The 72,089-nt window shown below is 38.5% G+C and overlaps 3 protein-coding genes across 3 annotated transcripts in view; 2 read left to right on the forward strand and 1 right to left on the reverse strand.

Moving 5' to 3' along the window:
• The first annotated feature begins 36,646 nt into the window (after positions 1–36,646).
• On the forward strand, positions 36,647–37,618 carry LOC116913705 (olfactory receptor 4K5). Its single transcript, XM_032918000.1, has one exon. It carries the CDS (start codon positions 36,647–36,649, stop codon positions 37,616–37,618), a length of 972 nt encoding a protein of 323 aa, XP_032773891.1.
• Positions 37,619–56,023: 18,405 nt separating this feature from the next.
• LOC116913748 (olfactory receptor 4K1-like) lies at positions 56,024–56,960 on the forward strand. Its single transcript, XM_032918056.1, is given in 2 exon segments — positions 56,024–56,929; positions 56,931–56,960. Coding segments are annotated over 2 exon segments (936 nt in total).
• Positions 56,961–71,765: 14,805 nt separating this feature from the next.
• Positions 71,766–72,089, reverse strand: part of LOC116913589 (olfactory receptor 4K15) — a 984-nt gene continuing 660 nt past the window's right edge. Inside the window, exon 1 of the mRNA XM_032917818.1 lies at positions 71,766–72,089. This exon is cut by the window's right edge and continues 660 nt beyond it. Within this exon, the coding sequence (XP_032773709.1) occupies positions 71,766–72,089 (324 nt within the window).

Consider the following 72,089-nt stretch of genomic DNA (forward strand, 5'->3'; position numbering starts at 1 on the left):
GTCCATGTGTAGTCTTTGGGTAGTGATTTAATCCCTGGAAACTGGCTGGTTGGTATTGCTATACTTATGTGTTTGCAAGTCCCTTCAGCTCCATCAATCCTTTCTATATTTCCTCCAATAGGGACTGCATAATCAGGTCAATGGTTTACTGCTAGCATTCATCTCTAGATTTGACATGCTCTGACTGAACCTCTTAGGAGACAGATATATCAGGCTCTTGTCAGCATTTACTTCTTGGCTTAATCAATATTGTCTAGTTTTGGTGGCTGCATATATATGGGCTATATACCCAGGTGGGACAGGCTCTGAATGGCCATTCCTTCAAGTTCTGCTCCAGACTTTGTCTCCATATGCCCACTTATGAATATTTTTGTTCCCCCCTTTAAGAAGGACTGAAGCATCTGCACTTTGGTCTTTCTTCTTCTTGAGCTTCCTGTGGTCTATGGATTGTATCTTAGATAATTATGGCTTTAGGCAAATATCCACTTATCAGTGAGTGCATAACATGTATTTTTTTTTATTTAGTTACCTCGCTTAGGATGATATTTCTAGTTCAATCCATTTGCCTATGAATTTCATGAAGTCATTGTTTTTGATATCTGAGTAGTACTCCATTATATAGATGTACCATATTTTCTGTATCCATTCCTCTGTTGAAGGGCATCTGGATTCTTTCCAGCTTCTGGCTTTTATAAATAAGACTGCTATGAACATAGTGGAGCATGTATCTTTGTTGTATGTTGGAGCATCATTTGGGTATATGTCCAGGAAAGGTATAGCTGGGTCCTCAGCTAGTGGAATGTTCAATTTTCTAAAGAACCTCCAGACTGATTGTACCAGTTTGCAATCCCAGCAACAATAGAGAAGTGTTCCTTTTTCTCCACATTCTCACCAGCATTTGTTTTCACATAAGTTTTTATCTTAGCCATTCTGACTGGTGTGAGGTGGAATCTCAGGGTATTTTTGATTTGCATATCCCTGATGACTAAGGTTGTTGAACCTTTCTTTAGCTACTTCTCAGCCATTTGATATTCCTCAGCTGAGAATTCTGTGTTTAGTTATGTATCCCATTTTTTTTTTACTAGGGTGATTTGGCTCTTCGGAGACTAACTTCTTGAGCTTGTACATATTGGATATTAACCCTCTATCAGATGTAGGATTGGTAAAAGTCTTTTCCCAATCTGTCGGTTGCTGTTTTGTCCTAATGACAGTGTCCTTTCCCTTACAGAAGTTTTGTAGTTTTATGAGGTTCCATTTGTCAATTCTTGATCTTAGAGCATAAGCCATAGGTGTTTTGTTCTGGAAATTTTCCCCAGTGCCCATGTGTTCGAGGCTCTTGCCCACTTTTTCGTCTATTAGTTTGAGTGTATCTGGTTTTATGGGGAGGTTCTGGATCCACTTGAACTTAAGCTTTGTACTGGGATATAAGAATGGATTGATTTCCATTCTAGTACTTGCTGACCTCCAGTAAAACCAGTACCATTTGTTGAAAATGCTATCTTTTTTCCACTGGAAGGTTTTAGCTCCTTTGCCAAAGACCAAGTGACCATAGATGTGTGGGTTCATTTCTGGGGCTTCAATTCTATCCCATTAATCAACCTGCTTTCTCTTTACCAGTACCATGCAGATTTTATCACTATTGCTCTGTAATGTAGCTTGAGGTGAGGGATGGTGATTCCCCCAGAAGTTCTTTTATTATTGAGGATGTATTTTGCTATCCTGGATTATTTGCTCTTCCGAATGAATTTGAAAATTGCTCTTTCTAACCTTATGAAGAATTGGGTTGGAATTTTGATGAGGATTACATTGAGTCTGTAGATTGCTTTTGTCAAAATGGCCATTCTTACTATATTAATCCTGCCAATCCATGAGCATGGGCAATCTTCTGAGATCTTCAATGTCTTTCTTCAGAGACATAGTTCTTGTCACACAGTTCTTTCACTTGCTTGGTTAGAGTCACACTGAACTGTTTTATGTTATTTGTGACTATTGTAAAGGGTGTCATTTCCTTAATTTCTTTCTCAGCCTGTTTATCCTTTGAGCAGAGGAAGGCTACTGATTTGTTTGAATTAATTTTATACCCAACCACTTTGCTGAAGTTGTTTATCAGGTTAAGTAGTTCTCTGATGGAACTTTTGGGGTCTCTTAATTATACTATCATATCATCTGAAAATAGTGATATTTTGACTTCTACTTTTCTAATTTGTATCCCTCTGACTTCCTTTTGTTGTCCGAATGCTTTGGCTAGGACTTCAAGTACTATATTGAGTAAGTAGGGAGAGAGTGAGCAGACTTTTCTAGTCCCTCATTTTAGTGGGGGTTCTTCAAGTTTCTCTCCATTTAGTTTGATGTTTGTTACTGGTTTGCTATATATTGCGTTTACTATGTTTAGATATGGGCATTGAATTCCTGATCTTTCCAGGACTTTTATCATGAAGGGGTTTTGAATTTTGTCCAATGCTTTCTCAGAATCTGATGAAATGATCATGGGTTTTTTCCTTTGAGTTAGTGTATATAGTTGATAACATTGACAGATTTTCATATATTAAATCATCCCTGCATCCCTGGGATGAAGCCTACTTGATTATGATGGATGATCATTTTGATATGTTCTTAGATTCAGTTTGTGAGAATTTTATGGAGTATTTTTGTGTTGATATTCACAGGGAAATCGGTCTGAAATTCTTTTTCTTTGTTGGGTCTTTTTGTGGTTTAGGTATAAGCATAATTGTGGCTTCATAGAAGGAATTGGGTAGTGCTCCCTCTCTTTGCATTTTGTGGAATAGTTTGGACAGTATTGCTATTAGGTCTTCTATGAAGATCTGATAGAATTCTGCACTAAACCTTTCTGGTCCTGGGTTCTTATTTGTTGGGAGACTTTCAATAACTGCTTTTATTTCTTTAGGAGTTATGAGATTGTTTAGATGGTTTATCTGTTCCTGATTTAACTTTGGTACCTGGTATCTGTCTAGAAAGTTGTCCATTTCACCCAGATTATCCAATTTTATTGAATAGAGTCTTTTGTAGCAGGATATAATGTTTTTTGAATTTCCTCAGATTCTGTCTCCCTTGTCATTTCTGATTTTCTTTTAATTTGGATACATTATCTGTGCCCCCTGGTTAGTCTGGCTAAGCATGTATTTATCTTGTTGATTTTCTCAGAGAACCACTTCCTGGTTTAGTTGATTCTTTTTTTTTTTTTAACTTGAATATTTCTTATATACATTTCAAGTGTTATTCCCTTTCCCGGTTTCCGGGCAAACATCCCCCTCCCCCCTCCCCTTCCTTATGGGTGTTCCCCTCCCCAACCTCCCCCCATTGCCGCCCTTCCCCCAACAGTCTAGTTCACTGGGGGTTCAGTCTTAGCAGGACTCAGGGCTTCCCCTTCCACTGGTGCTCTTACTAGGATATTCATTGCTACCTATGAGGTCAGAGACCAGGGTCAGTCCATGTATAGTCTTCAGGTAGTGGCTTAGTCCCTGGAAGCTCTGGTTGCTTGGCATTGTTGTACATATGGGTTCTCGAGCCCCTTCAAGCTCTTCCAGTTCTTTCTCTGATTCCTTCAACGGGGTCCTATTCTCAGTTCAGTGGTTTGCTGCTGGCATTCGCCTCTGTATTTGCTGTATTCTGGCTGTGTCTCTCAGGATCGATCTACATCCGGCTCCTGTCGGTCTGCACTTCTTTTGCTTCATCCATCTTGTCTAATTGGGTGGCTGTATATGTATGGGCACATGTGGGGCAGGCTCTGAATGGGTGTTCCTTCAGTCTCTGTTTTATCTTTGCCTCTCTCTTCCCTGCCAAGGGTATTCTTGTTCCCCTTTTAAAGAAGGAGTGAAGCATTCACATTTTGATCATCCGTCTTGAGTTTCATTTGTTCTAGGCATCTAGGGTAATTCAAGCACTTGGGCTAATAGCCACTTATCAATGAGTGCATACCATGTATGTCTTTCTGTGATTGGGTTAGCTCACTCAGGATGATATTTTCCAGTTCCAACCATTTGCCTCAGAAATTTCATAAAAGTCGTTGTTTTGATAGCTGAGTAATATTCCATTGTGTAGATGTACCACATTTTCTGTATCCATTCCTCTGTTGAAGGGCATCTGGGTTCTTTCCAGCTTCTGGCTATTATAAATAAGGCTGCGATGAACATAGTGGAGCACGTGTCTTTTTTTATATGTTGGGGCATCTTTTGGGTATATGCCCAAGAGAGGTATAGCTGGATCCTCAGGCAGTTCAATGTCCAATTTTCTGAGGAACCTCCAGACTGATTTCCAGAATGGTTGTACCAGTCTGCAACCCCACCAACAATGGAGGAGTGTTCCTCTTTCTCCATCCTCGCCAGCATTTGCTGTCACCTGAGTTTTTGATCTTAGCCATTCTCACTGGTGTGAGGTGAAATCTCAGTGTTGTTTTGATTTGCATTTCCTTATGACTAAAGATGTTGAACATTTCTTTTTAGGTGTTTCTCAGCCATTCGGCATTCCTCAGCTGTGAATTCTTTTGTTTAGCTCTGAACCCCATTTTTTTAATAGAGTTATTTGTCTCCTGTGGTCTAACTTTTTTTTTTGAGTTCTTTGTATATTTTGGATATAAGGCCTCTATCTGTTGTAGGATTGGTAAAGATCTTTTCTCAATCTGTTGGTTGCCGTTTTGTCCTAACCACAGTGTCCTTTGCCTTACAGAAGCTTTGTAGTTTTATGAGATCCCATTTGTCGATTCTTGATCTTAGAGCATAAGCCATTGGTGTTTTGTTCAGGAAATTTTCTCCAGTGCCCATGTGTTCCAGATGCTTCCCTAGTTTTTTTTCTATTAGTTTGAGTGTATCTGGTTTGATGTGGAGGTCCTTGATCCACTTGGACTTAAGCTTTTGTACAGGGGATAAGCATGGATCGATCTGCATTCTTCTACATGTTGACCTCCAGTTGAACCAGCACCATTTGCTGAAAATGCTATCTTTTTTCCATTGGATGGTTTTTTGGCTTCTTTGTCAAAAATCAAGTGACCATAGGTGTGGGTTCATTTCTGGGTCTTCAATTCTGTTCCATTGGTCTATCTGTCTGTCTCTGTACCAATACCATGCAGTTTTTATCACTATTGCTCTGTAATACTGCTTGAGTTCAGGGATAGTGATTCCCCTGAAGTCCTTTTTTTGTTGAGGATAGTTTTAGCTATCCTAGGTTTTTTGTTATTCCAGATGAATTTGCAAATTGTTCTGTCTAACTCTTTGAAGAATTGGATGGGTATTTTGATGGGGATTGCATTGAATCTGTAGATCGCTTTTTGTAAAATGGCCATTTTTACTATATTAATCCTGCCAATCCATGAGCATGGGAGATCTTTCCATCTTCTGAGGTCTTCTTCAATTTCTTTCTTCAGTGTCTTGAAGTTCTTATTGTACAGATCTTTTACTTGCTTGGTTAAAGTCACACCGAGGTACTTTATATTATTTGGGTCTATTATGAAGGGTGTCATTTCCCTAATTTCTTTCTCGGCTTGTTTCTCTTTTGTGTAGAGGAAGGCTACTGATTTATTTGAGTTAATTTTATACCCAGCCACTTTGCTGAAGTTGTTTATCAGCTTTAGTAGTTCTCTGGTGGAACTTTTGGGATCACTTAAATATACTATCATATCATCTGCAAATAGTGATATTTTGACTTCTTCTTTTCCGATCTGTATCCCCTTGACCTCCTTTTGTTGTCTGATTGCTCTGGCTAGAACTTCAAGAACTATATTGAATAAGTAGGGAGAGAGTGGGCAGCCTTGTCTAGTCCCTGATTTTAGTGGGATTGCTTCAAGTTTCTCTCCATTTAGTTTAATGTTAGCAACTGGCTTGCTGTATATGGCTTTTTACTATGTTTAGGTATGGGCCTTGAATTCCTATTCTTTCCAGGACTTTTATCATGAAGGGTGTTGAATTTTGTCAAATGCTTTCTCAGCATCTAATGAAATGATCATGTGGTTTTGTTCTTTCAGTTTGTTTATATAATGGATCACGTTGATGGTTTTCCAGATATTAAACCATCCCTGCATGCCTGGGATGAAGCCTACTTGATCATGGTGGATGATTGTTTTGATGTGCTCTTGGATTCGCCCGCCAGAATTTTGTTGAGTATTTTTGTGTCGATATTCATAAGGGAAATTGGTCTGAAGTTCTCTTTCTTTGTTGGATCTTTGTGTGGTTTAGGTATAAGAGTAATTGTGGCTTCATAGAAGGAAGTCAGTAGTGCTCCATCTGTTTCAATTTTGTGGAATAGTTTGGATAATATTGGTATGAGGTCTTCTATGAAGGTCTGATAGAATTCTGCACTAAACCCGTCTGGACCTGGGCTCTTTTTTGTTGGGAGACCTTTAATGACTGCCTCTATTTCCTTAGGAGTTATGGGGTTGTTTAACTGGTTTATCTGTTCCTGATTTATCTTCGGTACCTGGTATCTGTCTAGGAAATTGTCCATTTCCTGTAGATTTTCAAGTTTTGTTGAATATAGGCTTTTATAGTAAGATCTGATGATTTTTTGAATTTCCTCTGAATCTGTAGTTATGTCTCCCTTTTCATTTCTGATTTTGTTAATTTGGACACACTCTCTGTGTCCTCTCGTTAGTCTGGCTAGGGGTTTATCTATCTTGTTGATTTTCTCAAAGAACCAACTTTTGGTTCTGTTGATTCTTTCTATGGTCCTTTTTGTTTCTACTTGGTTGATTTCAGCTCTGAGTTTGATTATTTCCTGCCTTCTACTCCTCCTGGGTGTATTTACTTCTTTTTGTTCTAGAGCTTTTAGGTGTGATGTCAAGCTGCTGACATATGCTCTTTCCTGTTTCTTTTTGCAGGCACTCAGCACTATGAGTTTTCCTATTAGCACAGCTTTCATTGTGTCCCATAAGTTGGGGTATGTTGTACCTTCATTTTCATTAAATTCTAAAAAGTTTTTAATTTCTTTCTTTATTTCTTCCTTGACCAGGTTATCATTGAGTAGAGCATTGTTCAATTTCCACGTATATGTGGGCATTCTTCCCTTATTGTTATTGAAGACCAGCTTTAGGCCGTGGTGATCCGATAGCACGCATGGTATTATTTCTATCTTTCTGTACCTGTTGAGGCCCGTTTTTTGACCAATTATATGGTCAATTTTGGAGAAAGTACCATGAGGAGCTGAGAAGAAGGTATATCCTTTTGCTTTAGGGTAGAACGTTCTATAAATATCTGTTAAGTCCATTTGGCTCATGACTTCTCTTAGTCTGTCTACGTCTCTGTTTAATTTCTGTTTCCATGATCTGTCCATTGATGAGAGTGGGGTGTTGAAATCTCCTACTATTATTGTGTGAGGTGCAATGTGTTTTGAGCTTTAGTAAGGTTTCTTTTTTATGTATGTAGGTGCCCTTGTATTTGGGGCATAGATATTTAGGATTGAGAGTTCATCTTGGTGGATTTTTCCTTTGATGAATATGAAGTGTCCTTCCTTATCATTTTTGATGACTTTTAGTTGAAAATTGATTTTATTTGATATTAGAATGGCTCCTCCAGCTTGCTTCTTCTGACCATTTGCTTGGAAAGTTGTTTCCCAGCCTTTCACTCTGAGGTAGTGTCTGTCTTTGTCTCTTAGGTGTGTTTCCTGTAGGCAGCAGAATGCAGGGTCCTCGTTGCGTATCCAGTTTGTTAATCTATGTCTTTTTATTGGGGTGTTGAGGCCATTGATGTTGAGAGATATTAAGGAATAGTGATTATTGCTTCCTGTTATATTCATATTTGGATGTGAGGTTATGTTTGTGTGCTTTTCTTCTCTTTGTTTTGTTGCCAAGATGATTAGTTTCTTGCTTCTTCTAGTGTATAGCTTGCCTCCTTATGTTGGGCTTTACCATTTATTATCCTTTGTAGTGCTGGATTTGTAGAAAGATATTGTGTAAATTTGGTTTTGTCATGGAATATCTTGGTTTCTCCATCTATGTTAATTGAGTGTTTTGCAGGGTACAGTAGCCTGGGCTGGCATTTGTGTTCTCTTAGGGTCTGTATGACATCAGTCCAGGATCTTCTGGCCTTCATAGTTTCTGTAAAAGTCTGGTGTGATTCTGATAGGGTCTGCCTTTTATATGTTACTTGACCTTTTTTCCCTTACTGCTTTTAATATTCTTTCTTTATTTTGTGCGTTTGGTGTTTTGACTATTATGTGACGGGGAGGTGTTTCTTTTCTGGTCCAATCTATTTGGAGTTCTGTAGGCTTTTGTATGCCTATGGGTTTCTCTTTTTTTAGGTTAGGGAAGTTTTCTTCTATGATTTTGTTGAAGATATTTACTGGTCCTTTGAGTTGGGAGTCTTCACTCTCTTCTATACCTATTATCCTTAGGTTTGATCTTCTCATTGAGTCCTGGATTTCCTGTATGTTTTGGACCAGTAGCTTTTTCTGCTTTACATTATCTTTGACAGTTGAGTCAATGATTTCTATGGAATCTTCTGCTCCTGAGATTCTCTCTTCCATCTCTTGTATTCTGTTGGTGAAGCTTGTATCTATAGCTCCTTGTCTCTTCTTTTGGTTTTCTATATCCAGGGTTGTTTCCATGTGTTCTTTCTTGATTGCTTCTATTTCCATTTTTAATTCCTTTAACTGTTTGATTGTGTTTTCCTGGAATTCTTTCAGGGATTTTTGTGTCTCCTCTCTATGGGCTTCTACCTGTTTATTTATGTTTTCCTGGAATTCTTTCCAGGCATTTTTTATTCCTCTCTGTAGGCTTTACTTGTTCTCTAAGGAGTTCTTCACGTCTTTCTTGAAGTCCTCCAGCATCATGATCAAATATGATTTTGAAACTAGATCTTGCTTTTTCTGGTGTGTTTGGATATTCCATGTTTGTTTTGATGGGAGAATTGCGCTCCGATAGTGCCATGTAGTCTTGGTTTCTGTTTCTTGGGTTCCTGTGCTTGCCTCTCGCCAACAGATTATCTCTAGTGTTACTTTGTTCTGCTATTTCTGACAGTGGCTAGACTGTCCTATAAGCCTGTGTGTCAGGAGTGCTGTAGATCTGTTTTACTGTTTTCTTTCAGCCAGTTATGGGGACAGAGTGTTCTGCTTTCGGGCGTGTAGTTTTTCCTTTCTACAGGTCTTCAGCTGTTCCTGTGGACCTGTGTCTTGAGTTCACCAGGCAGGTCACTTGCAGCAGAAAAGTTGGTCTTACCTGTGGTCCCGAGGCTCAAGTTTGCTCTCGGGGTGCTGCCCACGGGCTCTCTGGGGCGGCAGCAACCAGGAAGATCTTCGCCGCCCTTTCCGGGAGCTTCAGTGCACCAGGGTTCCAGATGGCGTTTGATGTTTTCCTCTGGAATCAGTAATGTGTGCAGAGTGCAGTCTCTTCTGGTTTCCCAGGCTTGTCTGCCTTTCTGAAGGTTTAGCTCTCCCTCCCACGGGATTTGGGTGCAGAGAACTGTTTATCCGGTCTGTTTCCTTCAGGTTTCGGCGGTGTCTCAGGCAGGGGTCCTGCCGCTCCTGGGCCCTCCCCCACGGGAACCCAGAGGCCTTATACAGTTTCCTCTTGGGCCAGGGATGTGGGCAGGGGTGGGCAGTGTTGGTGGTCTCTTCTGCTCTGCAGCCTCAGGAGTGCCCACCTGACCAGGAGGTGAGGTCTCTCTCCCACGGGGTCTGGGAGCAGAGAGCTGCTGCAGGTCAGGATCCGCGGGTGTGGGACTCCCGGTAAACAAAGGAAGTGCCTGGTCCTAGAGGAATTCTGCCTCTGTGTGTCCCGATTTCACCAGGCAGGTCACTTGCAGCAGATAAGTTGGTCTTACCTGTGGTCCCGAGGCTCAAGTTCGCTCTCGGGGTGCTGCCCACGGGCTCTCTGGGGCGGCAGCAACCAGGAAGATCTGCGCCGCCCTTTCTGGGAGCTTCAATGCACCAGGGTTCCAGATGGCGTTTGGTGTTTTCCTCTGGAATCAGTAATGTGTGCAGAGTGCAGTCTCTTCTGGTTTCCCAGGCATGTCTGCCTCTCTCGTTTAGTTGATTCTTTGTATAGTTCTTTTAGTTTCTACTTGTATGATTTCAATCCTGAGTTTGATTATTTCCACCATCTAGTCCTCTTGTGTGCATTTACTTCTTTTTGGTCTAGACCTCTTAGGTATACTATCAAGCTGCTAGTGTATGCTCTCTCCAGTTTCTTTTTGTTAGCAATCAAAGTTAAGAATTTTCCTCTTAGCACTGCTTTTACTCTGAGGTAGTGTCTGTCTTTGTCTCTGAGGTGTGTTTCCTCTATGCATTAAAATTCTGTGTCCTCTTATGTATCCAGTCTGTTAGTCTATGTCCTTTTATTGGGAGAATTGAGTCCATTGCTGCTAAGAGATATTAAGGATTGCTGTTTCGTGTTATTGTTGTTGTTGTTGTTGTTGTTGTTGTTGTTGTTAGAGGTGGAATTATGTTTGTGTGTCTCCCTTCTTTGGGTTTTGTTGTAAGCAGATTACTTTTTTCCTTTTTTTCTGAAGGCCACTAGGAGAAAACTGCCTTCCAGTCAGCTAAGTTGAGGGTTTTAAAGCCCATACTCACACTGACACACTTCCTTCAGCAAGACCACACCAACTCCATCAAGGCCAAGCATTCAAATTACCACAGGGCTTCTGTTTGACTGTTTTCTTTTTTTTTAAGGAAAGTTTTATATCCTCTTTAAAGGCCTCCATTATCTTCATGAGATAGGATTTAAGGTGAGAATCTTAGTCTACAAGTATTTTAAGAAAAAGAGCTAAGTTCTGATGGTTTCATGTAACATTGGCTTCTTTTGGTTATGTTCTTGACTTACCTTTGGTTTTCTGTTTGTCTCTGGTGTTAGCTGTTCTAGGTGTTCAAGATTGGAACAGGTCTTCAAGAAGGCCAATAGAGCTTTGTGTCCTGGGTTCAAGCAAGCCTCCTGTGCCCTGGTTTGAACAGGGCTACTGAGAGACAGCAGGTCTGTGGGGTTGGGGGATAGTGAGCCAACCTGCAGTAAATGCAAATAGAGATACTGACAGGAAGGTAGGTGGGGTTCTGACAGACTGTGACAGAGTCCATATCTGCTGGGCACTGTGGGGTCCCAGCTGGCATGGGGATTGTGATGTGTGTGTCACCTATGTCCTTGTATAGAGCAGTCCTCCTGGCACATAGGCAGGGCTGTGGGGTGGAAGTGCTGGTACACTGATCTACCCTGAGGAAAAGTCTCATCCAAGTTTAATTGCAATTTGATAACAGTCATGCATATAGCCAAGAGATCATGGGAGGTGGTCTTCTATATACTATTTCATATGGGGTGAACATATGATTTGCAAAGGACGCCACAAAATATATAAGGCAAGTGGTCAGCCCTGTTACCACGAGTCTTAAGAGTATATTTCATTTAAAATCGTCTTTAAAGTTTTCTTTCTCTTCACCTTTACTGAGTTATGAGGATGATACATACAATGAATTTTCTAATTTATTTTAGGAGGTTTAAACAACTCCTAAATATTGAGATAACTTGGCTATGAAGGGTGGACAATTGTCACACCCCAGAGATATGGAGATGCCAAATCTAGGAATAACTTTCCTTATTACATTCTTAACTACAACATAGAACAGTTCTGTTCAGGAAACAAAGGTCCCTCTGTACCTTGTTTCAGATATTTGTAGCCAAATAGCCCTGGCTTGATGTCAGTAAAGTCCAGTTCCCAAAATTTACCTGGTATAGTGCCTTGACTCTGTTGTCCTAAGGGAAACAAGTCCTTGGGCACAAGTCAGGCATAGGTCTGAAATTCTCTGAAGTTTTCTCCATTTCTAATTTGTTAGATATAAGGGGAGATGAGTTCTTAGATGCTCTGTGTAACAAGTACACAGAGTAGGGCAATGTGGTGAGAAAATTATGACCCAGTACCTTTGGCAAAAAGATTCATTCATCCATCAAGATCTACCACTCATTGTGGCTCTCCTAAACTCCCAAGTTAGCCCCTTAGACCTAATTCCTTGTGAACCACACTCAGGGACATCATTTTCAAAACAAAGTGGGATCCCAGGAACATAAAAGATAGTTCTAGGATGATCTGGGGTTTGGGTTCTCAAGAGCACCTCTTTGACAACTTAGCCTGCATAGTTATACTTTGAGCTTGAGCACTTTTGTCGTGTGTGTGTGTGTGTGTGTGTGTGTGTGTGTGTGTGTGTGTGTGTCTCCTGACCAGTGTATTATGGTCAGTTCACCTGGCATCCAGATGGCATCCAGTAACTGTACAATTTCAAGTCTATGTTTAATATTCTTTCCTCCTCAGATATCTGTGTAGATATTTCCCCTTTTTTTCCCTCTAGTCCATCTTAAAGACAATATCAGAGCATATTTCAGCACTCTTAGGCAGATGTTCCCTGGGCAAAGCTTGTGTCTAAATGACATTCTTTTGGTCAAGGACCACCCCCACATGCCCATTTCTTTCTTGAATGAAGCTACTGTCATTTGTGTAGAGATCTGAATCTCTGGTGGTGAGATGAATAGCTGTAGGTCAGGTTATGTACTTTGGAGGATGACTCACATCTCTAGGCAGTTATGAGTAGACTTATCATGGCCATCTTCTTTCAGCAAGGTGGCAGGATTGATAGTCAAGGATCTATGAAAGGTCAGTCTGTTCCCAACTTCATAGTGAGTTGAATAGGTACTTTGATATCCATCAGTTGGTATTATCTCATCAGAGTTTCTACTGTGTTTAGAGCTGTTACAACTAAAGTCTGTCCCAAAGTGGGCTAGTCACCTCATTTCACAGGAATTGTGCTGGCTGTGATGGATGTAAATCAAGGGGACATCCCAAAACTACTTGACACAGTTTTTTTGAGATGTAAGCTATCAACATTTTCCAGGGTCCCAGGGTCTGAATCAGGACTCACTTTGCAATGACATTGGTTTTATGGATGTAAAGATAAAAGGCTGTGTAGATATCAGGGAGAATTAAAGTAGGGACTTTACACAAGGGTCTCTTTTAAGTTATTAAAGGCCCTGTTCATATTCCCCAGTTCATTCCAAAGAGGTGTTACCCTAGCCATAAAAAAGAACAAGGAGTTGACAATTTTAGAAAACCCGGATACTTAAAGATGTCAATATCCAACAGCTCCCCAAAACTACCTAACTTGTTTCTTGGTGGCCACATCAAGGATTTCCATTATAAGCACCATGTAGCCACCATGTAGCAGTCTTTTTCCATCTCAGTTCACATCCCAAATAGATAACCAGGAGTAAGCCAAAAAATGAGGCAAAACAAACAAACAAACAAACAAACAAAAAAGAAAAAACAATCACAAACAAACGAAAAATCCAAGCCTTAAGAACTTCATAACCTAACTGGGCTAGAGTTTCTAAAAGGCCACAGTGGAGCTCAAACTGTCCTGATATTTAGCAGTCTATAATAAAACATTCACATATTGAAGCAAGGTTACTTACTTTGGGATATTGCTATGAAAGATACTTAAATCCTGGTTGAGTGTTTCACTGAAAAATCTTGAACCCTTGAGAAAGTCTGGTCCAGGTAAGGTGTTCTGATAACCCCAGTTCAGAATGTATCCATTCAAATGTGAGGATCCGTTGACTTAATTTTGACAGAGGAATGGAGAAAATGCATCTTCTAAGTCTTAGTGTAATGCAATGTAAAGTTTATATTTTGGTGATGATAGAATGTTGACCATGGTTTTGAATTCAGGTCTTTTGGAAGGCAATAAGTGGTGTTCCAGACTGACTTGCAAGAAGGTAGAATGCCTAGTTTAAGGATGCCAATGATGTGAATCTTAATCCCTTTCCTGGCTTCTGAGTTTACAGGGCATTACTTAATTCAAATGGACATAGTTCCAGATGCTAGTTGGACTACGGTGTGTGGAACATTTTCAACCAAGTCAGGAGTTCTATACTCTGCCTAAGCTGTAGGAATTTCCTGGATCAACAACTTTTTCATTCCCCTTTGGGAGTTGGGTTGGATTTTGTAGGTGCAGACAGATATTTCTCACTTATTTCCCAATAAGTTTAACAGGTTATAGTTTAGTAGGGCTTCCTAATTGTAAACCAGGAGTCTCTCCTGAGAATATTGTTGCCTAGAGCTTGTCTAAAGGTCCCATACTAGTAAACAGTAAGGACATTCAGGAATAATGACTTTTAGAAAAAAGTAGTCATAGTTTCTTGTCCTAGACCAACAGTCTGGTCAGTGGTCCATGTATATTTTTAAATACTTCCTGTTGTTTCCTGTATTTCCATTGTTTGATAAGTAAAGGGTACTAGGGGATCTGATAATACTAAATAAGTGGGCCTTGTGTCCACCAGAAAATGTACATGTTGTCCTCTTCTGGTGATGATTACCATAAGCTCCTAGGAGCTTATGATTTTTTCATGGCAATCCTCAATTGACAGTATTGGTTTGGATTGGGGGCATACCTGTTTCTATTGTGGACTCTCATTATTCCAATGACCCATTTCTTTACAGTAGACACTTTGGTCCTTAGGATTTCTCTTTTTATTGTTGGGTGAATAGGCAGAGTTGGAAGTAGCTGGGCTTTTGTAATATAGCCATGGTGTCCTTCCCCATCTTCTTTGTAAAAAGATCTTCTTTGCTCTTTCTGATGAGGAATACCTTATGGAATATTGCTAATAATTCTGACCTGTTCTTTCCTCCAAACACCTCTATCCCTTTTATCTTCCCATGTATGTCATGGGATGACTGAATATCAAAGGCCACGTTAATCACCATGAGATTTGTCAGGTCTTCTAGGTCTTATAAGGCTATATAACTGATAGGCAATTCAGAAAAGTTGAAGGAGACTCTTCTGGACCCTGTTCTGCAATCTTAGATAGGTTGGTAGGCTTTAGGCTGCCCATGTAATCCCTTCTAACAGAACCTTATGGTACTCACTGAGTAACCTCCTACCTCCCTCCACATTGTGATTCCACTGTGGTCTCTGCCTTGGCAGAGCATGGTCAGTTTCCTCTACTCTCTGGTCATCAATCACTGAAGCCCACAGAGGGCTTCAGTTGCTTTTGTGAGAATCTGTTCCCTTTCTCAGTAGTTAAGAAGGTACAGAAAATTTACTAACCCATATGGGTCAGGGAAGAAGGTGTTTTATGACAATATTACTGGTTCTCTTAGCTCCTGGGAGATACTCAAATAGGGAGAGGAGTGGTTATGGGGAGAAGAATACTCTTGAGGACCTAACACTTCTGGCTTCTTTTCCCTACTCCTGTTCCTTTCCAATACAACCTGGATACCCAGATATCTTTTAGGGAGGAGTTAAAGGGGTCCTTGACCCATAGGAGGAGAGGCATGGCCCTCCTATTAACAACTGCTCCATGAATTCACAGCACAGAAAACACCTCTAGTTCATTAACTCAGCATAGAGGTATACTGAATCCAGGGTACAAAGGAGAAGGCAGATGAGATGGACATGGGTAATGAAAATGAAAGCAGAATCAAAAGGGGAAGGCATCAGAAACTTCTTCTGATATCTGTAGTAGAGAAAGGGGCATACAGGTAAGAATTGTCAAGAAACCACTATCGGGAGGCAAGGATGGAGGGAAGTGCTATCCCAGAATGAAGGTTAAGGTAGAAGTTGGGAAAGTTACATGGGACCCTCTTGCAGGTGTGGGTGTGGGTAAACACAGGGAGATGTAGGGAAGATCTAGTGGAAGAGAAGACAGGATGAAGTAGGGAAGAACTAGGTAGGAGGATAGGATCTGAAGCATATGGAGAAACAGAGTGGGGAAGAAAGGAATGAAAGTAGATGGAGGAGCAAAGTGACGCTGTGTTGTTGGGGAATGTGGTGGAGAAGGAGAAGGTTGAGGTGAGGGGGGAGCTAAAGATAATTGTAAAGAGAACATCTTGTGTATTGTATGGATTCATTAATCGTCTATCAATTAAAAAGCCTATGGTCTATGGATTAGGCAGGAAATAGAAAGTGAAACATAGGGAGGAGAAAGATTCTGGGAGAGAAAAAAGTAGGGAGATTTGCCAGGAAGATGTGATGAGATAAATACATAGTATATAAGCATTGATATTCAGTCATGTGGCAGGATATAAATGAGATATTCTAAGTTATATATTCAGAGAAAAGCCTAGCTATGTGTCAAAGTATTTGTAAATATAGTTTGAGTCTAAGTCTCATTTCTAGGACCGTGTGGCTGGAAGGAAGAACCAGGGCTTAACTTCAACAAAATTGTGGTCACCATGGGGCATTATATATAAATGAGTTTTATTTAATGTGAATGTAAAAACGATTTAATCCTGTAGCTATACTTCTTTATGTTATATTAGTCCCCAATAAACACACAGAGAAACGAAGACTTATTTATTTAAAACTTCACCTCAATAGCTGAGCAATTAAGTGGTTTATCTTTACTTTCTATGATAATCTGGCTACATTCCATGCCCCATTCCATGATACTTATATATTATTATGAATCCGTCTCTTTGGGCTTCAAATGTGTTTTCATGATTTCTCTCTGGATCCCTTCCTTGTGGCTCAAAATCCTCCATTCTCCTTACCTATCTGAATCTGCCTCTCTCCTCTTTGGTTGGTAAATGTCCTGCTATACTCTCTCTTCTGCTCAACTATTGAGTGATCAGTATTTATTGCCAAGGCAGAAAAATAAATGATAAGAACTATTTACACAAACTTGAGAGAGACAGAAGATTATTCGTATAAACATTACAATGTCATGTCCAGATTGAAACAAGATATGAGCGCAGAGAAATCAGCATTTGAGTAACACAGGGGCAAACTTTACAAAGTGTGCAGAAACATTAAGCCTATAAATAGTTCTATGGAGGAAGGAGGTTCTAGGCCTAAGTCCTGCTTTGTCTCAGTATGATTGGACTATTGTACATTAGTCTGAATCCAGGGTGGGAGCCAGCTAGGGAGGGCTGGAAAAGGATTCTGATTGGCAGTGAGTATGATGACAAAAAACATCCAGGATACTATGTTAGAGAACAAAATGGTAGGAGAATGGCCAGTTAGACCACTGGTGGTTATTGGCTGTGGTAAAAATACAAAGAGTGCTTTATCTGCATACTTAGGAGAAGCAGCAGCCAGGAGAAGGAAACTCATAAGGTCATATAGAGAAGTCCAGCTTGGAATGTTAATGGCCCAGTTATCAGATAAAGAACAACCAGCCCTAGTAACCTTGGAGATTAATGATCCTACCAGTTGCTACAAGCACAGGGCATGTCTGGGACTGGACAAATCTATCTGCTAGGGTCCATTTGTGCCAGAATAGGGTGGCAGAACAGTGAAACCCATGCTGTTCTTAAGAAGAGAAAATCTGGGGTTTTAGGCATGCTTCTCAACTCCAGGCCAGCCCTGCAGAGCTCCCTCCCGCCCCATCTATCATCTGTCTGTCTGTCTGTCTGTCTGTCTGTCTGTCTGTCTGTCTGTCTATCTATCTATCTATCTATCTATCTATCTATCTATCTATCTATGGATGTTCATCGTCATCACTGGTCTCCATTTGTAGGAGGGTCTGAATGTCATTAGTGGCAATCCTGGTAATGTTGCTTATCTGTTGCTGCAAGAATTGAATAATCTGGGGACAGGGAAAGAAGAGTCCCAATAGCTAGTATGAGGCCAAAGAGTGGTGGGTATGTGTGGGGTGTACCAGGCTCACAGGTATTACTAAGTTTTTGAGTATTTGTATGTGTCTTTGTTAGGGTTTTACTGCTGTGAACAGACACCATGACCAAGGCAAGTCTTATAAAGGACAACATTTAATTAGGGCTGGCTTATGGGTTCAGAGGTTCAGTCCATTATCATCAAGACAGGAGCATGGCAGTGTCTAGGTAGGCATGGTGCATGCATGGAGCTGAGAGTTCTACATCTTCATCTGAAGGCTGCTAACAGATGCTAGCTTCCAGGCAGCTAAGACGAGGGACTTATTTCCCATACCCACAGTGGCACATCTACTCCAACAAGGACACACCTTCTATTAGTGCTACCATCTAGGCCAAGCATATACAAACCATCACAGTATGGTTTGTTCCAAAATCCAGACTCATTCACATAAAAAAGTAACATTATCCACTCACTATCACCACCACCATCACCATTTTGTTCAGCACTTTTTAAATCCAGGGACCTTATGTTTTGTAGAAAAACTTTCACTAGGGAGGTTGGTTATCTGTTGTGGAATAATAGACTCAAAGCTGTTTGTGGTAGAGGCCATGGATTGGTCAAGTTTATCCTGGAAGTCACCAGCTAGGTGATGGGTCTGGATGAGAACTGCCCGTGAAGCACCTACCAAAACTGGGGGTCCAAGTACGATAAGCAAGAGAATGCAGATCTCTCTCTTTTTTGGTTTGCTTTCAATAACCAGGCAAGTTCATCAAGTTCATATAGGTTGATCTGCAGGATAATCATTATGAGGCCTGTAAAATTGAAAAAGATGAGTTAACTAAAGGGCTGATAGTTTCTTGACACCATAGAAAGGTAGGGAGCTAGCACAGATTGTTTTAGTAACAGAAGATGGGAGAGCACCTGAGATGGAATGTAGAAGAGTGTCCTGCAAGGCAGAGGGAAGGGGTTGCTCCTGGCATGTGCCAGTGGAGGGGAATGAGAGAATGTTTGGAGTTCTTATAGCTATTAAAGATATTTAGGTTGGGCAGGGCCATTACCAATTACATATTAAGCGAATAGACTCTTGGGTTTTGTTTTGTAAGTTGAGCCTTGAGAGTTTGACATGTTTTTTCTGTGACATTTTGGCCCTGAGGATTGCAAGGAATCCCTGTATGATGGACAATTTCCCACTGTGAGGAGGAGGCCTTGAACAGGGAGCCTATAATGGCAGGACCCTTGTCAGTCTTTATCCATTGAAGAATGCCTATGGTGGAAAGAAAGCGTGTGGTAAATTAACTTCTTTTAGTTCTCTCCCATTTGGGCCATGGCCCATATGAAATTAGAATACCTTTCAAGAATAATGGAGATATACTTTTGGTGGCCAAATTGATAGTTGTGGATGATATCAATTTGTCAGAAATCATTAGATTTGTGACCTTGGGGTTTAGTTCCTGTATTCTCAGTGTTCTGTAGAGTCACAGAACTTACAAAATGTCTCTATATATTAAGGGAATTTGTTGCAATAACTTACAGTCTGTAGTCCAACTAACCCAACTATGGGCAGATATGAATGGGAAGTACAAAAAAATCTAGTAGTTGCTTAGTCCAACAAAGCTAGTTGTTTCAACTGGTCTGTAAAATCTGGAATCCTGAAGAAGTAGGTTCCAACAGATGTGTCGACAAGTAAATGCAAGCAGTCAAAGAAGAGCAAATCTTCATTCTCCAAATACCCTTTTGTAGGCATCCAGCAGAAGGTGTGGCCTAGGTTAGAAGTTTTATAACAGAAAATAAATGTTGGTAGCAAGTGCTTCAACCTCAGTCAGTACACCCTTCACTGAGGCATAAAACCATTCCAGTACTCCTTGGTGCTAATGCAAGGCTCTCAGAAGAGTAAGGCATTACTTTCCATCTTGGACCACCTACTGCATTTAACCACCACACCTGGATCTGGAACTTGCTTTGTCCCAGGTAGACCTCAAACTATGAAATCTGCTTGCCTCAGTTTCCTGGGATTAAAGTCATGTACTATCTTCCCAGGACCTAAGCATTTTATGGTCACTATGCCTCAATATCTCCATGTTAAGGTCCAGATCAGAAACCTGTGTCTTCTAGCCTCAAGATCTGGATCATAGAGTTCCCTTCACCCAAATCCCATGGGGAAGAGAGCTGAACACCCAGAAGTGCAGACCATCCTGAGACCACAGGAGAGACTGCCCCTTCTGTTCACCTCTGCCCACATCCTTTGTCCAAGAGGCAAGTGCATAGTGCCTCTGGACATAGGAATATAGGAACAGTCAGCTGCTGCTACCTGCAGTTCTGATCTGTGCCCAGAACTGAACTGAACTGAACCTGTCAAACAGCTCCCTGCACTGAAATCTTATGAGGAGAGAGCTGCACCCTCAGAAGTGCAGACACTCCTGAGAAATCAGAGGAGAGTACCCCTGCCCACATTCCTGACCCAAGAGGGAATTGCCTAGTGCCACCTGTGCCCACTAGGTGCAAGGACCTAGGAGCAATCAGTGGCAGGACCCTTCCGATTCTGGCCCACATTGAGATGAAAGATGGTCACCAGGAGTGCCTACACACTTGAGAGCAGAGCACCTGTTCCCAGAAACAGCTGAAAGAAAACAGCAAAACAGTTTTACAGGAGTGCTGACACAGAGGCCTACAGGAGGGTCAAGCCACTGTCAGAAACAGCAAGATGAGCTAACACCAGAGACAACCCGATGACAAGAGACAAGCACAGAAACCTAAGCAACAGAAACAAAGACTACTTGGCATCATCAGAGCCCAGTTCTCCCACCAAAGAAAATACTGGATATCCAAACACACTGGATAAGAAAGATTTAGATTTAAAATCACATTTTATGATAATGATGGAAAACCTTAAGAAGGACATAAATAACTCTCTTAAAGAAATGCAGGACAACACAATTAAACAAGTAGAAGCCCTTAAAGAGGAAACACGAAAATCCCTGAAAGAATTATAGGAAAACACAATCAAACAAGTGAAGGAATTGAACAAAACCATCCAGGATTTAAAAATGGAAATAGAAACAATAAAGAAAGCACAAGGGGGTTTCTACACAATGGTGTGCTACTCAGCTATCAAAAACAATGACTTCATAAAATTCATAGGCAAATGGAATGAACTGGAAAATATCATCCTGAGTGAAGTTACCCAATCACAGAAAAAAAAACTCAAGGTAGGCACTCATTGATATGTGGATATTAGCCAAAAAGCTCAAATTACCCAAGATGAAATCCACAGACCACAGGAAGCTCAAGAAGAAGGATGACCAAAATGCGGATGCTCCCACTTCTTCTCAAAAGAGGAAAAATATCCATAGGAGGGGATATGGAAGCAAAGTTTAGAGCAGCAACTCAAGGAAGGACCATTCAGAGCCTGTCCCACATGTGGCCCATATATATACAGCCACCCAAACTAGATGAGGTAGATGAAGCTAAAAAGTGCATGCTGAAAGGGACTGGATATAGATCTCTACTGAGAGACACATCCAGAGCATGTCAAATCCAGAGGTCAATGATAGCAGCAAACCACTGAACTGAGAACAGGACCCCCTTGGGGGGAATTAGAGGAAGGATTGAAAGAGCTGAAGGGGCTTGCAACCCCATAAGAACAACAATGCCAACCAACCAGAGTTTCCAGGGACTAAACCACTACCCAAAGACTATACATGGACTGACCCAGGGCTCCAGTGGCATATGTAGCAGAGAATAGCCTTTTGGGGGCACCAGTGGAAGGAGAAGCCCTTAGTCCTGCCAAGGTTGAACCCCCAGTGCAGGAGAATGTTGGTGTGGGCGGTAAGGAGGGTCAATTGGGGGGAACACCCTTATGGGAGAGTGGGAGGGGATACGGGGCTTATGGATAGGAAACCAGGAAAGGGAATAACATTTGAAATGTAAATAAAGAAATATATCCAATAAAAAATTAAATAATAAAAAATATCTGGATCACAGATGTGTGCCCTCCATTGCTGTATTGTAGTTCATTCTGGGCATAGTCAAGTTGACAGTCAGGAATACCCATCACAGTGCCCATGGTTTGCAAGGTCCAGGTGGTAATAACGAATGCATAAGAGGGGCATTTTTTTTAGTATCCTCTGAAGTTGAGTAAGAGGAACATGGTGAAAATGGGCATGAAGCTCTTTTATGTCAATATGGGTGTATCAGTGGAATTTGTTTCCTAGCTTGAGAGAAGTTATGAATGTCCTTGTGGAGGTGATCTGATCAGTGAGGGCATTTCTTTCCAATACTGGTCCTGTGGGATCTAACATGTTAAATGTAGAGTGGAGCTACTCTTTCCTATATTAATGTGGATATATGGATGAGCAAAGGGGAAAGTGAATTTTTGTCCAATTTAGTGAAATAGCTAGGGGAGCAAATGAATGGCATAAACAATGTCTGAAAACAAATTAAAGGGTTCTTCAACTTCTTTTTGGGCTACATAAATGGCATGTGTATACCTCTCTGTATTGAGAGAAATGGTAGAATAGTTTCCTGAAGTAGATAGTTGTGAGGTGATTTTGGGAGTGGCATATGACCACGAGAAGGGGCCCCTCTCTTACCCACATTGATATATGCCAGGAAAGCTCCAGTGTTAGGGTCTTTAGCAAATAACTGGGGTGGTAGCCATTGTAGTGGAGGAAAAACATAGGCCCATTTATTGTTAGAGTAATGATTGTCAATTTTTCTGGGGAATCCCATAAGGTTCATAGCAAAGCAGGAATGGTTTTATAACAGACACTGAATGTTGATAGCAAGCATATCTACCTCATAATCCTGGGTGCACTCCTCACTGGAGCATAAAACCATTTTGGTACTCTTTGGGGCTGATGCAGGGCTCTCACAAGAGTAGGGTGTTGATTTACACTCTAGACCACCTGCTGGCTAACCTTACTTGCCCTTGGGGATTGGGGATGAGGTAGTGCTGAATCAACAGCTCACAATCCAGGAATAGGTGAGAATACAGAAGCAAGCTTCTTTATTAATTCTTGGGGAGCACCTCCACCCATGTCCTATTGGTCCCAAGGAAGCTTGTCTTCCAAGTGGCAGTTCCTGAGTGGTTGTTATTGTTTCACCAATCTCTAGGTTCTCAGGCAGGCTTCGGTTTCATCCTCATGTGAAAGTTGCCTCCCGATGGTGAGGCCCCACTTGATGTTTACCAATGTTTATGTGGAAGCGACCACGACTTTGTCAGTGAGTGAGTCCTGCCTTCCTCCTACAGTAGGGGAGGAATTGAAATACGTTGCATGGGCATTGCCTGGTTATATCTAGCAAGCAGCATATCTTCTAAGGCAATATTGACATTGACAGTGTCTAAAGCTAAGACTGCCTTAAAGGAGAAAGTTTATGGGAAGGAAGGGGTTTTGTCTCCTTTAAGGAGGTCAAAGAGGGACGGCAGGGTGCTGATGCAGAGAAAGAGCCAAGATCATGGTCAATTAAGATTCCCCAAAATGCTCTGAAGTGAGGCAAAGGTCAAGCCTTAAGGGAAGGAAAGGATGGGAGCTATCTTCTATGTCCACTAGGTGAGGACTGGTAAGTAGCTCCAAGTCTTCTGGGACCTCTTGTTCCCTCAAAATCATCTTGGTTGCTCTAGTATCAATTAGGCATTTGAATAGTTTACCACCTATTTTGATGATGGTTTTTTAGTGGAATCCTCTGAATGTTGAAAAGGTAGAGCTCTATTGGGGTGTTCCTCTGCCATACTGTCAGGGTTGAGGACTGCCCCCTTTAAGTTTAAAGGCTCCAATGGTTTGCTGTCTTTGATCATTGGAAGCCCTCATGGCATCAAGAGCAGAGCATCCTGGGAGTGGCAGCATCTCTAATGGAGGTCGGGCACCTTAGGGCATTTAATTTTCCAATGGCCCTTTCACCACATTAAAAGAAAGTCCCTTCTGTTTTTAATCACTCCTGCAAAAGTCTGAGCCAGGGATGCAGCCTTATGAGATGCAGTCCTGATATCATGGGTGGCAACAATTCATTTTTCATAATGTTCATTTTGAGAGCTTGTCAGGTGAGCCTGCATTCAGGCTGCATATTATACCCTCTCCAAATGATAGTTTTAATAAGGAGATACATGGCTGCTGGATCAGGCTTTCTTTCTATGCTTGTTTTAGTTCTACAAATGAAATCAGAGAGGGTCTCTTTTGATTTTTGAAGAAAGAAGAGAAAGGAAGAAATACTGTCCTAGGGACAGGGTAGGAGTTGGAAATTGATCCTATCTCATCAAAGGTATACTTGGTAAAATATCCTGCCAGCAATACATCCTGTTGAGTCCCAGTAGAGAAGGCATCCTGAGTGAAGTTCATCACAGTTCCACCTGATGTCTTGTCATTGACTTCACCTGATCTGTTGGAGGCTTTCATGCTTATACACAACATCTTTGTAGATTGTTGTCTATATGCAGGTCATGGCAGGCACAATATGAGGCAAAGCCTGTGATTGGGCAGTGAAAAAGTAAGGCAGGCACATATTTATGGAGACAGGAGAGAGAGAGAGAGAGAGAGAGAGAGAGAGAGAGAGAGAGAGAGAGAGAAGAAGGAGAAGGAGAAGGAGGAGAAGAAGAAGAAGAAGAAGAAGAAGAAGAAGAAGAAGAAGAAGAAGAAGAAGAAGAAGAAGAAGAAGAAGAAGAAGAAGAAGAAGAAGAAGAAGAAGAAGGAGCCAAAATGGAGGCAGAGAAGGATGATCCAGGTCCATGTGGCCTTAAATGGCTACAGGTAAGTATGAAAAAACTAAAAAGGATGGATTACTACAGGACAATTTGTCTTTTCTAGGTGGGGCATTTATATCATTATCAATTGGTATTGAGTTTATTGTGCTGACTTTTGCGGAGTGAGAATTTACTGATATAAATCTGATTGACAAATTACAAGCTTATTGAGCTTTGATTTTAATGTGTTACTGGGAATTGTGACTAAAACCACAGGGGACAGATGCTGGGAATGTGAGTAGAGTCCACAGCAAGAGGGCAGCTGCTGCCAGGCTCAGAGAGTAGACAATGGCAGTATGGGATGGAGATTGGGGGCTTAATGAGTTGAGTTTTGACGTTTTGCTGACTGAGATGAAAATACCCCAAAGATGCCAGGTGGTTCATCGGAGTCAGCAATAGTGTGGGTTGGTGAATTCTTTTTTTATTATTTACTACTATACTTCACATTATAAAGGAGGCCTGGAAGGTGCTGTGAAGTTCCAGGAAAGACAGTAATGAGATATCTGAATGGATCAGCATGGAGAAACCCTAAGAGGAACATCATAAGAACTCTTGGAACATATCAAAATAAGAAAGATAACATGTAACTGTAGACATCAACCAGGTACAGATCTCTTGAGGGAGAGAGCTGGACTCTAAGAAGTTCGACAACTCTGAGAACTCCCACTTCTCAGAGCACTAGGGAGACCACAACTTCTGCTCACATGCCTGGCAAAAAGGAACTCACCTGGAGCCCTCTGGACATGGGAGCCTAGGAGTGGTCAGGAACATGATCCCTTCAGTTTCCACCTGTGCCCAGAGCTGAAAGCCTGTGTCTAGGAGCACTGACATACCTGAGAGCACAGGTAAGAACACCACTTCTGCTCCAAAGGACCTGCCTGGAGCCCTCAGGACAGAAGCAGTCATTAAAAGTTTCCCAACCAAAATGAGCCTAGGACCAGGTGAGTTTAGTTGCAGAATTCTTACAGACCTTCATAGAAGACCTTATGCCAACACTGTCCAAACTATTCCACAAAATTGAAACAGATGGAGCACTACTGAATTCCTTCTAGGAAGCTACAATTACTCTTATATAGAAACTGCAAAAAGACCCAACAAAGAAAGAGAACTTGAGACAAAACTTCCTTATGAATATTGATGCAAAAATATTCAATAAAATTCTGGCAAACCGAATCCAAGAACAAATCAAAATAATCATCCATCATGACCAAGTATGCTTCATTCTAGGGATTCAGGGATGGTTTAATATATGGAACTCCATCAACATATTCCACTATATAAGCAAACTCAAAGATAAGAACTACATGATCATTTCATTAGACTCGGAGAAAGCATTTGACAAAGTTCAACACCCCTTCATGATAAAAGTCTTGGAAAGATCAGGAAGTCAATGCCCATATCTAAATATTGTAAAAGAAATATACAGCAAACCAGTAGGTAACATCAAACTAAATGGAGAGAAACTTGAAACAATCCCACTAAAGTCAGGAACTAGACAAGGCTACCCACTCTCTCTCTACTTAATGAATATAGTACTTGAAGCCCTAGACAGAGCAATCAGTCAACTAAAGGAGTCAAAAGGATACAAATTGGAAGGGAAGAAATCAAAATATCACTATTTACAGATGATATGATAGTATACTTAAGTGACCCCAAAAGTTCCACCAAAGAACTACTTAACCTGAAAAACAACTTCAGACAAGTGTTGGAGTATAAAATTAACTCCAACAGATCAGTAGCCTTCCTGTACTCAAAGGATAAACAGGCTGAGAAAGAAATTAAGGAAATAACACCCCACACAATAGTCCCAAATAATATAAAATATCTTGGTGTGACTTTAGCTAAGCAAGTGAAAGATCTGTATGACAAGAACTTCAAGTCTCTGAAGAAACAAATTGAGGAAGATTCAGAAGATGGAAAGACTTCCCATGCTCATGAACTGGCAGGATTAATATAGTAAAGATGGCCGTTTTGCCAAAATCAATCTACAGATTCAATGCAATCCCCATCAAAATTCCTACTCAATTCTTTATAGAGCTAGAAAGAGCAATTCGCAAATTAATTTGGAATAACAAAAAACCTAGGATAGCAAAAACTATACTCAACAATAAAAGAATTCTGGGGGAATCACCATCCCTGACAGAGCAATAGTCATAAAAAACTGTATGGTATTGGTACAGAGACAGGCAGATAGATCAGTGGAACAGAATTGAAGACCCAGAAAGGAACCCACACACCTATGGTCACTTGATCTTTGACAAAGGAGTTATAACCACCCAATAGAAGAAAAATAGCATTTTCAGCAAATGATGCTGGTTCAACTGGAGGTCAGCATGTGGAAGAATGCAAATCAATCCAATCTTATCACCATGTACAAAGCTTAAGTTCAAGTGGATCAAGTACCTACACATCAAACCAGATGCATTCAAAGTAATAGAAGAAGAAGTGGGGAAGAGTCTCGAACACATGGGCACTGCAGAAAATTTCCTGAACAAAACACCAATGGCTTGGGCTCTAAGATCAAGAACCAACAAATGGCACCTCATAAAACTACAACACTTCTGTAAGGCAAAAGACACCGTCATTAGGACAAAACGGCAATCAACAGATTTGGAAAAGATCTTTACCAATCCTACATCTGATAAAGGGCTAATATCCAAAATATACAAAGAACTCAAGAAGTTAGACTTCAGAGAGCCAAATAACCCTATTAAAAATGGAGTACAGAGCTAGACAAAACATTCTTAGCTGAGGAATATCGAAAAGCACCTAAAGAAATGTTCAACCTCCTTAGTCATCAGGAAATGCAAATCAAAACAACCCTGAGATTTCACCTCACACCAGTCAGAATGACTAGGATAAAAAACTCAGGTGACAGCAGATGCTCCTGAGGATATGGAGAAAGAGGAACACTCCTCCATTGGTGGTGGGATTGCAAGCTGGTACAACCACTCTGGAAATCAGTCTGGAGGTTCCTCAGAAAATTGGACATTCCACTATCTGAGGACCCAGGTATACCTCTCTTGGGCATATACCCAAAAGATGCCCCAACATATAAAAAAGACACATGCTCCACTATGTTCATAGCAGCCTTATTTATAATAGCAAGAAGCTGGAAAGAACCCACATGCTCTTCAACAGAGGAATGGATTAAAAAATATGGTACATCTACACAATGGAGTACTACTCAGCTATCAAAAACAATGACTTCATGAAATTCATAGGCAGATGGAATGAACTGGAAAATATCATCCTAAGTGAGGTAACCCAATCACAGAAAACACACATGTTATGCACTCATTGATAAGTGGATATTAGCCGAAAAGGTCGAATTGCCCAAGATGTAATCCACAGACCAGAGGAAGCTCAAGAAGAAGGATGGCTAAAATGTGGATGCTTTCACTCCTTCTTAAAAGGGGAAAAATATCCATAGGAATGGGTATGGAAGCAATGTTTAGAGCAGCGACTCAAGGAATGGCCATTCAGAGACTGCCCCACATGTGTCCCATATACAGCCACCAAAACTAGATAAGATTGATGAAGCTAAAAAGTACACACTGAAAGGGACTGAATGTAGATCTCTCCTGAGAGACACATCCAGAGCATGTCAAATACAGAGGTCAATGCTAGCCACAAACCACTGAACTGAGAAAGGACCCCCTTGGGGTGAATTAGGGTAAGGATTGAAAGAGCTGAAGGAGCTTGCAACCCCATAGGAACAACAGTGCTAACCAATCATAGCTTCCAGGGACTAAACCACTATCAAAACACTATACATGGACTGACCCAGGGCTCCAACTGCATATATAACAGAGAATAGCCTTGTTGGGGCCCCAGTGGAAGGGGAAGCCCTTGGTCCTGCCAAAGTTGGACCCCTTGTACAGGGGAATGTTCGGGGAGGGCTATAAGGGGGATAGATGGGGAGAACACCTATATGGGGGAGTTGAGGGAATGGGGGCTTATGGACAGGAAACCGGGAAAGAGAATAACATTTGAAATATAAGAAAAGAAATATATCTAATATGAAAACACAAAAAAGAGACACACACAAACATATTTCCACCTCTAACAACAAAAATAACAGTAAGCAACAATCACTTTTCCTTAATATTTCTTAACATCAGTGGACTCAATTGTCCAATAAAAAGATATAGACTAAAAGACTGAATATGTATGGAGGACCCACTATTTTGCTACATACACAAAAGACACCTCAATGATAAAGACAGACACTACCTCAGAGTAAAAGGCTGGTAAACATCTTTCCAAGCAAATAGTCCTAAGAAACAAGGTGGAGAAGCCATTTTAATGTTGAATAAATCAACTCTCAACCCAAAATTATCAAAAAAAAGATAAGGAAGGACATTTCATATTCATCAAAGGAAAAATCCACCAAGATGCACTCCCATTCCTGAATATCTGTTCCAAAATTGTACTTCACACAATAATAGTGGGATATCAACAACCACTCACATCAATGCACAGGTGATGGCAAGAGAAACTAAACAGAGACAAATAGAAACTAACAAAAGTTTTGAACCAAATGGATATAACAGATATTTATAGAACATTTAATCCTAAAACAAAAGAATATAACTTCTTCTCAGCACCTTATGGAACATTCTCCAAATTTGACCATATAATTGGTCACAAAACCAGCTTCAACAGATACAAGAAAATTGGAATAACCCCATGAATTTTATCAGATCACCACGGACTAAGGCTGGTCTTCAATAACAACAAAAACAACACAAAGGCCACATACACATGGAGGTTGAACAGCATTCTGCTAGGTGATAACTTGGTCAAGGAAGGAAAAAAGAAAGAAATGAAATACTTTTTAGAATTTAAAGAAAAAGGAGACAGAACATACTCAAATGTATGGGAAACAATGAAAGCCGTGCCAAGAGAAGAACTCAGAGCTCTGAGTGCCTCCCAAAAGAAACTGGAGAGAGCATACATTATCAGCTTGACAGCACATCTAAAAGCTCCAGAAAAAGAGGAAGCAAATGCAACCAAGAGGAGTCGATGCCAGTAAATAATCAAAGTAAGGGTTGAAATCAACCAAGTAGAAACAAAAAGGACTATACAAAGAATCAACAAAACCAGGATCTGGTTCTTTGAGAACTTTAACAAGATAGATAAAGCCTTAGCCAGACTATCCAAAGGGCACAGAGAGTATAATCAAATTAACAAAATCAGAATGAAAAGGGAAACATAACATTAGAATCTGAAGAAATTCAAAAAAATCACCAGACCTTCTACAAAAACCTATACTCAACAAAACTGGAAAATCTGGATGAAATGGACAACTTTCTAGACAGATACCAGGTACCAAAATTAAATCAGGATCAGATAAACCATCTTAACAACTCCATAACTCCTAAAGATATAGATGCAATTATTAAAAGTCTCCCAGCCCATTGCTTCTCGGCCTTTTGGCTAAGATCAAGTGTAAAAGTCTCCCAGCTCCACCCCCCCCCCAAATAAAGCCAAGGATAGGTTTAGTGGAGAATTCTATCAGACCTTCATAGGAGACTTCATACAAATACTGTCCAAACTATTCCACAAAATAGAAACAGAAGGAGCACTACCCAATTTCATTTTATGGAGCCAGAATTACGCGTATACCTAAACCACACAAAGACCCAACGAAGAAAGAGAACTTCAGAATGATTACCCTTATAAATTTCAATGCAAAAATACTCAACAAAATTCTTCCAAACAAAATCCAAGAACATATCAAATGATAATCCATTATAGAAGTAGGCTTCATCCCAGGGATGCAGGGATGGTTCAATATTCACAAATCCATCAATGTAATCCACCATGTAAACAAACTCAAAAAAATAAATAAAGAAAGAACCACATTGTCATCTCATTAGATGCTGAGAAATCATTGGACAAAGTTCCATACCCCTTCATGTTAAAAGTATTGGAAAGATCAGGAATTCAAGGCCCATTCCTAAATATATTAAAAGCAATATACTGCAAACCACTAGCCAACATCAAACTTAATGGAGAGAAACTTCAAGCACTCCCACTAAAATCAAGGACAATGCTGCCCACTCTCTCCCTACTTATTCAATATAGTACTCAAAGTCCTAGAAAGAGCATTCATACAACAAAAGGATGTCAGAGGGATACACATTGGAAAGGGAGAAGTCAAAATATCACTATTTACAGATGATATGATAGTATACTTAAGTGACCCATAAAGTTCTACCAGAGAACAACTAAGCCTGATAAACACCTTCAGCGAAGTGGCTGGGTATAAAATTAACTCAAACAAATCAGTAGCCTTCCTCTACTCAAAGGAAAAACATGCTGAGAAAGAAAATGTGGAAATGACACCCTTCACAATAGTTAGTAGTTACATAAAATACTTCAGTGTGACTGAAACCAAGCAAGTGAAAGATCTGTATGACAAGAACTTCAAATCTCTGAGGAAAGAAATTGAAGAAGACCTCAGAAAATGGAATGATCATCCATGCTCATGGATTGGCAGGATTAATATAGTAAAATTGGCTATTTTTACCAAAAAGCAATCTACAGATACAATGCAATCCCCATCAAAATTCCCACTCAATTCTTCATAGAGTTAGAAAGGGCAATTTGCAAATTCATTTGGAATAACAAAAAATCCAGGATAGCAAAATCCATCCTTAAAATAAAAGAACTTCTGGGGGAATCACCATCCTTGACGTCAAGATATATTATAGAGCAATAGTGATGAAAACTGTATGGTATTGGTACAGAGACAGCCAGGCAGATCAATGGAATAGAATTGAAGACCCAGAAATGAATCTATGGTCATCTGATCTTTGATAAAGCAGGTAAAACACTTCAGTGGAAAAAAATAGCATTTTCAACAAATGGTGCTGGTTCAATTGGAGGTCAGCATGTCGAGGAAAGCAAACCAACCCATTCTCATTGCCCGTACAAAGCTTAAGTCCAAGTTGATCAAGGACCCCCACTTAATACTAGATACACTCAAACTAATGGAAGAAAAAAAGAAGGAGGAGCCAGAACACATGGGCACTGGAGAAATTTTCCTGAACAAAACAATGGCTTATGCTCTAAGATCAAGAATTGACAAATGGGAACTCATAAAACTGCAAAGCTTCTGTAAGGCAAAGGACACTCTCATTAGGACAATACAGCAACCAACATACTGGGAAAAGATCTTTACCCATCCTACATCTGATTGAGAGCTAATATCCAAAGTAGACAAGGAGCTCAACTATGTAGACACTAGAGAGCCACATAATCATATTAAAAAATGAGGTACAGATCAAAACAAAGAATTCTCAGCTGAGGAATATTGAATTGTTCAGAAATAACTAAAGAAATGTTCAACATCCTTAGTCCCCAGGAAATTGCAAATCAAAACAACCCTGAGATTCTACTTCATACCAGTCAGAATGGCTACGATCAAAAACTCAGGTGACAACAGATGCTGGAGAGGATGTGGAGAAAGAGGAACACTCCTCCATTGTTGGTGGGATTGCAGACTGGTACAATCACTCTTGACATCAGCCTGGAGGTTTCTCAGAAAATTGGACATAGTACTACCTGAGGACCCAGCTATACCTCTCTGGGGCATATACCCAAAAGATGCCCCAACATATTACAAAGACACATGCTCCACTATGTTCATAGCAGCCTTATTTATAATAGCCAGAAGCTGGAAAGAACCCAGATGCCCTTCAACAGAGGAATGGATACAGAAAATGTGGTACATCTACAAAATGGAATATTACTCAGCTATCAAAAACAACGACTTCATGAAATTCATAGGCAAATGGATGGAACTAGAAAATATTATCCTGAGTGAGATAACCCAATCAAAAAATAACACATATGGTTTTACACCCTGATAAGTGGATATTAGCCCTAAAGCTCAAATTACCTGAGATTCAATCCACAGACCACATGAAACTCAAGAAGAAGGATGACCAAAAAGCAGATGCTTCAGTCCTTCTTAAAAGGGGGAAGAAAAATATTCATAGTAGGAGATATGAAGACAAAATTTGGAGCAGAGCCTGAAGGAATGTCCAGTCAGAGCCTGCACCACCTGGTGATGTACACCATATATATATATACAGCCACCAAACCTAGACAATATTGATGAAACCAAGAAGTGCATTCTGACAGGCGTCTGATATACCTATCTCTTGAGAGGCTCAGCCAGAGAGAGCCAATTACAGAGGTACATGCTAGCAGCAAACCATTGAAGTGAGAACTGGGTCCCCATTGGAGTAGTTCAGGAAAGGACTGAAGGAGCTAAAGAGGCTTGCATCCCCATAAGAACAACAATACCAACCAGAGGTCCCATGGACTAAACCACTACCCAAAGAGTACACATGGACAGACCCATAGCTCCAGTTGTATATGTAGCCTTGTTGGACACCGATGGGAGGAGAAGTACTTGGTTCTGCCAAGGCTGGACCTCCCAGTGCAGGGGAGAATCAGGGCAGGGAGGTAGGAAGGGGGAGTGGATGGGAGGTTAACACTCTTATAGAAGAAGGGGGAAGGGGATGAGATAGGGGGCTTATGTCCAGGAAACCGGGAAAAGGAATAACATTTGAAGTGTAAATAAAGAGTATCCAATAAATTTTTTTAAATTTAAAAAAAGAATAAAAGAAAAAAAAGAGGATATAATATTTTGTAAGGATATTATACAATGTTTTAATCATACTTTATATATAATAAGAAAAATAAAATAAAAATTATAAAATATTTGAATTAACATAGCATATAAACAGTCATTTCACATTTCTTTTACTTTCCAGAAATTTTAAAGTGGAAAAATTATCTTATATGATATTTGAGAGCTAAAGCAACTTTCTCAATTGCTAATTCTTCTTGCTGGAACGAAAAATAAAAGGCCATGTCCTCTAGTTTCTAATTAAACTGTCTTCTATATCTCCATATGTTGAGGTAGTTTGCTTCCTATCTTTAAGTAAATATCATTTTCATGTAGGACCAAGAAGGTGCTTTTCTCCATAGTTTGCCTTGAGTAGCAAATAAAATTGCATGGAATTCATAGAAGTCATTTCACTCCACACATTTACTTTCACAGCTAAAAGAACATCCATTTGTCTTATGTTTCCATAATTACAAATTGCCTACACTGAAGGATGCAGTGAAGAAATATGTTATGGAAAACAGTAATAATCCCCATTGGAAGATAAGCCTTGGATTCTATTCGCAAAAGCCTCAAGTGGTCACTTAACTAAATTTATTGACTTCTCCACTTTGACAAAACAAAAAGACACCTATAAATATCATTAATTGAAAGAAATTAAATCCACATTTATAAATGAAGAATCCACTTTGCTTCTCTGATGTGTATTATAACAGGTGAGATATTCTTGACAAAATATGCTTTGAATGTGCCTGGTTACATAGTGTATTCAGCTATTACATTTTAAAAAGAAGAAAATATATGCAGAAGCAGGAAGCCAATATGAAGATGTTCATATCTGTACTTTAGCATTCTTTGGATAATTTGTGAGACCTTATGTAAAGTTCTGAAGTACCATTGGGAAAAGTAGGAAAAACCATGACTACCTTTTGAAAAAGGGAGGAGGAAGAGAGAAGAGAGAGAGAGAGAGAGAGAGAGAGAGAGAGAGAAGAGAGAGAGAGAGAGAGAATAAATAAAGAGAATAAAGAATGTTGGAAAGCTGAATGCCAAATTTGGTATAGTTATAGTATCACTGTATCACCTTTTTAATTTTATTTTTATTATTTTCACTTTGTGCATTAAATGGATAAATTTATTTTTTGGCTCCGTAGAAGCAGATAAAATTTCCTTTTAAAAATGACTATCATCTTTTAAAAACTTTGTCACCCAAATATTATTGCTTCCACTCTAGCAAACAATTTCCTCTGTTTTGTAATCCATTCTAATTATTTTATTCATTATGCATTTCTAGTTGTTATCATGTTTCAGTGATTTAACTGTGAACTTTTATGATCAAGTAATGAACGTCTCTTCATGTGTGTAAGGGGAAAGTTTCTGCAGGTCATGAATTACTTGCTTGAGTTTCCATGATATATTCTACATAACATTTCGTGCACAAAAATAAGAATATAGAAAAATTCAGTGTCAGAAGATAGAAAAGATGAAGTGAGTATGTGAGTATATTTAATTGAATCCTAAAATTAATAAAATTTTTCATTTAAATGTATCTCTATATCTGATCTTAAAGTTTGTTTATAGAGATAATAATAAAATAATTTATTAATGAAATTTTAATTTATGGAAATTTATATAGACAATAAATACTTTCACCTTATGGAAATATAAAATATGTGGTGAGAAATATTCTGTAGTTACATCAAGAAAAAGAGATTGCTATTCTGCTTCTGGAAAGGATTTTCAAGGAACCAACATTTGCAAGTGATATATGAAAAAAAGAATAAAACTTTTGAAGCTTAATTATTATTGAACAGTCTGATGAAGGCTTGGTTGGCCATGGTATAAGTAAAATCGCATTATATATTCATGATTATTCTTTGAAAGACATCAGATTTCCACTTTTTTCTTTTTTCAATTTAAGTCATGATGGCATACTATTAAGAAAAGAAGGTTTATCATCCCATGTAAGTGATTATTAATTTTGAGCCAGGGAGAGGATGAATTGACAAGAGAAAATATGAACTCAGAACTCAGATGGATACTTAATATTTACATACACAGCAGATCAGTAACATCATGTTTAAAATACTGGTATATGTTGCAAAATTAGATGATATAATGATAATTGATGGAAGAGAAACAAATGCCAAAGGGAAGTCAAAGTAAAAGGCAAGGAAGAAAAAAAATTAAAGAAAAAAATAGCATAAGCAGAGCAAACATGAATATGCAAAAAATGCACAAAGAGCTACTGTAAGGGCTCCGAGAAGCTGGAGAGTCAATGCACATCTACTTTTAGGGCAGTTTCATGAAACTTTAAGAGGGAGGAAGTCAGAAGTTGTTTCACTGACAGTCCTCACAAATTCCTTGTAATCATTAGGTCTTTAATGGCAGGGAAGTAAGAAACCATCCCATCCTCACATCCACACACACACACCCACACACAAACACACACACACCAAAGCTGACACTCATAAAAAATTCTAGTCACTAATCAAGAATAGCATATTAATCCTGAAACTAATTTTTATAGGTAAATAAAATGAAATGTAGGTGCTATTCATGAACGATCAATAAAACCATTTGGATAGGCTAAATAACAATGTCACTTATTAAATGTTTGTGGTTAGTAATTGATAGATTTATTAGAAGTATAGGTTAAGACAATTGTATTGAACAGTTTCTTCTTAGTAGGAATCATCTAGAGTGCATAAAACTTTTGGAGCAATAGTTGAATATTTTTATTTTGCTTTATTATAGAAATTTTAATTTATTAAGAAATCTATTATAATACAAACAATCTTATAATAGGATGTCATGTATTATCAAACTTAAACTATACTTTCTGTAAAGTAGGTATATACATTTTTTTAAATATGAAGAGTTAGAAAAGAGAAGAGCCTAAATTAACAAGTGTTAATTTATATAACAAAATAACTATGAAGCTATGCATATCCTTTAGAGAGTTAAATCAAATGCTACACGTAAGACTTTAGCAAAATCAATGATAGGAAGTGACTTTGTAACTGTGCTTTATGTTTTGCTGATTCTAGCAAATTTCTTCGAGGAATTAAGTTGTAAATCACTTTGTCAGTCTTCTAGTCTTTCAGTCCTGCATTTCTCCCATCTTTTAAAAATGGTCATCATTTGAATGAACTATTTCCTTGTTTATAACTGGTAAATCTGTTCATAAATGTAAAAGTTTCTACAAAAGTTGATGAAAGTTTTTATTTCATTAAGAATTTTGTTCAACTTATTTTAATCATACAAGTCCTTCCCTCAAGTGCTTCTAGGTCCCTTTCCTACCCAAACCTACTTTGTGTTCCTTTCTTTAAAGTGCATCAAATCCAATTTATGCCATTCATATACTTTTTAATATGTGTCCTTCCACTGGAGCATAATCCACTTACCAGAGGCTACACTGTGAAAGAAAATTAACTTCTTCCTTTCCTCACAGCTACTCATTGCTAGTAGTGCCTCTACGAGGTGTGGGACTTTGTACCCATATCCCCTTTCTTGATCAAATTCTCAAGCATTTTTTTAAACACTCTCATAAGCTCCTCTGTCTGTTCCGATTTGTTGGCATACTTGTTCAAATGTTTGGTATTTAAACTTGGCATTTAGTAAATATGACTTGTGCTTGATGCCTCAGAGTTCTTTGCATTAAAATATTATTTCATAGTTCTAATCCTCTTTCTATGTCCTCTTTTTAAAGGTTGTTTGAGTGCAAGTCTGAATCCATGGATAGCACCAATTATTCAGCGGTGTCTGAGTTTGTGCTGCTTGGACTCTCTCGTTCTCGGGAACTTCAGATTTTCTACTTTGTTTTCTTCTCTGCGTTGTATATTGTCATTGTTTTAGGAAACCTCCTCATCATCATAGCTGTGACTTCTGACAGCAGCCTGCACTCCCCGATGTATTTCCTCCTGGGAAATCTTTCCTTTTTTGACATTTGCCAGGCTTCTTTTGCTACACCTAAAATGATTGTAGACTTTCTGAGTGAACACAAGACTATATCCTTCACTGGCTGCATAGCCCAAATTTTCTTCATTCACCTCTTTACAGGAGGGGAGATGGTAATCCTAGTCTCCATGGCCTATGATAGATACGTGGCCATATGCAAGCCTCTACACTATATGATCATCATGAACCATAGTACATGTACTGCCTTGGTATTACTCTCCTGGGCTGTGGGCTTGGTACACACATTGAGCCAGTTATCATTTACTGTCAAACTGGCATTTTGTGGACCCAATGAAGTAGACAGCTTTTTTTGTGACCTTCCTCGAGTGGTCAAACTTGCCTGCATTGACTCATACGTTACGGAAATACTAATTGTGGTAAACAGTGGAATTCTTTCCTTAAGCACTTTCTCTCTCTTGGTGAGCTCCTATGTCATAATTCTTGTCACAGTTTGGTTCAAGTCCTCTGCTGCCATGGCCAAGGCATTTTCTACACTGGCAGCTCACATCATGGTAGTCGTGCTATTCTTTGGACCATGCATCTTCATCTATGTGTGGCCATTTACTACCTATCCTGTGGATAAATTTCTTGCTATATTTTATACTGTTTTCACTCCCATCTTAAATCCCATTATTTACACACTAAGAAATAGAGACATGAAAGCTGTCATGGGAAAAATTGCTGCCCAGTACCTCCGACCACCCAAAATTGCTGAAATGCCATTTGTAACAAGGATTCCCCATGATTGAAGTAAATTTCAAATTATTCAAATCGATTGTCTACTTACAAATATTTCCACACTCAAACAGTAGGATAAATAAGAAAGATAAAATAGAAAAGATTGATGGATATTAACAAGTGTTTTTATAGTTACCACCTAAGCAGAAGTTTGGTATCCCCCCAAAGCAAAAGGTACTGTGTGTTTGATTATCAATGGAAGAAATAAGACAAAAAAATTCAGAGTGGTATGTATGCAGTAATTATTTTGATAATAGATAAATTTAAGTATTATCTAAAAACCAAAACCAAAACAAAACAAAACACCCACAAATGGGGACCCAATTCTTTGCTGGAGATAAATTTAGAATTTTATCTTATTAGTTTTCTTAGAGAAACTAATGTTTCTACAAACTACACGTAATACATTTAAGACTTTATGTTTCATTTTCTAAAGTTCAGTGGCTAGCCAATCTACTGATTGATGATAGAAGTACATGAGCATAAATAGGATTCTTAGGTTAAGAGAATGCTCCCAGAGTTATCAATTAAACTAAACAAAATATTTTTCTATAATCATACTTTAGTATATGGGTTGTTATATAATCAAAATCATGTATTTCTATTTTTCATGTAAAAGGGCTCTCTCTAATCAAGGTGATTGTTTGTATTTTAAGTTATTCCCCTATATGTCTACATTGACATTCTTTCTAAAGAGTTCTGAAACTCCCCCTTGGACAGGACGTCTTCTGTCTAGTTGAGATTGTTTCTTCCTGGTGTCTCTACTGCAGCCTTTAATAATCTTTACATTTTTCCTTTATATATTCTAGCAGTTAGTATTTACTTGTTTTTTTTACTTCATATTAAATAATCCTTGCTTTTTTTTTAAACAATTGTGTGTTTTCTCTTTTGACTACAGTCGAAGAAAGATGTCTTAAGGCATTCTGGAAAAGATCTTGAACAATCTCTAGAATTTAAACGTGTCTCATAAAATGTGATACATATAATGAACAAAGTTAGGGACTGGTAATTCACCTATTTATACATAAAGAGAAGTCATCAGTGGATTGTTCAAAAATAAAACAAATATCTAGCATTTGTGAGTTATGTTCAGGCATTTCATAAAACGAATGCTTAAAACCTCTCTGATCCATGACAGCATAGCTATTTCCATGATTAATCAAATATTTATTTTTACTTCATGTATGTTTACTAATGTAATAAAATTTTGTGTATTTTTGTGAACATCTGTGATTTCTTTTGAAATGAGTTTTTAGATCTTTTTAGGTATGAAACTATAAACACTGATAGCAGCTGGGTAAGGGAGAATCAGTTATCTTCAAGAGACCAGCCCCTGTGGGACAACCACAGTCTAGTGGAAAACCATGCAATAGAAGCTATATTGGTAGCACGAAATTATAGTATGTATTTGTGTGTTGGATTTTTTAAGTTTTCAAATGATATGAAAATCTTTATCAATAAAATGTCTTCAAAAACTGAATAACCTGGACAGTACCCAGATATTTTCAATTTAATAAGAATTCACTTGAGGGAAGGACTGGAGAGGTGGCTCAGTGGTTAAGAGCACTGACTGCTCTTCCAGAGGTTCTGAGTTCAATTCCTAGCAATCACATGGTGGCTCACAACCATTTTTAATGGGATACAATGTCCATTTCTGGTTTGTTGACAACAATGTCTGTGTACTCACATATATAAAATAAATACTAATTATTTTTTTAAAAATGCACTTAGATTGGTTTAATAAAAAAATGATCAGAAAAATCCAGCAAAAATCAAAATTTCTTTTCATGCTTACACTCTAAATGATTAAATGTACAAGGTTATTTCTTCCTGCACTCAATTCCTCTTTTTTGTGGTGGTTGTGGTGGTGGTATTGTTTAGGGAAGAGAATCTACAAGTATCCACTTTTTTAAAGCAGATGATCCCTAAATATATTGCAATATTTGTATACTTTTTCCCTTTCTTGGAAAATGTTTTTTCCTCATACAATATATCCTAGTTAGTTTCCACTCTCACCATTCCTGCCAGTTCCTTCTCAACTGTTCCCCCATCCAGATCCATTCACTTTTTGTCTCTACAGTGTATGTTTTAAACAGGAAACAAAACTAAGTAAGCAGGGAGAAGAGAAGCAGATTTGGGGGGAATTCAGAAGAGAAGGTAATAGGATCAGATGTATTGTATAAAAAATTTGAAGAACTAATAGAAGTAAAATTTCTTTTTTTGTTTTGGGTTTTTTTTCCTGTTTTTTTTTTTTTTTGTTTTTGTTTTTATTAACTTGGTATTTCTTATTTACATTTTGGTGTTATTCCTTTCCGGTTTCCGGCAATCATCCCTAACCCCTCCCCTCCCTTCTTTCTGGGTGTTCCCTCCCCATCCTCCCCCCTTGTCGCCCTCTCCCCAACAATCTAGTTCACTGGGGGGTTCAGTCTTAGCAGGACCCAGGGCTTCCCCTTCCACTGGTGCTCTTACTAGGATATTTATTGCTACCTATGAGGTCAGAGTCCAGGGTCAGTCCATGTATAGTCTTTAGGTAGTGGCTTAGTCCCTGGAAGCTCCGGTTGCTTGGCATTGTTGTACATATGGGGTTTCGAGCCCCTTCAAGCTCTTCCAGTTCTTTCTCTGATTCCTTCAACGGGGGTCCTATTCTCAAATCAGTGGTTTGCTGCTGGCATTCGCCTCTGTGTTTGCTGTATTCTGGCTGTGTCTCTCGGGAGAGATCTACATCCGGCTCCTATCGGCCTGCACTTCTTTGCTTCATCAATCTTGTCTAATTGGATGGCTGTATATACATGGGCCACATGTGGGCAGGCTCTGAATGGGTGTTCCTTCTGTGTCTGTTTTAATCTTTGACTCTCTATTCCCTGCAAGGGTATTCTTATTCCCCTTTTAAAGAAGGAGTGAGGCATTCACATTTTGATCATCCGTCTTGAGTTTAATTTGTTCTAGGCATCTAGGGTAATTCAAGCATTTGGGCTAATAGCCACTTATCAATGAGTGCATACCATGTGTGTTTTTCTGTGATTGGGTTACCTCACTCAGGATGATATTTTCCAGTTCCAACCATTTGCCTACGAATTTCATAAAGTCATTGTTTTTGATAGCTGAGTAATATTCCATTGTGTAGATGTACCACATTTTCTTTTTTTTTATTAACTTGAGTATTTCTTATATACATTTCGAGTGTTATTCCCTTTCCCGGTTTCCGGGCAAACATCCCCCTCCCCCCTCCCCTTCTTTAAGGGTGTTCCCCTCCCCATCCTCCCCCCCTTGCCGCCCTCCTCCCAACAATCTAGTTCACTGGGGTTCAGTCTTAGCAGGACCCAGGGCTTCCCCTTCCACTGGTGCTCTTACTAGGATATTCATTGCTACCTATGAGGTCAGAGTCCAGGGTCAGTCCATGTATAGGCTTTAGGTAGTGGCTTAGTCCCTGGAAGCTCCGGTTGCTTGGCATTGTTGTACATATGGGGTTTGAGCCCCTTCAAGCTCTTCAGTTCTTTCTCTGATTCCTTCAGCAGGGGTCCCTATTCTCAGTTCAGTGGTTTGCTGCTGGCATTAGCCTCTGTGTTTGCTGTATTCTGGCTGTGTCTCTCTCGGAGAGATCTACATCCGGCTCCAATCGGCCTGCACTTCTTTGCTTCATCCATCTTGTCTAATTGGGTGGCTGTAAATGTATGGGCCACATGTGGGGCAGGCTCTGAATGGGTGTTCCTTCAGTCTCTGTTTTAATCTTTGCCTCTCTCTTCCGTGCCAAGGGTATTCTTGTTCCCCTTTTAAAGAAGGAGTGAAGCATTCACATTTTGATCATCCATCTTGAGTTTAATTTGTTCTAGGCATCTAGGGTAATTCAAGCATTTGGGCTAATAGCCACTTATCAATGAGTGCATACCATGTGTGTTTTTTCTGTGATTGGGTTACCTCACTCAGGATGATATTTTCCAGTTCAACCATTTGCCTATGAATTTCATAAAGTCATTGTTTTTGATAGCTGAGTAATATTCCATTGTGTAGATGTACCACATTTTTTGAATCCTTTTCTCTGTTGAAGGGCACCTGGGTTTTTTCCAATTTCTGGGTATTATAAATAAGGCTGCTATGAGCATAGTGGGGCACGTGTCTTTTTTATATGTTGGGGCATCTTTTGGGTATATGTCCAAGAGAGGTATAGCTGAATCCTCAGGCAGTTCAATGTCCAATTTTCTGAGGAACCTCCAGACTGATTTCCAGAATGGTTGTACCAGTCTGCAATCCCACCAACAATGGAGGAGTGTTCCTGTTTCTCTGCATCCTCGCCAGCATCTGCTGTCACCTGAGTTTTTGATCTTAGCCATTCTCACTGGTGTGAGGTGAAATCTCAGTGTTGTTTTGATTTGCATTTCCCTTATGACTAAAGATGTTGAACATTTCTTTAGGTGTTTCTCATCCATTCGGCATTCCTCAGCTGTGAATTCTTTGTTTAGCTCTGAACCCCATTTTTTGATAGGGTTATTTGTCTCCCTGTGGTCCAACTTCTTGAGTTCTTTGTATATTTTGGATATAAGGCCTCTATCCGTTGTAGGATTGGTAAAGATCTTTTCCCAATCTGTTGGTTGCCGTTTTTGTCCTAACCACAGTGCCTTACAGAAGCTTTGCAGTTTTATGAGATCCCATTTGTTGATTCTTGATCTTAGAGCATAAGCCATTGGTGTTTTGTTCAGGAAATTTTTCCAGTGCCCATGTGTTCCAGATGCTAGTTCCCTAGTTTTTCTTCTATTAGTTTGAGTGTATCTGGTTTGATGTGGCGGTCCTTGATCCACTTGGACTTAAGCTGTGTACAGGGTGATAAGCATGGATCGATCTGCATTCTTCTACATGTTGACTTCCAGTTGAACCAGCACCATTTGCTGAAAATGCTATCTTTTTTCCATTTAATGGTTTTGGCTCCTTTGTCAAAAATCAAGTGCCCATTGGTGTGTGGGTTCATTTCTGGGTCTTCAATTCTGTTCCATTGGTCTATCTGTCTGTCTCTGTACCAATACCATGCAGGGATAGTGATTGCTCTGAAGTCCTTTTATTGTTGAGGATAGTTTTAGCTATCCTGGGTTTTTTGTTATTCCAGATGAATTTGCAAATTGTTCTGTCTAACTCTTTGAAGAATTGGATTGGTATTTTGATGGGGATTGCATTGAATCTGTAGATCGCTTTTGGTAAAATGGCCATTTTTATGATATTAATCCTGCCAATCCATGAGCATGGGAGATCTTTCCATCTTCTGAGGTCTTCTTCAATTTCTTTCTTCAGAGTCTTGAAGTTCTTATTGTACAGATCTTTTACATGCTTGGTTAAAGTCACACCGAGGTACTTTATATTATTTGGGTCTATTATGTAGGGTGTCGTTTCCCTAATTTCTTTCTCGGCTTGTTTCTCTTTTGTGTAGAGGAAGGCTACTGATTTATTTGAGTTAATTTTATACCCAGCCACTTTGCTGAAGTTGTTTATCAGCTTTAGTAGTTCTCTGATGGAACTTTTGGGATCACTTAAATATACTATCATATCATCTGCAAATAGTGATATTTTGACTTCTTCTTTTCTGGTCTGTATCCCCTTGACCTACTTTTGTTGTCTGATTGCTCTGGCTAGAACTTCAAGAACTATATTGAACAAGTAGGGAGAGAGTGGGCAGCCTTGTCTAGTCCCTGATTTTAGTGGGATTGCTTCAAGTTTCTCTCCATTTAGTTTAATGTTAGCAACTGGTTTGCTGTATATGGCTTTTATTATGTTTAGGTATGGGCCTTGAATTCCTATTCTTTCCAGGACTTTTATCATGAAGGGGTGTTGAATTTTGTCAAATGCTTTCTCAGCATCTAATGAAATGATCATGTGGTCTTGTTCTTTCAGTTTGTTTATATAATGGAATCACGTTGATGGTTTTCCATATATTTTTAACCATCTGTGCATGCCTGGGATGAAGCCTACTTGATCATGGTGGATGATTGTTTTGATGTGCTCTTGGATTCGGTTTGCCAGAATTTTATTGAGTATTTTTCCATCGATATTCATAAGGGAAATTGGTCTGAAGCTCTCTTTCTTTGTTGGGTCTTTGTGTGGTTTAGGTATAAGAGTAATTGTGGCTTCATAGAAGGAATTCGGTAGTGCTCCATCTGTTTCAATTTTGTGGAATAGTTTGGATAATATTGGTATGAGGTCTTCTATGATGGTCTGATAGAATTCTGCACTAAACCTGTCTGGACCTGGGCTCTTTTTGGTTGGGAGACCCTTAATGACTGCTTCTATTTCCTTAGGAATTATGGGGTTGTTTAACTGGTTTATCTGTTCCTGATTTAACTTCGATACCTGGTATCTGTCTAGGAAATTGTCCATTTCCTGCAGATTTTCAAGTTTTGTTGAATATAGGCTTTTATAGTAAGATCTGATGATTTTTTGAATTTCCTCTGAATCTGTAGTTATGTCTCCCTTTTCATTTCTGATTTTGTTAATTTGGACACATTCTCTGTGTCCTCTCATTAATCTGGCTAAGGGTTTATCTATCTTGTTGATTTTCTCAAAAGAACCAACTTTTGGTTCTGTTGATTCTTTCTATGGTCCTTTTTGTTTCTACTTGGTTGATTTCAGCTCTGAGTTTGATTATTTCCTGCCTTCTACTCCTCCTGGGTGTATTTGCTTCTTTTTGTTCTAGAGCTTTTAGGTGTGCTGTCAAGCTGCTGACATATGCTCTTTCCTGTTTCTTTCTGCAGGCACTCAGCGCTATGAGTTTTCTCTTAGCACAGCTTTCATTGTGTCCCATAAGTTTGGGTATGTTGTACCTTCATTTTCATTAAATTCTAAAAGTCTTTAATTTCTTTCTTTATTTCTTCCTTGACCAGGTTATCATTGAGTAGAGCATTGTTCAATTTCCCACGTATATGTGGGCATTCCTCCCTTATTGTTATTGAAGACCAGCTTTAGGCCGTGGTGGTCCGATAGCACGCATGGGATTATTTCTATCTTTTTGTACATGTTGAGGCCCGTTTTTTGACCAGTTATATGGTCAATTTTGGAGAAAGTACCATGAGGAGCTGAGAAGAAGGTATATCCTTTTGCTTTAGGATAGAATGTTCTATAAATATTTGTTAAGTCCATTTGGCTCATGACTTCTCTTAGTCTGTCAACATCTCTGTTTAATTTCTGTTTCCATGATCTGTCCATTGATGAGAGTGGGGTGTTGAAATCTCCTACTATTATTGTGTGAGGTGCAATGTGTGTTTTGAGCTTTATTAAGGTTTCTTTTACGTATGTAGGTGCCCTTGTATTTTGGGGCATAGATATTTAGGATTGAGAGTTCATCTTGGTGGATTTTCCTTTGATGAATATGAAGTGTCCTTCCTTATCTTTTTTGATGACTTTTAGTTGAAAATTGATTTTATTTGATATTAGAATGGCTACTCCAGCTTGCTTCTTCCGACCATTTGCTTGGAAAGTTGTTTTCCAGCCTTTCACTCTGAGGTAGTGTCTGTCTTTGTCTCTGAGGTGTGTTTCCTGTAGGCAGCAGAATGCAGGGTCCTCGTTGCGTATCCAATTTGTTAATCTATGTCTTTTTATTGGGCAGTTGAGGCCATTGATGTTGAGAGATATTAAGGAATAGTGATTATTGCTTCCTGTTATATTCATATTTGGATATGAGGTTATGTTTGTGTGCTTTTCTTCTCTTTGTTTTGTTGCCAAGACGATTAGTTTCTTGCCTCTTCTAGGGTATAGCTTGCCTCCTTTTGTTGGGCTTTACCATTTATTATCCTTTGTAATGCTGTATTTGTAGAAAGATATTGTGTAAATTTGGTTTTGTCATGGAATATCTTGGTTTCTCCATCTATGTTAATTGAGAGTTTTGCAGGATACAGTAGCCTGGGCTGGCATTTGTGTTCTCTTAGGGTCTGTATGACATCAGTCCAGGATCTTCTGGCCTTCATAGTTTCTGGCGAGAAGTCTGGTGTGATTCTGATAGGTCTGCCTTTATATGTTACTTGACCTTTTTCCCTTACTGCTTTTAATATTCTTTCTTTATTTTGTGCGTTTGGTGTTTTGACTATTATGTGACGGGAGGTGTTTCTTTTCTGGTCCAATCTATTTGGAGTTCTGTAGGCTTCTTTTATGCCTATGGGTATCTCTTTCTTTAGGTTAGGGAAGTTTTCTTCTATTATTTTGTTGAAGATATTTACTGGTCCTTTGATCTGGGAGTCTTCACTCTCTTCTATACCTATTATCCTTAGGTTTGATCTTCTCATTGAGTCCTGGATTTCCTGTATGTTTTGGACCAGTAGCTTTTTCCGCTTTACATTATCTTTTGACAGTTGTGTCATGATTTCTATGGAATCTTCTGCTCCTGAGATTCTCTCTTCTATCTCTTGTATTCTGTTGGTGATGCTTGTATCTATGGCTCCTTGTCTCTTCATTTGGTTTTCTATATCCAGGGTTGTTTCCATGTGTTCTTTCTTGATTGCTTCTATTTCTATTTTTAATTCCTTCAACTGTTTATTTGTGTTTTCCTGGAATTCTTTCAGGGATTTTTGTGATTCCTCTCTGTAGGCTTCTACTTGTTCTCTAAGGGAGTTCTTCACATCTTTCTTGAAGTCCTCCAGCATCATGATCAAATATGATTTTGAAACTAGATCTTGCTTTCCTGGTGTGTTTGGATATTCCGTGTTTGGTTTGGTGGAAGAATTGGGCTCCAATGATGCCATGTATTCTTGGTTTCTGTTGCTTGGGTTCCTGTGCTTGCCTCTCGCCATCAGATTATCTCTAGTGTTACTTTGTTCTGCTATTTCTGACAGTGTCTAGACTGTCCTATAAGCCTGTGTGTCAGGAGTGCTGTAGACCTGTTTTCCTGTTTTCTTTTAGCCAGTTATGGGGACAGAGTGTTCTGCTTTCGGGCGTGTAGTTTTTCCTATCTACAGGTCTTCAGCTGTTCCTGTGGGCCTGTCTTGAGTTCACCAGGCAGGTCACTTGCAGCAGAAAAGTTGGTGTTACCTGTGGTCCCGAGGCTCAAGTTTGCTCGTGGGGTGTTGCTTATGAGCTCTCCGTGACGGCAGCAACCAGGAAGATCTGTGCCGCCCTTTCCGGGAGCTTCCGTGCACCAGGGTTCCAGATGGCGTTTGGTGTTTTCCTCTGGAATCAGTAATGTGTGCAGAGTGCAGTCTCTTCTGGTTTCCCAGGCGTGTCTGCCTCTCTGAAGGTTTAGCTCTCCCTCCCATGGGATTTGGGTGCAGAGAACTGTTTATCTGGTCGGTCCCTTCAGGTTCTGGCGGTGTCTCAGATGCAGCAGACCCACTGCTGCTGTGCCCTTATCCAAGGGAACCCAGAGGCCGTATACAGTTTCCTCTTGGGCCAGGGATGTGGGCAGGGGTGGGCAGTGTTGGTGGTCTCTTCCGCTCTGCATTCTCAGGAGTGCCCACCTGTCCAGGCGGTGAGGTCTCTCTCCCACTGGGTTTGGGAGCAGAGAGCTGCTGTGGGCAGGGATCCGCTGAAGTAAAATATTTTTAAAATCCTTGAGATGCCATATCCAATGTCTTCACTCATCCAACTCCTGAAAATTCTTCTTCAGTCTCTATCCCATTGACTTTGCCTAACCCCTCCTCTACTTAACTTTTCAAATCTGGTAGATCAAGTCCAGGTCCTGATCCAGTGCTCTGGCTCAGTCTGGCCATCTTCGCCAATTTTTTTTTTTTTGTATAATGCCAAGACAATATGGAAATGATTAGTATGGAACAATGTCAGGTAGACAGAGTTAACTGGGATAGTGTATAGGTTGTGCCTCCTGGTATAAGCTTGGACTATATGGGTGGATCTGGTTAGGTCTATAAGTGGATGTGGCATGGGCAGGACCCATGGTTTATAGAACAAACTGTATATGTCATAGCATACATCCAAAAGACTCAACCATTCTACTTCACAGATACGTGGACAGCCAACATCATTGCTACTCTATTCACAAGACTGAAGAAGTGAAACTAACCTTAATGTACTTCAATGAACAAACAGATAATGAAAATATGGTAATACACACTATGAAATACTAATTTGGCATAAAGAAATATGAAAACACAAACTTTGCAGGTAAATGAGTTGGATGAGATAATATCATATTAAGTGAGGTAACCTAGACTTGGAAAGACAGCTATTGCTATTGCCACTAACTGTCACCCAGAGGTGGATGTACATTCCTATTGCTCAAGACATCATGTATTTCAGATGCAAAACCTAGAGGTTTTGGAGCTGGAACTGTCCTGACTTTCCTCCTCACTAAAGATGAGCTTTCACAATATCAAAGGTTATAAAGGAAGTTTCTAAAGGAGGGAAGCAACCGTCAGACTTAAAGTCCTGTCACCAAACATAATACTAGCTTTAAGGGTGTAGTGATGGCATCATGCTTTGGTGGTAAGCAATAGCTTTCTAAGTGGACTTAAGACCATTCACAACCCATGTGAAACTTAGTTTACCCAATTCTACCTATGTCATAGAACCTACATCCATAGCTTTACTAAACTGTGATAAAGCCTATCATCTATATTTTTAAATTGTCCTAAACCCACAAATAACTGTACTCCTCACACCTCAAGGAAACTTTTTTTTTAATAGATAGAGACCATTGCAGAAAATCACAGCCAATCAGAATGCAGATTTTTGAAGGTTAATCTGAAGGGATACATCCACAAATAAGTCTTGTGTCTAAAGGCTCTTGAACCATTGCTAAAGATAAATATAAGTTTATAAGATTCAGAGGGTCAGGGATTGTGTCTCTTTGTTATGTCAGAAACTATACCCATAAGCTTTCACCAGCATCACTGGCTACATATGATATGAACAAGAGAAACAAGGAAGAACTCGTAATATGAATTAGAGAAAGGCTAAGAGACCTCAACACTGCACAGAAACACAGCTAAGGCATGCTAACAATTGCAGAAATGAATTTCTTCAAGGAGGAACACACTAATTGTGTGTGTATTACTAAATATATATACAAAGTTCCATGTATGTAATATCTACAGACATATTTGAATATAACAACATAATAGTAGAAAGACAGTGCAAGAAGAAATACATGGGAGATGGTGGAGGCAGAAAAGGAAAGGGTTAACATGTCTAATTAAAATCTCTAAAACTAAAAAAATAACAATTAAAAATAACATATTATATGAAATACATAATACTAAAATTAAAAAAATAAACTGTAAATTATATGGTGATGCAAACACCATAATTCTAGCACATGGGAAATGCATGTAGGAGGACCAGGAGATCAAGGTTTCCCTCTACTTCATATAGAATTCAAGACTAGACAACAAATTCCCAAGATGAGCCCTCCAAAAGGGATGGGGTGGTGGTTTGTGCTTGTGTTGGTGTAGAAGATTGCTGAGTTGCTTCCTGGCACAGAAACTGAACTACCAGTAAAAACAGAAGACCAAAACCCAGAGAAAGAGAAAATAATAGCATATATATTCAGGATGGGGAAAGTCTAAGGCTAGAAATACATTAAGTAGATGCTTGTTTGAGTATTTTGAAGGGCTCCTGGGTCCTCACTTTCCTACACTTCTCCTGCCTAGATATGCACTCCTTGCCTTCCTGCCATTTTATCCCAGAGTGTTTTCTGAACATATGAAGTCATCCTTTAAACTGTGTGATCTCCATTTTTTTCCTCCTTAGCATCTAAAGTCTCCCCAACTTATAGTAATCTAAAACTTCAAAATTAGGATTTACATAGGATTGAGTAATTATAGCATTTTTCTTTGTAGACCTGAGATACCTAATTCAGGACAGTGCTTTCTGTTCAATCCATCTTAATAAAAATCATATTTCTTTAGTATCAAATACCATTATATTGGGTCCATGAATTGTATTTTCATTATGTACTTATCAGTTAAGGGACTGTTAAATTCAAACCATTTTGTGATATTGTAAAAAGAATAGCAATGAACAGACATGACCTTATATATCTGTCCTAGCATATGCTGGCCCAGTTCTGTTTCTGCTTTTGGGGTGTTCAGTCACCATTGTGCACAGGGCCTGAAGGGAAGGAATAATTCTTGTTGGGGAAGAATGGGTTCACAGGAACTTGGTTGGCTTGAGTATGTGGGAGGAAAAAAACCTTCTCAAATATGGTTTTCAGTGAAATAGCTCTCTTTATTCATAGGTAATAAGGGTTATACAAACATTGGCTTGCGGATGGGGGATTTTCAGAGTGAGTGTACATTATTGATTCATACCAAGGTGCTGGGAATGTTTCATCTGCATGGAAAGTTATGTCCTTACAGGGAGAAAGGAAGGTAAACCTTTACTTCGGCCCCAAGTTATATGACTTCCTCAGTAATGTTGGAGGTGGGGGTTGCAAGGCTACTTGTACTGTGGCATGCAGGCCTAGAAGAGGGAGGGAGTGATCCTTGCACTTGCTAGTGTCATGATTAGATTTGTATATGTGACAGTCTCACTCTTGCTCCAGGCCTGTTCCCTGTCACATAGTTCACTTAACCTGACATCTCCCCCTTATTACTTTATAAAGGGGATGTGTCATCATAGTCATCTGCCTCTATGTTGGGAACTGTTTGGGATTGAACAAGAAACCAATTAGCAGTGATTTTTCAATGCTAATCTTCACTTTAGAAATTGGATGAGGCAGGGTTCCAGGAAGAGTATAGCTCCAATGGCCAGTAAGTGAACAAAGAGAAGAGAAGCCAAGCTAACGGGGGGGGGGGTGTTTAAGTACCATGGCATTAAAGTGTTGTGCAAATAATTTGCCGAGATCTCACCTGAGATCTTCAACATAGAAACAGCATTCCTCTCCTAACTTAATGCAAATATCTCATCCTGCTCAGCAGAATTAAGACTAGAATATCTCCAGTTTCGAGAACAGCCCCTGTTAGGGAGATCACCTGTCACTGGAGGGACTTGAGACCATCTGTGCTGGAAACCATAGCCTGGTCAAGCTTATCATAGAAACCGTCAGCCAGGTGTTGTGTCTGGTCCTTTTGCTCTTTAAAGGTAACGTGTGTATGTTTCTGCATGAGCACTCCGTTAATCACCTATGTAAGCTCCTGCTTTTACTGAAGAGCAACAGTGCTATTTGTAGGCATCTGGAACCAGTGCCAATTAAGAACCCAGGGAGGGGAAAAGGAAAGACAGGATCAAGTATGGGGTGAGACAGGAGGGACTCCCAGAAAGCCAGGAGAATGAACAGAAATATACAGCAGTTGGGGTTAGGGGGCAGGGGTAACCTCTAGAAAGTCCCAGAGACCTGGGATATGAGAGGCTACCAGGATTCAGTGGGGAGAACATTAGCTGAATTGACCAACAGCAGGAGAATGGAACCGGAAGAGACCACCTCCAGTTGATAGACATGGGCCACAGGTATGCAGGGACCTACCCACCCAACTTCAAAAATTTTAACCTAGAATTGTTCCTGTCTAAAGGAAATGTGTAGGGAGCAGCTAAAGATGGCGCCAACATCTGGTGGTCGTTGGTGATAAACACCTGCAATGTGCATGTGTTGGCATTTCTCTGGCAGTTATCAGACTGGAGTGATATTCATGCTAATAAGGTATTTCATACTCCACCATCCCCAGAGGACAAGTTTACAGCCACAGTCTGTCTTGTATATAAGGCGAGTGCCTTTGTTCCTCGGGGTCCCCCGTATCAAGAATGAGGTGTTCCTGCAATAAAACCTGTTGAGAAGAATCCAATGGTGTTGCATCTTCCTTGATGGTCAAGGTGGGCGCTACAACTGGTGGCCATGTACGGAGACCCGAGAGAATTCTCTTTTCTCATGGGCGCTTCAGAAATGCAGAGACAAAAGTGGAGCAGAGACTGAAAGAAAGGCCACCCAGTGACTAGCCCAAGGTGGGATCAATCCAATGTGCTCACATCAAATCCTGACACTGTTACTGAGGCCATATTGTGCATGCAGACAGGAGTCTGGCATGGTGTTCTGAGAGGCTCTTCTAGCAACAGACTGAGACAAATGCAGATGCTTTCAAACAACCATTGGATTGAAGTCAGGGACCAACATGGCTGAGTTAGAGGCAGGACTGAAGGAACTAAGGCAATTGTAACCTATAGGAAAAACAACAGTGTCATTTAACCGAGACCCCTCAGAGTGCCCCGTGACTCAGTTAAATAACAAAGGAGCATAGATAGGCTGGTTTGTGGCCCTAGAACACATGTGTCATAGAGGACTGCCTTTTCTGGACTCAGTGGGAGAAGATATATTTAATCCTGGGAAACTAGATGCCCCAGGGAAAAGGGATGCTGATGAGGTTAAGGTGGGTGTGGCTAGATGGGTCTGCGAGCACCCTCTCAGAGTCCAGGGAAGGGGGATAAGATGAAAAACTTAGGGAAGAGGGTCTGGGAAGGGGGACAACTTTTGGAATGTGAATAAATAACAAAAACTAAAACTAAAACCAATATCTAATAGACTCTGTAACATGTGATTTTCAACTTTTTCTTCAGTGTGCAGTTACCATGAAAACAATGTTTTTCTCCAGGTGGAAGGATCAAGCAGTTGTTCTGTCACCACAGCTAGATGTCTCAGCAGTTCCGATCTGGCTAGTGTCCTAGAGAAGTCGTGAAGAGCTGCTGGTCTTCAGTCTATAATGGTATCCCAAATAATTAGGTTCTATTACCAGGGAAAGAGTGCCTCTGTTACGGAACATACAAATGTGCCAGCAAGGATGACGGCAGGCAAAGCAAGAGCAAAGCTTTCTTCTTCCATGGAGGTGGTGGTGGTGGTGGTGGTGGTGGTGGTGGTGGTGGTGGTGGTGGTGGTGGTGGGGTGTGTGTGTGTGTGTGTGTGTGATATGTATGTTCTGCTACCATAAAGTGTTGCCCAGACATTTAGGATCAGTCTTCTTGCCCCAAATAATCCTTTAAGAAAATCCCTCACAGGTGTGTTCAACTGCATGTGTGTAACTCATTCCAGTTGTAGTTGACAACCAAGATTAGGTATCACAATTTGACTGAATCAAATATAATAATACCGAATATAATTCTACTATTTTCCTAAAGAAGATGCCCTATATTTGCATCTGCATTGTTTAGCTTAAAAATGTTTAAGCACTTACTGAAACTCAACTTCCTATGACTTTTAGTGATTTATTCTAGCATTGATAGAAATTTAATTTTTTCTGATTTTATGACTTTATATATGATTGACTTTTTCAGATACTTCATATTTTATCATTTATGTCTATGTGAATATTATCTATTTTCCATTAAGTATTTAAACTTAATAGATATTTTATTTTAAAAGTGCATTATTTCTGTTTTGTAGTTTGCATTCAGTGTCAAATATTCAAGAATAGGGAATAGAATTTTAAAACTATAAGTCCTAAACTTACCAGTGTTTCTGCCATTATACAATTTATAAATTGCATCAATTCTGTAAATATATTAAACTTTTCTTCTAAGTGTGCCTGTTTTTCTTTAGAAAAATTCAAATGCAATTGTATCATTACCCCCTGAATATTCTACAGTATCATTTGGCTCAATGATCATTTCAAACATTGGTTCTCTTAACAGTTTAGATTACTGCATTTTTCTAATCTTAATTTGCATTTTTTCAAATACAAATTTTTATCACTGTTTTGCAATTGATGACGTTTGGAGACTTTTCAAACATTATTGTTTTTAAAGAAGAATTGAGCATATCAATAAAATTAAACTGCATACAAATTTCAGAATGATTTATTATTAAACATGTTGATAAAATAAACGGATTCTTTAGAAACAAGACTGTTTGAAACACAGCCAAAATCATATTTGCCTAATTATACATGTCATGTTGTAGGTCCATTCTTATTTTTAATATTTTTCTTGAGTATATATATATATATACATATATATATATATATATACATATGTGTGTGTGTGTGTGTACTCATGAAATAAAGAAATGTTAATATTACATAGACCCAGTGACAGAAGACCTTATTTTCAATTTTATTGCTTAAAAAATAAAAAAAAGGAAATATACATCAGAGTATTGGAAATCTTAAAAGCTTATATTAAATGCACTAAAAAGACTTGATATATGAAGAAAAAAAAGAGAAACCTCAACTGCTTGAAGAGCCATTTTTAAGTGACAATAGTTATGAATGTCTAATCCAGATAATAGAACTAGACAATAAATTTGACTGCTTATAGATACCTCCTCTCTATAGACAGTCACTACCTTAAAGCAATATGATCATTTATTGACAGCAAATTAGAAGCTAAAAGTATCATTTCTACAACTGAATTTTTACTATTAAGCAATTTCTGGATTTTATATGTGTCAATTATGTGATTCCAACAACCAGAAAAAATAATCCCAGGGTTTTTATTCCCATAAAAGTTATTTCAGGAAGCAAAAGTCACTCTTGCTTAAGGCTTACCACATGTCTCTAGAGGCAGATTTCTTCCTCTATAAAATCAGCTTCTTGGGATGAACTTTTAAAGCTTTATATGGCACCGCCTTAGGCTGTTTCAGTTGTGTGGTTGATTGCAAGACAAGCAACGCTAAAGCAAATGAATATTGCAGACATTTTCAATATGAAGACTCATAGAAGATGATTACTCACAAACCTTAGAATGCTAAATTTGATGAAAGCAAAGAAAATTAAAAGAAGTTTTTAAAACTGTAAGTGCAAAACATGGATTTTGAGCATATTGTTGGTAAAAGTCTTAACACAAAGGTTAACCCCTGGAGGAGGACAAAGAAGTTGTTGCTTCAGTTTGGTTGGGAATTCCATCCAGCATAGGAAAATTGTTTCTCCACTTCTCTGTTTGGATGACTTTTTGGATAATCTTGGGGACTTGGGTCAGAATCTGATAAGCACAGGGAACTGTGTTAAAATCATTATCTGTTCCTGTGCAACTTTTTCTTAATGCTTTCTATCTAGCTATTAAATGAACAAATGTTTACTGACCATCAAAGTTTGCCTGTAATGAAGAATGGGGTTGCTAACAAAGGAATAGTAAGTTTTGCTTGTAGGTTTGTAGTGAGTATGAGACAGATATCATGAGTTAAAATGAGGACAAAAACAATTGCGCATGGGCACTGTTTCAGAATTTGACTGACGCATTGCTGAAATAATAAAGATTTTTACAGCTGGCTTGCTATTTCACAAAGAAGAGTTCTCCTATGAAATGTTTAGAAATCTGAAAATACCTCTTCCTGGGGCACAGTAGCAATGAAAGATTCATTAAGTAAATGTTTAGAGCTATTCTGGGTATAGGGACATATATTCTACATGGTGCCATAGTATAACTCCTTTGTGCTTAGAAGTTGTAGAAATGGAAGTAATTTGAGGTACATTCAATTCTATGTTCAATCACATATCTTGAAAGTGGCAAATTTGTTAATCTTCACTAATGGGAAGTTATTTTAGTTATTAGGAAGAAAATGAGTTATAGCATTGAATTTCAACTTGAAATTTGAAATTATAGGAGACAGTGAACAGTATTTTCCAGTTGTTTGTTATCTTTTTAAATATGAAGACTTAAAACACTATTGATTAGTAGATATGAATCAAATACATTTTAAAATATGAGCCTTTTTAAAAGTGTGTTTTTGATTAAATAGGATTACATTATTTTCCCCTTTGCAGCTATTCACAGCTACTGTTGTTAAACTCTGCATCACCATGTCCCCAACCATTTCAGGCTGACAGCGTCTTTTCATTTGATAATTGTCAAACAACACACACACACACACACACACACACACACACACAAATGCACACATGTGTGTATTTTCACAAATGTATATAAATGCAACCTTTTGAGTTTATTTTTTTGTTTTGTTTGGAGTGTATATGGTTTCAAGGCTTACCACTTTGCCCTGGTTGAGTCTAGCAAAAAGCGATGCTAAATCCTTAACATTAAGCCTATCACAGTGTTTTATTCTGCTTTCTACTCCTCTTCAATCCCTCACCATCCCATCTCTCAGCTCTTTGTCTTTCCTTATTAACAAATATATGCCTTTTACATTACACACTGAAATGGGGATTAGGTTAGTATTTTGAAGTTTTGTGATGAAAATATTTTCTTGATTTCAGAAAATGAGAGAAGTTAATAAACTTTTCGTTTTCTGCTTTCAAATTACTGTGTTCTTTATCACATACTAAGATATTTATTTTATTTTTAATTAATGTTAGCAAATTTCATGAAGTCTTCTGAATGACTTATGTGTATATTAACCAAAATGCTAAAAGCACGACAAAACCTTAAGATAAAATGAATAAATTGCATTTTTAGTTATATTATTTACATTTCATCATAGTTATTTCTCATCTTAAATTCCCCTTTCCATATATGTATATTGAAATTAGTTAATTACACTTGAAATCTCACCACCCTTTTCTTTATGTGATGGTAATATTTTCTTGATTTTCATTTAGGTGACTCATTTCTTTGGATACATGGCTCACAATAATGAATCCACAGTATCCGAGTTTGTGCTTCTGGGACTTTCTAAATCTTGGGGACTTCAGCTTCTGCTTTTTACTATCTTCTCTGTCATCTATGTGACATCAGTGTTGGGTAATGTCATGATTATTGTCATCATTTTCGCTGACTCACACTTGAACTCTCCTATGTACTTTTTGCTCGGTCACCTTTCATTCATTGACATCTGCCAGTCTAACTTTGCCACTCCTAAGATGCTTGTGGACTTTTTTGTTGAACTCAAAACTATTTCCTTTGAGGGTTGCATGACCCAAATATTTCTTCTTCATAGCTTTGTTGGGAGCGAAATGATGTTGCTTGTAGCTATGGGGTATGACAGGTTTGTAGCAATATGCAAGCCGCTGCACTACAATCTAATTATGAATCGGAGGGTGTGTATAATTTTTGTGTCAATTTCTTGGTCAGTAGGTATTCTCCATTCTGTGAGTCATTTGGCATTTACAGTGAATCTGCCGTTCTGTGGTCCCAATGAGGTAGATAGCTTCTTCTGTGATCTTCCCTTGGTGATAAAGCTTGCCTGCATGGATACATACAGAATGGAAATTTTGACCTTGGCTAACAGTGGCCTGATATCACTGAGCTGTTTCCTGGCTTTAGTTATCTCCTATATCATCATTTTGGTCACTGTCCAACGCCAGTCCTCTAGTGGGTCATCAAAAGCGCTTTCTACACTAACGGCTCATATCACTGTAGTGATCCTTTTCTTTGGGCCCTGTATTTATTTCTACATATGGCCTTTCAGCAGATTGTTTGTGGATAAGTTCCTTTCTGTCTTCTATACCATTTGCACACCTTTACTGAATCCTATCATATATTCTCTGAGAAATGAAGATGTGAAATCAGCCTTGAGGAAACTGAGAAAACAGTCATGTAAATCCTGGGAAAAATTAAGGATCTCTGTGAAACAGCCACATATTGAGTCAGAATGAAGACTCTCCAGGGGATTCTAGAATCATGCAAATCACCTTTGTTCGTGATATAAATATTTAAGTTATAGAGGTGACCTTTGTCCTAAATGCAAGGTAAATACATAAAAAAAGTTCCTGAGTAAAATTAAGCATGATTCCAGAGAAAAATCCTCATTATTCATAATTTTAATACATTTTTAAAAAAATTGTCAGGCACAATTAAAATTTATATAATGTACTCCTTAGTCTGTATTCTCTAAAGAAACAGAACTGATGAAAAGTGTGTGTGTGTGTGTGTATGTGTATGTGTCTGTGCGTGTGTGTGTGACTCTGTGTGTGTGACTCTGTGTGTGTGTGTGTGTGTGTGTGTGACTCTGTGAGTGTGTGTGTGTGTGTGTGTGTGTGTGTGAGTGTGTGTGTGTGTGTGTGTGTGTGTGTGTGTGTGTGTGTGTGTGTGACTTATCGGAGTGGTTTACAGATTATGAAATTACTATTCCTGTCTCCCAAAGGAAAGTCCAAGAATCAAATAATTGTTTATTCCCTGAGACTGTATGTCTTAGCTAATCTTGACTACACCACAATACAGAAGAAATAAGCTTTAATACCAGTGAATGAATGAACTTTTCAGTGAGAGCGAGGGTAAATGCCACATGCTCCCTTTTTTCCATTTTTTTCAATATAGGTTGTCACCAGAACATGTGGAACAGATGGAATGTGGATCTTTCCACATGACATTCCCCACCCCTTGTTTAGGGTGAAGCTTTCCACCTTAAATGATTAAATTAAAAAAATCTTAGAGGCGTACCAAATATTTTATATACTTATGGGTTATTCAATGCCAGTTATATTCAAGTCCAATGTAGTCAACCTGCCACTGGATCTCTGGCTTGTCATATGACATATCAGAACTTAAGACCTTGTATCTACTGAAACCAAATTACTTCTGGTCATTCTTACAGACATTACCAAGACAAATGCATTTGCTAGAACAGTAACTCAATACTATGTACCAAGATATGTGTTAATCTGCTCAAATAAGAACACATATCTGGCACCAAAACTGCAGTCAGAACTACTACTTAACTAAGTTTTCAATAGTAAACTGTCACTCTTTATGACATATTTGTATTCTATAGTTGCCAAATAGGAGAGTTAAAAGGGAGATGTGTTGTGAAATCTCAACACATGAGACTTCAAGTCTTTGATGGGTGGCATTATTTTCACTGATATTCCTCAAATAAGGCTTTCATTGCTACCTATGATTTTTTAGCCTTAGTAACTATAACAGCCCTTCATTACACAATTCATGAAACCAATCTGAGAATTCTCCTGACATTTCTATACATCTATCCAAAATATACCATCCAGAACTGGGGAATAACTACACTGGGTTCAGGAAACACTGTAAATTGGGTTTAAGGTTCAATTTCTGACTGCCATAAGCTCCTACTTTAATATTTTTACTTTGAGTATTTTTGAATCATCAATTCTGAACCAGTATCCAGTTGATCCCAGAATATCTGATTGTTTTCTTCCCCTCAGTATACTGTTGTAAAAAGTGGTAGGTCACTAGTGGGAAGGATGGGGAAAAGAATAACAGTAAAACTCTTAGGTATTTTTGCAAATTCCTTCCTCAGGGGGACCTGGCCTTTCCTTCATTTAAGAATTTTCAAGCTTCTCAAGTCAGAAAAATGGTCCACACTTGGAGATTCCCTTTCAACAGGATCCGATATAGCCTTTCTTTCATTTTTGGGGGGTTTTCTTCTTATACATAAACAAAAAAATGCAATACGTTTATTATTATTTCCTACCTGGAAGCAACATGACTTATTAACTTATTATCTTATTAAGTTCTGTAATCAGCCAAAGTTGTACCTCATACTGGCCGCTGAACTTGATTCTGGAAAAGACACCAACATGGTATTGGTTTTGAAGTTATGAAAGAGTCATAGAGAAGAGCTGAAACATGGCAGTGAGAGACCATTGTTAAAGGTGTAGCCTCAGTAACACTTGAAGGCCCAGGTTTGAAGGGGTCATGTAGAGAAATTGAGACTTGATACCATGGAGAGAACCCAAGAGGGGCTATTGGTGAAAGTGAAGCTCAGTTGTAACAGAAGATCCTAAAATTTTGAAGATGCCAATCTCACGGGACCTAATAATTTCCTTAGGAGTTATGGGGTTGTTTAACCATAAAAGATTTTCAAGTTTTGTTGGTATAGGCAGCAATTTTTGAATTTCTGCCTTTTAATTTGGACAGTGAAGAACCAACTTTTGGTTCTGTTGATTCTTTCTATGGTCCTTTTTGTTTCTATGGTCCTGAGTTCCCAAGACAAGCTTTTGTGTGCTGTCAAGTGTGTGCTATAGAGGGCAGAGATGGAAAAGTGACCCAAGTTCTTTGGATGGAGGGGTCCAGAAGATCCTTAGTGAATCCCTCATATGGGACGTTGCTTTGATCTAATGATGACCGTGCCCTGATCTTTTATTGTTGAAGGAAGTATTTAACTTAATATTGATTTTATAGGAGAGATTGAGTGTTTGAAGTGATTTTAGGTTTGAAAAGAAATTTTGTACTTTTAAAGATATTAAATTTTGAAGTGTTTTAATTTGTAAGGACTGTGGGAATTTTAAGTTTATAAAATGTTTTGAATTGTGTTATTTGTATGTGATGTAAAGGGTGAACAATAAAGGGACGGTTGTGGCTAACAATGCTTGTTAAGTTGCCCTGGTCAATTGTGTTGGATAATTGCATGACAACTTGACACAAGATAAAACCGCCTGAAAGGATGGAACCTCAATTACGAAAATGGCTCCCTAAGAACTGGTTGTAGGCAGGACTATGAGGCATTATCTTAGTGATTGATAGGAAAGGGCCCAGCTACTGTGGGTGATGCCCCCCTGGACAGATTGTCCTAGGTTCTATAAGAAAGCAAGCTGAGTAAGCCATTGGAAGGAAGCCAGCAAGCAGTACCCTCCATGGCCTCTGCATCAGCTCCTGCCTCCAGATTTTTGCTCTGTTTGCACTTTTATCCTGTCTTTCCTTCAGTGAGGAACAATTATATTAAGGTATAAGCCAAATAAGCACTTTCCTTTCCAACTTGCTTTTTGGACATGATATTTCATTGCACCATTTTAAACCCTAACTAGGACACTCGCATATCAGTTGCTTTTTTCTTTTCCTGATGGACAAAACAATTTGCCAGTGAAACACATATTTACACTTATGGCTTAAAGGTACAGTTCACTGGGACAAGGGTCATATGGTAACTGAATTGTCAAGAGTGTGAAGTTTGTTGCTCACACCTTAGTTGACCAAGAAGTAGAAAAATTTCCTTGTAACAGAGCAAGACTGCAACCCTCAAGATCTGTCTCAAGCAACCTCTTTTTTTTTCAAATCACCATTTGTAGAAAACATGTAGAATTAAATACTAAGCATCATGTAAATAAACCAGAAGCATAACAAGAGCTGCATATTTTTAATCTGAGAAATGCATGAAATTAAAGCAAAGTCAACCAGAAAAATATACTAGAGATTAAGAAAATGGAAAGTGGGTTGTAAAAAAGTGGTTGGATTTGATCATTGCATGATATACCCATATATGTAAATACCACACAAACCTAATTAACATATATGAACAACATACATGCTTTATGAAAATTAAGACATTAACTTGTTATGGCGGTACATGCCTATAATTTCAGCACGTTTTAGGCAAAGACTGGTGGATCTCTGTGTCTTTAAATCCATCCTGGGTCTATACAATGAGTTCCAGAATAGCCAAGAAGACAGAGAAACCTTGTCTCAAAAATATAAAAATCTTAATTATCAGATATTAAACAACTTATAATTTGGAAATTTTGATAATATACATCAACATAAATATCTTAACTATTGAAAAATCGATTAAAATTTAATTTTAAAGAGCAATCAAAAGACCAGAGAGTTGGCTGAGCAGTTAAGAGTATGCCCTGGAAAGGTTGGGTAATTTTTAGTTCCATATCAAACTCCATCAAATACCTCTGGTTACTACACACACCTGCACTCATGTATGGATCATGTTCCACTACACACATACACAGAATTATCAATAAAATTGAATAAGAATTAGGTACACAAAGGTAGACAAATATTGGTCATGACATTTACAAGTAAAATACCTTGTTCTTTCTAGGTGCTTTTGGCATTATTATCAATCCTGCCTATCCCAAGAAACTGAAGTGATCTCCAAATTCACTGTATGGGTTAATTTAACACAAGTCTATATAGACCCTCAGGGATTAGTGGTCTCTGCCTAAATAAAGCGGTGCACATCTATTTGTGGGATTCTTGGCCCTGAGAACTTATTGGAATTGTATGTAAATCCAGTTTAGGATTATGGGCAAGTCTGACAGGATCATTCATCTCTTCCTCGTAACCATTCCATATGAATCCTACATATCTTCTCTCACTCTAAACTCACTTTCTTCACTCATTTCTTTATCCCTGCCTCCAACTCTAGTAGGCATTCCTTGCTAACCCACAGGCTACTCCTGCCAGAGACAGAGGTGGGCTGACTCCAGATTGTCAAGTCTTCTGTTCTTCCAAAGAGTCATAGTCTTATCCTCACCTTTATTCCACACCTTCTGGGGTGACCTCTATTTGTTTTGTGTCTTCATTACAAGAAAAACTCAGTAAGCAGGTAATGATGCAACACTCTACTGTCATCCCTCCTGTGAACTTCCCCACACACTAGCCTATCCCTTCTCCGAAGCATCATCTCCCAATACCCAGGAGTACTTGGTATCTAGAATGCCTATAAGGCCATAGCTACTTGATCCATAGAAAACCTACTGTTAGGAAAAACTCAGCCACCACCCTTTCTTAAAAGTGATAGCAGAAACAAAAACTAGGAAAAAAAAGTCACCTAATAAAGATAAAAACAATGATTAGCATGTAGAACTCAAATCTTCCCAATCCCAGATGAATAGAAACCAATGTAAAAAAATATAACCAATAACACCCAGGGTGATGTGTCTCTCTTAGAACCCAGTAATCATAACACAGTAGATCTTCAAAATCCCAATATAGCCCTTCCAGTATGAACCAGTACCCTCAGAAGACCTTGGGCACTGTTTTTGCACTAAGTACCACAACCCTCAGAGGAAGCTGGACTCCCATGTGCTCTAACACACCAATGACCAGAGGTTCTCTGAAATGCCCAGGATCATGCGATCACACAATCCCAGGATTCCAGGCACAGCTTGACTCCCAAGAGATTGGACATAACCAGAATCTCAGGATCACAGGATCCCAGAATCATGCGATCACAGAGAAAGCTGGACTTTGAGGAGTTCTGACACAACCAGAATCACAGGAGGGACAAGCTGCAGTCAGAGACAGCAAGGGCAGGTAGCACTAGAGATAACCAGATGGCAAGAGGCAAGCAGAGGAGCATAAGCAACAGAAACCAGAGCTATTTGGCATCATCACAACCCAGTTGTCCCACTACATCAAATTGTGGATAGCCCATCATACCAGAAAAGCTAGATGTAGATTTAAAATCACATCTCATGATGATATGATAAAGGACTTAAGGAAGGACATAAATAACTCCCTTAAAGAAACACAGGACAACACAGTAAATCAATCAGAAGACCTTAAAGAGGAAACATAAAAACCCTTAAAGAATTACAGGAAAATGCAACCAAACAGGTGAAGGAATTTAAATAAAAAATCACCCAGGAGCTAAAATAAAAAATAGAAACAATAAAGAAATCACAAATGGATACAACATGGAAGATAGAAAACATAAGAAAGAGATCAGGAGTCATACATGCAAGCATCACCAAGAGAATACAAGACATAGAAAAAAGAATCGCAGGTGGAGAAGATACCATAGGAAACATTGACAAAACAGTCAAAGAAAATTAAAACTGCAAAAATTCCTAACCCAAAAACATCCAGGAAATCCAGGACACAATGAGGAGATCGAACCTAAGGTTAATAGATATAGAAGAGTGAAGATTCTCAACTTAAAGGGCCAGTAAACATCTTCAATAAAACTATAGAAGAAAATTTCTCTAACATAAAGAAAGAGATGCCCATGAACACACAAGAAGCCTATAGAACTCCAAACAGACTGGACCAGAAAAGAAACTCCTTCAGTAATATAATAACTAAAATACCAAATCCATAAAATAAAAAAAAGAATATTAAAAGCAGTAATGGAAAAATATGAAGTAAAATATAAAGGCAGACCTATCATAGTTACACCAGGCTTCTCACCAGAGACTATGAAAGCGAGAAGATTCTGAGCAGACGTCATACAGACAATAAGAGAACAGAAATGCCAGCCCAGGATACTATAACCAGCAAAACTCAATTAACATAGATAGAGAAACCAATATATTTCATGAGAAAAATTTACACTATATCTTCACACAAATCCAACCCAACAAAGGGTAATAGATAGAAAATTCCAAAACAAGGAGGCAAACTACATTCTCGAAAAAGCAAGAAAATAATCTTCTTGCAACAAACCCAAGAGAAGGGCTAACATAATTCCACCTCTACCAACAAAAGGAACAGAAAGTAACAATCCCTTTTCATTAATATCTCTTAACATCAATGGACTCAATTCACCAATAAAAAGACATAGACTAATTGTGACTGGATACATAAACAGGATCCAGCATTTTTCTGCACAGGGGAAACACACCTCAGGGACAAAGACAGACTCTAGCTCAGAGTAAAAGGCTGGAAAAATGTTCAAGCAAATGGTCCCAAGAAACAAGGTAGAGTAGCCATTCTAATACAGAATAAAATTGATTTTCAACCAAAATTTATCCAAAAAGTCAAGGAAGGACATTTCATACACCTCAAAGAAAAAATCTACCAAGATGAACTTTCAATTCTGAAAATATATGCTCCAAATGCAAGGGCAACCACATTCATAAAAGTGCTTTACTAAAAGTCACAGCACACATAGTACTTCATACAATAATAGGGGAAGACTTGAACAGACCACTCTCATCAATGGACAGATCATGGAAACAGAAACTAAACAGTGACACTGTGAGACTGACAGAAGTTAGAAACCAAATGGATTTAGCAAATATCTATTGAATATGTCATCCTAAAACAAAAGAATATAACTACTTCTTAGCACCTCATAGTACAGTCTCCAAAATTGATGATATAATTGGTCACAAAATAAGCCTCAACAGATACAAGATGATTAAAATAATCCCATGCAGCCTATCCAATCACCATGTACTAAACCTGGTCTTCAATAACAAGAAAGAAACAGAAAGCCCACATACACATGGAAGTTTAGCAGCACTCTACTCAATGATGACTTGGTCAAGGAAGGAATAAAGAAGGAAATTAAAGGTTTTTAGAATTTAGTGAAAAAAGAAGGAACAACTAACAAAATGAGGGAAAACCATAGCTCTGAGTGCCTTCAAATAGAAACTGGAAAGAGCATATACTAGCAACCTGACAATACACATGGAAGCTCTAGAAGAAAAAGAAGGGTATAGACCCAAGAGTAGATGGCAGGAAATAATCAAACACAGGGCTGAAATCAACCAAGTAGAAACAAAAAGAACTATACAAAAAATCTACAAAAGCAGGTGCTAGTTTTTTGAGATCAACAAGATAGATAAATCCTTAGGCAGTCTAAACAGAGGCACAGAGACAGTATCCAAATTAAAAATATCAGATATGAAAAGGGAAACATAACAATAGAATCCGAGGAAATTTTTAAAAAAAGTCAGATCCTACTACATAAGCCTATACTCAACAAAACTGGAAAATCTGGAGGAAATAGACAATTTTCTAGATATATACCACATACCAAAGTTAAATCAGAATCAGATAAACCATCTAAACAGTCCCATACCCCTAAAGAAATAGAAGCAGTCATTAAAAGTCTCCTAAGCAAAAGCCCTGACCAGATGGGTTTAGTACATAATTCTATCAAACCTTCAAGAAGACCTAATTACAATACTCTTTGAACAATTCCAACAAATAGAAAGAGAGGGAATACTACCCAATTCGTTCCTTGAAGCCAGAGTTATGCTGATAGTTAAATCACAAAGAACCAATAAAGAAAGAGAAGTTCAGAACTATTTCTTTTATGAATATCTATGCAAAAATACTCAATAAAATTCTCAGAAACCAAATTCAGGAACACATCAAAACAATCATCTGTCATGATCAAGAAGGCTTCATCCCAGGGATGCAGGATTTTCCATATCTTGATAATCTCATTAGATGCATAGAAAGCATTTGACAAAATTCAACACCCTTTCATGATAAAAGTCCTAGAAAGATCAGGAATTCAAGGCCGATATCTAAACATAGTAAAAGCAATAGACACCAAACCAACAGCCAACATCAAACTATATGGAGAGAAACTTGAAGCTATCTCACTAAAATCAGGGACTAGACAACTGCCAACTCTCTTCCAAACTATTCAATATAGTACTCAAAGTCCTAGCCAGAGCAATCAGACAACAAAAGGAGGTCAAAGGAATACAAATTGGAAAGGAAGTAGTCAAAATATCACTATTTGCAGATAATATCATAGTATACTTATGTGACCCCAAAAGTTCCACTAGAAGACTCCTAAACCTGATAAACAAGGTCAATAAAGTGGATGGATGTAAAATTAATTCAAACAAATCAGTAGTTTTCCTCTACCCAAAGGCTGAGAAAGAAATTAGGGAAGGGACATCCTTCACAATAGTCACAAATAATATAAAGTACCTTGGTTTGACTGTAACCAAGAAAGTGAAAGATCTGTATGACAAGAACTTCAAGTCTCTGAAGAAAGAAATTGAAGAACATAACAATATCATTAAGGATGAAAAGCCCTCCCATACTCACAGATTGGCAGGATTAAAATAGTAAAAATGGCCATTTTGCCAAAAGCAATCTAAATGTTCAATGCAATCCCCATCAAAATTCAAACTCATTCCTCAGAGAATTAGAAAGAGCAATTTGCAAATTCATTTGGAAAGACAAAAAGCCCAAGAAAGTGAAAACTATTCTCAACAATAAAAGAACTTCTGGGGAATGATCATCCCTGACATCCAGCTGTATTACAGAATGATAGTGATAAAAAACTGTGTGGTATTGGTACAGAGATAGCCAGGTAGATCAATGGAATAGAAATGAAGACCAAGAAATGAATCCACACATCTATGGTCACTTGATTTGGGACAAAGGAGCTAAAATCATTCAATGGAAAAAAAGATAGCAATTTCAACAAATTGTGCTGCTTGAACTAGTAGAGAGGATGTAGAAGAATACAAATTGATCCATTCTTATGGTCCTGTAAAAATCTCAAGTCCATGTGGCTCAAGGACCTTCACATAAAACCAGATATACTTAAGTTAATCGAAGAAAAAGTGGAGAAGAGCCTGGAACACATGAGCACTGGGGAAATTTTCCTGAACTGAACACCAATGGCTTATGCCCTAAGATCAAGAATCAACGAATGGGACCTCATAAAACTGCAAAGCTTCTGTAAGGCAAAGGACACTGTCATTAGGATAAAAAGGGCAACCAACAAATTGGGAAGAGATCTTTAGTAATCCTACATTCAATACAGGACTACTATCTAATGTATACAAAGAACTCAAGAAGTTAGACCCCACATAGTCAAATAGCCCTGTTAAAAATGGGATACAGAACTAAACAAAGAATCCTCAGATGAGGAATATCAAATGGCTGAGAAGCACCTAAAGAAATGTTCAACATCCTTAGTCATCAGGGAAATACAAATCAAAACAACCCTGAGATTCCATCTCACAGCAGTCAGAATGGCTAAAATAAAAATCTGAGGCAATAGCAGATGCTGGTGAGGATGTAGAGAAAGAGGAACACTCTTCCATTGTTGGTGGGATTGAAATCAGTCTGGAATTTCCTCAGAAAGTTGGATATTGCACTACCTGAGGACCCAGGGGGTTGGGGATTTACCTCAGTGGTAGAGCGCTTGCCTAGCAAGCGCAAGGCCCTGGGTTCGGTCCCCAGCTCTGAAAAAAAGAACCAAAAAAAAAAAAAAAAGAAAAAAAAAAAAAGAACTCTAGGAAATATATGTAGTGAAAGGAAATAAATATAATTGTTGAAGATCTGAAAATAAAAATGGAATTAAAAAAGACCACTGAGGGGATTATGAATATGAAAAATTTAGAAATCTGAGAAGGAACTACAGACACAAGCTTCACCACCAACTGTAAAATATGAATGAGAGAATCCCTTACATTGAAGGTACTGTAGAAGAAACAAAGATATTGGTCAAAGAAAATGCTCGACCTAAGAAATTCCTGAATGAATACAACCACGAAATCTAGGAGTAAACTATGAAAATATGAAACTTAAAAACAGGAATTAAGAAATTATAAGAAATCAGAGTCAAGTGCTCAGGTAATATTTTCATAAAAAAAAAACAGGAAAATTTCCTTAGCCTGAAGAAGATGACTATAAATGTACAGGAAGCATACAGAACACCAACTACATTGGACTAGAAAACAAAGTCCAGTCAGTACATGACACTCAAGATACTAAACGTACAGAATAGAATATTAAAAGTTGCAACAGAAAAAGACCAAGGTAACACACAAAGCCAGACTTATCAGAATCCCATTTTATTCTACGTTGAGACTCTAAAATCCAGAAGGTTTGAACAGATGTGCTGCAGTCTCAGAGAGACCGCAGGTGCCAAACCAGCCTATTATACCCAGCAAAATTTCCAATAACCATCTATGAAAAAATAATGTATGGCAGAATAAAACCAAAGTTAAGCAATAATTATCTGCATGCCAACAGTACATTGGATTCTAGAAAGAAAACTCCAACCTAAAGAGGTTTACTACAACCATGAAAAAACAGGAAAGATTATCTCAGGCCCTTTGTCAGATGTAGGTTTGGTAAAGAATCTTTCTCAATATGGAGTTAGAGAAAAGACTGAAAGAGCAGGAGGGGTTTGCAACACCATAGGAAAAACAACAACCAACCAATCAGACTCCACCAGTGCTCCTAGGGTCTAAACCACCAACCAAAGAGTACACATGGAAGAATCAATGGATCCAGCCTCATATGTAGCAGAGCCTACAATCTGTCTGTCTACATATGTCTGGCCTCAATTGGAAGAGAAGCCCTTGGTCCTGTGAAGGTCCATTTCCCCAGTATAGGAGAATGCCGGTGTGTTGAAGTGGGAGTGGGTGGGTGGGAGGGGCAGCATCCTTATAGAAGCACATTGAGGGGGTGGGGAGAGGGGGAACTGTGAAAGGGGATAACATTTGTTCCATAAATACATAAAATATCCAATAAAAAGATTCTGTGTATTGCACATTTGATAGTACTCTTGGAGTCATAAACTAACAGCAGCTGTGGTAGATGTTAAAATCTTGCACAAGATCAAGCCAATCAACTTTCCAGCACAAAAGTAAGAGGGGCTCATGAAACCCGTTCCAAACTGAGAAGTTTTGGACAATGATGGCTTCTTGAGGAAAGAAAGTCAGTTTTATTTAGGAGTGGGGACTCTGCTGCATTGATCCTTATGAAGAGGAGAGCTTCAAAGCCATCAATACATAAGCACCCCAAATTGGACTTAGAGGATTATGTTAAAATAACGACACAAATTAAAAAAAGGAGAGTTAAGGGTTTGGGGAAGATATGGGAGGAGTTCTAAAAAGGAATTGGGAATATTTCTCATTTATACCTTTAAAATTTGTCCATGCCTATTTATCAAAACAGAGTTCGTTGCTTATAGAGTTTGGACTTACACGGTTAAGAAGAAATGTGCTTGGTGGCTGGTACTGTTTAGTTGCAAAGAACTATCCTCTATGCTGGAATCATGTCAATGTATGAATGCTATAAACCACACTACAGGCATTTGATTTCTTTTGCACTTTCAAAATATGTTATATCTTATGACCAGTCTATTCTGTCACCGAATCTTCAAGATAGTTATTGACTATGTAAATAAAGAAAAATTACAAGAATTGATTGAATGTTATTAATGTAGCAGTTCAAACAACAATGGTCACAATTTAAATCTGTTCCCTCCTCTCAACACCTATGCTAAGCTCCCTATGTCGTGACAAGTCTTTCATGTAGTCCTTGTTGAAATTATGCTTGGGTAATTGAAGCATTTTTAAATGAGGCACCATCAGGCTAAGACACTATAATTTATCCCTAATTGTTTTATTGAGCATATAAACACTGAAAGATACTCTTGTGAGTCTGCTAAATTTAAGCCATATTCTTTCTCACTTAAATGAGATTTTCATCTTTCAACCTAACTAAATGTATTAGGCATTCAGTAACTCACCTATTCCTTCATTTATTTACTTTTTATTATATCATTTGTCTTGATTATTCAAGCATTACCAAACAGTAATCAACCATATACCTATGAACTCTATAAGGTACTATCTTATACCCTGCTCACTAGTCAAATATTTGATTTCTGGAAAATCATACTATATGTGCTAAGTATGTGTTGTTCTTGGAGCCAAGATACTTCAGTCTATGATGGCTCCAACTGCATATATAGCAGAGGATAGCTTTGTTGGGCACTAGTGGAAGGAGAAGCCCTTGGTCCTTCCAAGGTTGGACCCCCAGTACAGGAGAATGTCGGCGGATCGTAAGGGGTGACGGATGGGGGAACATCCTTATGGAGGAGGGAGGGGGGATATGGGGCTTATGGACAGGAAACCAGGAAAGGGAATAACATTTGAAATGTAAATAAAGAAATACATCCAATTTAAAAAAAAGATACTTCAGTCTAGAGATACATAGAATTGTATTGAAAGAAAAAAGAATATTCACGAGTGGATCCCAAAGATTGATGGGAAGAGAAGCCAAGTTGAATTCTTCTCTTAGTTTTTGAAATGGTGTGTTTTAGTTATTAATAAAGTATCATGTGTTAAATTTTATGTCAGCATATCTGTTATATCCTGGGCTAACCAGCTGTAAAAGAGTATAGTAGCAATGCCCCCATCTGGGTTCTATATAGGCATGTGGTTATTTAACGGCACTGTCAATACTAGAAAAATTAACCTCAAAGTCTGATTCCTGTTGTAATACTAACACTGTAAAATGTGTGCAATTACAAAGACAATCTTCCTGGAGTGCCATTTCTGTAAGTAAAACATACTAGTCCAATAGTGATCCGAATAATAGATATGTGAGCAGAAAGGGAAACGTAATGATAAAAGTACATATATTACCAGCTGTGGAAGAATCTGTGGAAGAAATGATTAACTCCAATCAATGGCACATTTTTAAGATTCTAATCTCACTCCTTACAGAGAAATAAATGGCATCAGCAGTAACATGAATTTTACTTAAGGTGAACCTAATGGGCTCAAAGACATTCACAGTCTCAACCATGGTATCTGTTGTAGTTAATCAATGTGTTACAGGTGTGTGCTGTTGAAGAATTAGTCAACTGGAAATAATCCTGTTTTCTGTCTCTTGGTTGCCTCTTCTGTGGAGGATAACTTATGGGATAACAAAGAAATTAAAATAATGGTAATATATATTTCTGTCCTCATTATAGGTCACTCAATTTATCTAATTTTTCTAAAATTATTCTATGACCCTTAATATTGAAAATACCATTCCATTTCATGTTATACATGAATTTTTAATCATTATTACCTAATTGTAATTCCTATTGAAAGATGAATATTAAGGAAAATGTTCATTAGTATATATACCAACAAAAAGTTCTTACATGTATGCATTTCTGGTCTCTCTGAATGAAGCTTCAACATAACAACAGCCCATTTGTTATCATATACAATAAATAATAAAAGTTCTCTTGAAGGATGAAAAGTATTTCTTTTTTTCTTTCTTTGTTTTCCTAACCTGCCATAGCAATCCTTTCATGACCTCCAAAATCTAAAAGAAGACAAAGGCGTTTATGTGACAGAATTATATTATTGTGTGCTCAGAAATATTTATATATACAACTTGATTGATAATGCATTTGAACATACCTCAGCCAAACTTGCTGTAGGATTAAGCATAAGATGATATATTTTGCATTTATTGATGGAAATTGTGAATCCAGGCAGTTCTAGAAACATGGCTTTTAGATAACCCATGGCAAGAACTATTGGTTGTTTTAAAGTTTAGCAGTATTTATGGATAAAAATTTTATTCAGTATTAGGGCTTTGCCTGCAAAATATAATTATCTGTTCCAGGAATTGATGTTCTTAATAATGTCTTTGGATTTCACAAGGAATCTGTTCATCTCCTTATCTATTGTGATTAATCTCTATTTAGTTAGATTCCTTTGAACATAAAACCCAAGTGTTGTAGAGCCTTGTGCTGAATAGCACGTTCTGTACAGTGGTCCATTGAATGCAAAATACTACAAGTAAGCATACAGCTCAGTCAGCACTGGGTATCCCCAAAAAGGATGTGATGAATGGAAGAAAGTGAGCATAGACCTAGGAAAGCTTGGAATCATCACTTTTGTTTTAAACTCTTCTCTTACAACAATTTTTCTTGATAGTGTAAATATAAACTGAGTTTTCTAAACACAAGGCAAAACATATTTCCAATTCAATAAATTCCAAAACATGAAAACAAGCTTTACTTTTAAAACAGTCTTAAGTTTCAAAATAAAAAAAAATAGCACAGAACAAAAATAACTTATATTCATGAAATATGTAGTATGCCTTTAAACAGCCCCACATAATTCAATGACTACCTTTTCACGTAAAGGCACTTTGATTTTGGAAATGGATTAGAAGGAAAACAAAAGTGCTGCTAGTCCTCTAATTTTATTTTGTTTCCAGCAAAAGAACATTTCTTATCAATGCAGAAACCTGTCCAGGTTTCAGATAGCGACTCCTCAGCTTTGACATAGCTGCTTTCACTTCTTTGTTCCTCAGAGTGTAGATAACTGGGTTTAAAATGGGTGTGAAGATGGTGTAGAACACAGCCAGGACTTTGTCAACTGAGTAGCTGCTAAAGGGCCACACATAGATGAAGATGCATGGTCCAAAGAATAATGTGACTACAGTGATGTGGGCAGTTAGGGTGGATCGGGCCTTGGCCATGCTAGCAGAGGAACGATTCCTAACAGTAACGAGAATCACAGTGTA

The sequence above is a fragment of the Rattus rattus genome, chromosome 12 (genome assembly GCF_011064425.1).
Source record: "Rattus rattus isolate New Zealand chromosome 12, Rrattus_CSIRO_v1, whole genome shotgun sequence".
NCBI lineage: Eukaryota > Metazoa > Chordata > Mammalia > Rodentia > Muridae > Rattus > Rattus rattus.

Excerpts from the sequence above, each read along its gene's own strand:
- LOC116913705 (XM_032918000.1), top strand. The coding sequence starts at position 36,647 with ATGGATAGCACCAATTATTCAGCGGTGTCTGAGTTTGTGCTGCTTGGA.